The 72089-nt window shown below is 31.6% G+C and overlaps 1 protein-coding gene across 1 annotated transcript; it reads left to right on the top strand.

Moving 5' to 3' along the window:
• The first annotated feature begins 22906 nt into the window (after nt 1-22906).
• wg (Wnt family member 1 wingless) lies at nt 22907-47790 on the top strand. Its single transcript, XM_075297663.1, has 5 exons — nt 22907-23923; nt 27339-27601; nt 38343-38644; nt 43232-43644; nt 45855-47790. The coding sequence occupies exons 1-5, from the start codon at nt 23799-23801 to the stop codon at nt 46159-46161; spliced, it is 1410 nt and encodes a 469-aa protein (XP_075153778.1). The 5' UTR covers nt 22907-23798; the 3' UTR covers nt 46162-47790.
• The last annotated feature ends 24299 nt before the right edge of the window (nt 47791-72089 follow it).

Below are 72089 nucleotides of genomic sequence, written 5' to 3'. Positions count from 1 at the left end.
TCTATTCTCACCCAAATTAGGAACATGTGCCAAATTTGAAGGCGATTGGACTTAAATTGCGACCTAGACTTTGATCACAAAAATGTGTTCACAGACAGACGGACGGACCGACGGACATGGGTATATCGACTCAGGGACCCACCCTGAGCATTATTGCCAAAGACACCACGTGTCTATCTCGTCTCCTTCTGGGTTTTACAAACATATGCACTAACTTCTAATACCCTGTTCCACAGTGTGGCGCAGGGTATAAAAAGGATTTTTTTTTTTAACATTTGGCAAATCTGAACTAAAATCAACAAAATTTTTAGCAAGATTTGTTTTCTAAATTTAATGACAAACATTTTTAGTAAAGATTATAAACTTTCTTTATTTAAAAATTTCTTTATTTAATATTGTGCAAAGTGCGTGTTCTAAAATTTAGGGTGCATTATCATTCATGTTAAGTCAATATTTTTTTTTTCTTTTGAGTGTTGATTAGATTCATTTAATTTTTATACCCTCCATCATAGGATGGGGGTATATTAACTTTGTCATTCCGTTTGTAACACATCGAAATATTGCTCTAAGACCCCATAAAGTATATATATTCTGGGTCGTGGTGAAATTCTGAGTCGATCTAAGCATGTCCGTCCGTCCGTCCGTCTGTTGAAATCACGCTAACTCCGAACGAAACAAGCTATCGACTTGAAACTTGGCACAAGCAGTTGTTATCGATGTAGGTCGGATGGTATTGAAAATGGGCCATATCGGTCCACTTTTACGTATAGCCCCCATATAAAGGGACCCTCAGATTTGGCTTGTGGAGCCCCTAACAGAAGCATATTTCATCCGATCCGGCTGAAATTTGGTACATGGTGTTGGTATATGGTCTCTAACAACCATGCAAAAATTTGTCCACATCGGTCCATAATTATATATAGCCCCCATATAAACCGATTCCCAGATTTGGCTTGCGGAGCCTAAATGAGAAGCAAGTTTCATCCGATCCGGCTGAAATTTGGTACATGGTGTTGGTATATGGTCTCTAACAACCATGCAAAAATTGGTCCACATCGGTCCATAATTATATATAGCCCCCATATAAACCGATCCCCAGATTTGGCTTGCGGAGCCTAAAAGAGAAGCAAATTTCATCCGATCCGGCTGAAATTGGGTACATGGTTGTTGGAATATGGTCTCTAACAACCATGCAAAAAATTGGTCCACATCGGTCCATAATTATATATAGCCCCCATATAAACCGATCCCCAGATTTGGCTTGCGGAGCCTCAAAGAGAAGAAAATTTCATCCGATCCAGCTGAAATTTGGTACATGATGTTGGTATATGGTCTCTAACAACCATGCAAAAATTGGTCCATATCGGTCCTTAAGTATATATAGCCCCCATATAAACCGATCCCCAGATTTGGCTTGTGGAGCCTCTAAGAGAAGCATATTTCATCCGATCCGGCTGAAATTTGGTACATGATGTTGGTATATGGTCTCTAACAATCATGCAAAAATTGGTCCACATCGGTTCATAATTATATATAGCCCCCATATAAACCGATCCCCGGATTTGGCTTGCGAAGTCTCCAAGAGAAGCAAATTTCATCCAAGCCGGTTGTAATTTGGAACATGGTGTTGCCACTCGAGCCACAAATAATCCACCAAGATTTTATTTCTATAGAAAATTTTGTCAAAAGTTTATTTCTATAGAAAATTTTTGTTAAAATTTTATTTCTGTAGAAATTTTTGTCAAAATTTTCTTTCTATAGAATATTTTGTCAAAATTTTTATTTCTATAGAAAATTTTGTGAATATTTTATTTCTATAGAAAATTTTGTTAAAATTTTATTTCTGTAGAAAATTTTTTCAAAATTGTATGTCTACTTTGTCAAACTGAATTATATACGTATTGGATCGATCTTTTTTGATTTAATATATACCACGTATGGACTTACATACAATTTAGAAGATGGTGTTAGGAGGTTTTAAGATACCTTGCCATCGGCAAGCGTTACCGCAACTTAAGTAATTCGATTGTGGATGGCAGTGTTTAGAAGATGTTTCTACGCAATCCATGATGGAGGGTACATAAGCTTCGGCCTGGCCGAACATACGGCCGTATATACTTGTTTTAATTTTATTTAACTTTTATTGAAATGTTATTTAAATTAATATTAATTTAAACTTCTTTGGGTATTTTTCTTAATTAAATTTTAATAGTAAAATATAAACACCTCAATACCACTGTACATTCTTTGCTACTAACAATTTAGCGATCGAATTTTCCATTGTACGAGTAATCATTGCTTTTTTTTTGCAGAGCATCCGTATAAAATTGACACTCTCACGACTTCGATTACGAGGCAATGAGGTAGGTAGGATAACTGTTAGGAAAAATGTCTGCTCTCTCTTACGTGTAGCTCTCTCGTTGTTGAAGCGTAGTTAGTAAAACAAAATCTATAGCGTGTGCAAACGATCATCGTCAAATTGTCGTCGTCGTTGTAATCGCAATCATTACAGCTTTAGTTGCGCTCTGCTGCTCTGTAACCAGTAGCAATTATGAAAAATAGTAAGGAGACTTAATATGCCTTTTATAAAAAAGGCCTTTGCTTTACATTTTCATATGATATTTTACCCAAAGAAAATAATACTTTCCTCCTTTCTTATAAATTATTTTCTTTTAGAGCAAATTAAATGAATTAAAGAAAATATTAATTTTCTCCACAATGAAATTTTAGACAAAAGAAATTCTCCTTTCTTATGAATTATTTTCTTGTAGAATTTATTATTATTATTAACCCGAATTTATTATAAACGATTCAATGATTGTCTCTAAACTTTTTTATTTGCTTTTAAAGAATTTTTTTTTATGTCAAGAGAAACCTTTGTTTGTCTAAAATGTCGTTTCTAACAAAAGAATATTTGTCGTCAGTCTTTATAGTTCAATTAAAAACAAATAGACAATTTGTAATATATACTCTCAAACATATTCTGTTTCAAGCCTATACATTTTCAGAAGTTGTTCAAACAAAACTTTGTTTGTACTGTGTAAACAAATTATGATTCGCCCTAAGCATATCTTTTTTTTTTTTTTGTTATATCACATTATTGAAGATACTTAAATTGATAAAGTTGCAGAAAATTACATAAGGCCTAGTGAAAAGGCCTAAATTTGTCCTATCGCTGTTTTTTTCCCAAATCATCACCAACATATTTGTGCTAGGGTATAGGTTAACGTGTGTGCAAGTATAGTGGACTCGACTCAAATTCGTGTAGAGACAACAATCCGATTCGATCTTAAGCAGAATATTTTCACGGTTTATTTTGTCGATGATTTTCCATTGTCCAGTGATGCTCTACCAGTAACAACAACAACAACAAAATGTAAAATTTCGCGCTGTGCGTTACAAATTTTAAATGTATGACTACTTTATCGAATATTTGTTGTTCTCTGGTTTTGCTTTTCGTTGAATACCTAAATGAAATCTATTGAAGAGATATGATTGCAGTTGTAGCGAGGAAAATATGTTTGTTTTATTGTAGAAATACAAAATGTTTATAGACATGGGGGTCATTATAAGTTCGAAGAAAATGGATCAATTTGTTGACGCAATCTGTAAAACTATTATTGTTTAAAATGGGCAGCTGGCCATTTGATTTGAAATCCATATCGAAATTGTGAATTACATAGTATACCTAGTAAACCTACATAACTTGGATCCTCTGGAAAGGGGAAACTTCTTAATAGTGGGCTAGTGACAAATTACTGTGGAAGTCCAATTTTTGGAGGTTTTACTGTAAATCAGAGTTTTTCTTTAAGAGAGCCATTTATAATCCCAGCAAAATAAGCATCGCCGAAAGAGTAGTGAACATGTTCTTTTTGGATCCGGACGTGGTGCACAATTGGCGCAGAACCGATGTATTTAATTTAATTTATGGGCTTATCATAGGATGGATGTCCACGATGCAGGCCGAATCTTATGTACCCTCCACCATGGATTGCGTAGAAACTTCTACGAAAGACTGTCATCCACAATCGAATTAATTGGGTATCTTAAAACTTATTAACATCGCTTTCTAAATTGTGAGTTAGTCCATACGTGGTATATATTAGACAAAAATAGGTATGTATAGGTAAGTCTACCAATAATTACGAATCGATATGGACTTTTGCACGGTAAGTAGAGAGCCAGAATTGAAATATGGGGGTCGCTTATATGGGGGCTATATACAATTATGAACTTGATATGGACCAATTTTTGTGTGATTGGGGATCGATTTATCTGAGGGCTATATATAATTATAGACCGATATGGACCTAGTTAGGTATGGTTGTTAACGGTCATATACTAGCACAATGTACCAAATTTCAACTGATTAGGATGAAATTTGCTCCTCCAAGTGACTCCAAAACCAAATCTCGGCATCGGTTTATATAGGGGCTATATATGATTATGGACTGATATGGACCACTTTTGGCATGGTTGTTAAATATCATATACTAACATCACGTACCAAATTTCAACCGAATCGGATGAATTTTGCTCTTCCAAGGGGCTCCGGAGGTCAAATCTGGGGTTCGGTTTATATGGGGGCTACATATAATTATGGACCGATTTCGACCAAGTTTTTCATGGGTGTTTGAGGCCACATATTAACACCACGTACCAAATTTCAACCGAATCGGTTAAATTTTGCTCTTCCACGAGGCTCTGGAGGTCAAATCTGGGGATAGGTTTATATGGGGGCTATATATAATTATGCACCGATGTGGACCAATTTTTGCATGGTTGTTAGAGACCATATACTAACACCATATACCAAATTTCAACCGGATCGGATGAAATTAGCTTCTCTTAGAGGTTCCGCAAGCCAAATCTGGGTATCGGTTTATATGGGGGCTACATATAATTATGGACCGATTTCGACCAATTTCTGCATGGTTGTTAGAGACCATATACCAACACCATGTACCAAATTTCAGCCCGGTCGGATGAAATTTGCTTCTCTTAGAGGCTCGGCAAGCCCAATCGGGGGATCGGTTTATATAGGGGCTATATATAATTATGGACCTATGTGGACCAATTTTGGCATGGTTATTAGAGACCATATACTAACACCATATACCAAATTTCAGCCGGATCGGATGAAATTTGGTTCTCTTAGAGGATCGGCAAGCCAAATTTGGGGGTAAAAGTGGACCGATATCCGACCTACATCAATAACAACTAGTTGTGCCAAGTTTCAAGTCGATAGCTTGTTTCATTCGGAAGTTAGCGTGATTTCAACAGACGGAGGGACGGACGGGCATGCTCAGATCGACTCAGAATTTCACCACGACCCTGAATATACATATATATTTTATGGGGTCTTAGAGCAATATTTCGATGTGTTCCTATGGTGGAGCGTATAAAAATTGTGATATTTTGCCAAATAAATATATCTTATAATTTTTATGATTTTTGATGCATTCTAACCTTTGTTCGAAACTTTTGACCTCAAATATTTCCAAATATTTTGACAAAATTCAAATAATTTGTACCATTTTATTAAACCTTACTCTGTTTTCAACCTATTTGAAACAAAAAAGTTTAAATTATCCTGAAAAAAAGCGAGTTATAAAAAAATTTAATTAAAATAACTTCCTGAGTAGTTTTGGAGGACATTTTTTGGAAGTGCTTTTGAAGTTGTGCCTTTAGAAATACTTCCAATTTTTTTTTGCTGGGTACATAAAAAGTGTTCCAATTAGGTTTTGATTTGAAAGAATTTCGTTTCAAAGCTCATTTTTCAAAATGTTTTGAATTCATTCTCGCGATGTATTTGGCTCACGAGCAAATTTTCCACCACTGCGGTGTCGATTTCGACCACAGTTTGACTTCACTTTTCGGATCAGCTCTGGTGCTATTACCGTTTTTGTCGTCCACTTTTGGACTCCATGCAATACTCTTAGAATCACAATAACCTGCAATGGTACGAAAGGCAGAAAATTTATTCATATCTAAATGTTAGAGAGCTCTATCGTTAGAGCCACTTGAGGTAGAAATCACATTATTACGCTTGGATTCCATTACGAATAATTTTATTTCTTAATGATAATAAAATATAAGATCAAAATGGTTTTGTAAACCTGTAAACAATAAAATTAACTATCACTGAAATAAATCTGTCAACTGTCAGAGGACTGATTTAGAAATGTTAAAAACCTGAAATTGGTTGCAATACATATCAGCCACTCTGTATATGTCGAAGATGTAAAGGTGGCAATTGTCCTTGCCAACATTTATGGGGTAGCCCTTGGAACCTGGAACAACACATGCTATGCAAAACCCATTACTAAACCCAACCACCCTAGGATCATTTGCGGCCAACGAGGCTTCTGTCCAACCACATGTCAATGTCATTGGGTGGAGAGAATATCAAGGACACTGAGGATCTACAATTGTCACCTTGTACAAATTTATGTTTTGGTTAAACCATCACCAAATATTTTCGATAGATTCGAATTGCTTTTGAAAAAAGAAATGAAATATTCTACTATGACCTTGTAGGACATTTGAAGATTTGAGCAATTGTCACCTTGTCTCTCGGTGTCACCACTTTGACCACTGTGATGCCAAAACTTACAACCGTTCTATGTTCCTTGGCACCACGGGACACACGATCATATGGAGCTCCACAGTCAATGTCCTTGTGCCTTGATCTTTATTAATCCCTTCATGCAGCAATTCTTAAATACCTTTGGTGACCTTGGAATATTAATGTCTTAATTTATTGCTAGCACACTGTTAAATGACCTTGATGCTTACAAAACGGGTCATTTTTAAAACAATTCATCAACAATCTTCTCGTCCCTCGTCTATTCATCCCAAAACGAAGAGAATAGCCGGCGCAGCTTAACACGGCGTCGTTTACATTGCAACGACATGTTCATCTTGGGATGATAATAAAATATTTGTATTTTCCAAGTGTCTTTCTGTGTCCGTACGTCCGTCCGTCCGTCCATCGGACCATCATGCACCGCTCACTGTGTTTGTTTAAAGCGTTTACGTGTTTTCGTGTATACCTCTATTTGGCCAAACATTTTGCTTCTGCTCGAACCACTAAATGGCCTTTCTAGCTGGCAGATAGGGCTAAGATGGTGTTGCAAGTGACATTAGATATTGTACTCCCATATGCGAGCCTATATTGCATGCAGTATTTGAAGCTCACCATAGCATTGTCTTGGAGAATAGCTAAGTTCAAGTTCATTTGGACCATATACCGTGGTCAACCGAACTGCAATATTTCTGTATTCTGTCTATCCAATTTTGTGGATGCACGGTTATTGAGTCCCCTGGTTTTTGTTGTGGGTTTCATATATATATCGCAAATGACCTTGAAATGGATTTTCTTCAATATGCGAAAAAAAAAAATAAAATGTGACGGTATTTAGGTCTCAATATAATTTTTTTGATTTAGGCGTAATTTGTGGTGTGCATTTGGTAATATTAATTTGTTGGAATATTAAACAGAAATTAATGAATATCAAATTGGAATGAGTGACTTAAGGCTTTCAAGCAAAAAAAAAAACAAAACAAAAATTTGAAAAATGTTTAAAAATCTTTATTCTTTGAGATTCATTTAATTTTAAGAGCCTATAAAAGTCGAAGAGATTTTTAACTTATATTGAGGACTTGAGTTGTGGATGGTGTTCATAGGGGTAATAGCCAAAAATGGATGATGGAAAAAAAGGGATGAAAAATTAAAATTTTAAATTGTACCAACGAGAATAAAAAGTGTACTTTTTAGGTCTCCAACTTCAAAAATAATGAAATAGGGTAACCGAAAAATTTGGAGAACTTCATCAACAGAGTACCTTGAACTGGGTAACACCCCGCTCTGATTATTCTAGACATGGGAGAAGTTCTCCTTTTTTCTCGAAATTCCAATTCTGGTTAATTCGAATTTGTTTGTTACCTTCAACATGTGGTCGAAAATTTAACCTCCAGAAAGTTCTTTGTGCAAAATAGTCGTGGTGGCCATGATAAATGACAAGAAATTATCTACCAAATAAAAGCATTTTTTAGCCATTTCATAACTTGGCATGTGTCTTATTTAATTTTCAAATCAACAAGCTCCTAGAAAAATACCCTTAATTTTCGTATAAAAATATTCACTCAAACACGTAACAAAATTGGGTATTTGAACACAAGGGCCTGTAGACTTTTAATATCTTATTAATTGAGTCAAAACATTTTCTTAACTTGGAAAGATCTCCATACGGAATTGTCCATGTTCTAGCAGAAGTTTAAGTTTCGATGTGGCCTCAGTATGAATCCAAATATATTTTCTTTTAATCCATTTCAGGATATAGAAAAAAAGTCCTATGTGTAGAGTCCATGTTTTATGTTTTGAATATCCATTTTGCATTTAATTTATATATAATAATCCGAAATGGTGCCTTTTATTATCTGGTGGTCTATATTCGTCAAATGTTGTCGATTCGTGCCCAGATTTTAAATGGACAATTTGCATACTATTTGATTTGATAGAGCTATCCACTATTTAAATCTGAATAATTTTTTTTTGATTCTCGTTAAATTAAAAAAAAACAGCGATAACACAAGAAACACTGAAAAAAATATTGTCGTGAGGTCAAAGATTCCATGTCTTTAAAATACGAATGCAAATTTTGCTTAGAATAGAAGACGAATTTCTCTAATGTAAAGTTTTTTCCTTGTCCAAAAGTCGATAAATTTTTCAATGAAGTCGTATTGTCCTTATAATTAAATGATTGTATCATAACATGAAAGAAAAAATGTTTGGGCTAAAGTTAAAGTGACTTTAATAATTCAGAAAAACTCTTTAAATTTAATGAAATTGTCTTTAAATTAAATGTCTTTTTGCATCTTGACTACAAAACAAAAAATCGTTCAAATATAGGACATGTTTTTCAACACTTTATTTTAAAGACGTTTTTTACTTCAAACATAGCATAATTTCTACTGGAAGTCGAGTCTTAATTTGGAAAATAAAGTTGTCGTTAACTCGTTTTTAAGGGACTTTGATTGCATATGAAGAAAAAAAAGCTGAAAAAGCGAAAAATTAAAATTTGCTTCCTAGAAGCAAGTACACAAAACCCAAATTTAAACGAAAATTATGTCTCAAAGGTATCCTTACTTGTATTCTCTGCTTCTTTGGCTCGAATCAATACCAAATTTTTTTAAAGTAAAGCATGCTTTTTTTCAGTGAATGATCCGAAAAATGATGGCCAGATTTGGTCGTCGCAGTGATAGTAATCTTGCTCGTGAGCTGAACATATCGCGAGAACGTATGTAACACATACTAAAAAATGAGCTTTGACGAAAGCCATTGAACTTAAAAAAAAGTCCCAGAACTCACCGAAATAAAAGTTAGACTGAAAAGACCCAAGGAATTGTTTCGATTGCACCAAAGTGGCCATTGAAACTTTGTGTTTGTGAACAACCAAACAGACGTTCGATTGGCCACCACAACTCAAACGCGATGACAATGCTAGATGGACAAACATACCGGCTGCAGACCATGGACACTCCGACAGGACTCAGCACCACTCGAGCTAAAAATAATGTTTCTATAGAAATAAATAAAATATAATACACATAATAAATAAAATATTCTATAGAAGATAATAAAATAAAATATTGTAAATATTTTGTTTTTATAGAAATAAAATTTTGTCAAAATTTTATTTCTATAGGAAATTTTGTCAAAATTTTATTTCTATAGAAAATTTTGCCAAAATTTTTTTTCTATAGAAAATTTAGTCAAAATTTTATTTCTATAGAAAATTTTCTCAAAATTTTGTCAAAATTTTAATTCTTTAGACAATTTTGTCAACATTTTATTACTATAGAAAATTTTGTCAACATTTTATTACTATAGTAAATTTTGTCAACATTTTATTTCTATAGAAAATTTTGTCAAAATTTTATTTCTATATAAATTTTTCTCAAAATTTAATTTCTATAGAAAATTTTGTAAATTTTTTTTTTTTTTTTTTTATTTCTATAGAAAATTTTGTCATAATTTTTTTTCTTAGAAAATTTTGTCAACATTTTATTTCTATAGACAAATTTGTCAAAATTTTATTTCTATAGAAAATTTTGTCAAAATTTTATTTCTATAGAAAGTTTTGTCAAAATTTTATTTCTTAGAAAATTTTGCCAAAATTTTATTTCTATAGAAAATATTGTCAAAATTTTACTTCTATAGAAAATTTTTTCAATATTCCATTTTTATGGAAAATTTTGTCAAAATTTTATTTCAATAGAAAATTTTGTCAAAATTTTATTTCTATAGAAAATTTTGTCAAAATTGTATTTCTATAGAATTTTTTTTTCAAAATTTCATTTACTATAGAAAATTTGGTCAAAATTTTATTTCTATTGAAAATTTTGTCAAAATTTTATTTTTATAGCAAATTTGTCAGAATTTTATTTCTATAGAAAATTTTGTAAAAATTTTATTTCTATAGAAAATTTTGTAAAAATTTTATTTCTATAGAAACTTTTGTCAAAATTTTATTTCTATAGAAAATTTTGTCAAAATTTTATTTCTATAGAAAATTTTGTCAAAATTTTATTTCTATAGAAAATTTTGTCAAAACATTATTTCTATAGAAAATTTTGTCAAAACATTATTTCTATAGAAAATTTTGTCAAAATTTTATTTCTATAGAAAATTTTGTCAAAATTGTATTTCTATAGAATTTTTTTTCAAAATTTCATTTCTATAGAAAATTTGGTCAAAATTTTATTTCTATTGAAAATTTTGTCAAAATTTTATTTTTATAGCAAATTTGTCAGAATTTTATTTCTATAGAAAATTTTGTAAAAATTTTATTTCTATAGAAAATTTTGTCAAAATTTTATTTCTATGGAAAGTTTTGCCAAAATTTTATTTCTATAGAAAATTTAGTCAAAATTTTATTTCTATAGAAAATTTAGTCAAAATTTTATTCCTATAGAACATTTAGTCAAAATTTTATTTCTATAGAAAATTTTGTCAAAATTTTATTTCTATAGAAATTTTTCTCAAAATTTTATTTCCGTAGACATTTTTCTCATTTTTTTTTCTATAGAAAATTTTGTCAAAATTTTGTTTCTGAAGAAAATTTTGACAAAATTTTATTTCTGAAGAAAATTTTGACAAAATTTTATTTCTGTAGAAAATTTTGTCAAAATTTTATTTCTATAGAAAATTTTGTCACAATTTTGTTGCTATAGAAAATTTTGACAAAATTTTGTTTCTATAGAAAATTTTGACAACATTTTGTTTCTGAAGAAAATTTTGACAAAATTGTATTTCTGAAGAAAATTTTATTTCTATAAAAAATATTGTCAAAATTTTATTTCTATGGACAATTTTTTTTCCTGAAAATTCTATACAAAATTCATGAAGTACCTCTTTGCAAAATCTACCAAAACATCAACAATTCTACCAACTGTGGCAACCGTGTTCAGCACCCGTCAACCAAGAATTGCTTACAAAGGAAGTTCCTGGCTTCATTTGTACCACACAAGGGCCACGAAAATCTCTGGACCTTAATCCATTGATCTTTTGCTCTTTGAGAATTTTGAAAATTAAGGTTGGCGCTAAAAAATACCAAAATTTCGATAATATCAAGCCAAGAGCCATTTTCGTATAGCATGTGATTGCTTTGTCGATCATTTGAAGGCCATAATTCGTGGCAAATTTAGCCAATTCCTACAAATCGAAACTGATTCTAAATTTTGATGTTATTTCCGGTATTTTTGGTTTTGAACAATAAAAATAAAATACCTATGCCGACCTGCATATTGTTCCATGTTTAGGAGTTATCCACCTATAAGAGGTTAATGTCTCACGAACATTCCCCTTTTTTAGAATTGTCCGCTTTACAGAGCGTCGAAGTTTGAGAGGTCTCACTGTATTGCAACATTACCTCTGTTTATTTCACGGATTAAAAAATTTTTACTATCATAATTTCTATGTCTTTTGTCTTGGAAATACTGCCAGATATATATTATTCTTCATCAAAAATCTAAAAGATCATATCAACGAAATTTCTGCTATGAAGTTCTGAGTTGGATTGTTAGTTTATGTCAAAATTTTTCCCTAATTTTCTCTAGCAAAAGAATTCAAATGAGATTTTGCCCTAGATAAGAAGTCTAATAGCCAGCCAACCTCTTGTATTCCTTTCCTACAGGGCATATCAACCCTTTAAAAAATTTCTAGGCTAGAACTGTTCACTCACTTCTAGATATTCACGAAAGTAACGCCCGTTTTTTCTTAGGGAAACAAAGATTTATTTTAAACTTGGTTGCTACATCAAATATTTTCCCCCTGAAACCAAAACCTAGAGCAAAGATTTGTTTAAAAATTTGATCCTAGCTGCTACAGTTGAGTTGAGAAGATCGTTCAACATTATGGTTTAACTCAAACAAACTTTGTTTTAGGTAAACTTTTGAGGGTTCTTGGGGGGAAGGTAATTCCCAATACACACACACACACGAAGGTTAAAAGGGTCTAGACATACAAACAAACTAAAAACTTAACCCATTCACAGCCTACTAAAAGGAAAAACAAACATTTCATAAAAAATCTCTATTTTCATAGGCCTATGTGCCTTGTTGTACTCTTCGGAATATGGTTAAACTTGGTTACTGTTTCTGGTTCAGATTTCAGTTAAATATTTCTGTTGTTGTTTCTATTTGCCCTGGGGTTTATATAGGGTTCCTGTGCTCGTTCAATCACTCACTACGTGGTTGTAAAAGTATCGATCAATCGGTGGTTTTATGGTTTATTTGTACAATTTTCTACTACTAATGAATGTGAAATAAAACTCCTCTAAATTTCCTTCAAAACAACATGGAAAGTAGTGAGTAATGCACCACCATCATCATCTATGTATACCCAACTTGCTCGTCTACATCACTCATCAAAATCGCATGGCAATAAAATTAATAACAACACGCTAATTTCCACATGTCCGTCTGTTCCCACACGATCACAGCCAGTCTGGGATGGGTTAAAATCTATCATGGATATTATATGACAATGCAACAACTAAGAGCGAATGCATCATATATGGCTAAGATTTCGTCACTACGAGTACAAATTTGGATTTTCAGTAGTTTTATGGTTTTATTGTTTAGGAGATAGAAGATGATGAATATTTGTCCGTCCTTTGGAATTGCTAATGAAGGTAAAAGGGAGAACAAACACTGAGAGAGATAGCGAGATACATACTCTTTGTGGAAGTAAGGACATTGTCCTAAGACATTCACACTCCCAAGTTAGTGCCTGAACATATATGAGTATCTCTCATGTTCATATATTCTTATAAACTTCTATCTCCGTGTTTCTTGTCCTTCCGCTCTTCATCTTATAGACCGTCTGTCCGTTCGTCCGTCGTTGTAATATGATGATCTGTTTGCATTAGTCCTTTTGAAACGAAATCCTTTTTTCCGCCCTGGATTTTACACGTAATTTCTTGGAATCGTGATTTACGTTAATTAAGCAAATAATCACTACAATTCTTTATTTTATTACTGCCACAAAAAGGAAAGGTGATTTCCCATCAACCTGTATAACAGTGAAAAATTATTTTAGAAGTAGTTTTTTTTTTTGTTTTTATTTTTTGATGTTTCCAACGGAAGATCAAAATAGGCGAATTTATATTAAGATTTTATATTGTGGTTTATACAAAATAATTATTTTAATTTACCATATAATAATTAAAAGTTATTATAATACTCTCCATGATATCCGTTTTGTATGCAAAGGGTCGTGGGTTTAATATACTCAAACAAGTAAGGAAAGTCTAAAGTCGGGTGGGGCCGACTATATTATACCCTGCACCACTTAGTAGATCTAAATTTTCGATACCATATCACATTCGTCAAACGTGTTGGGGGCTATATATAGAGGTTTGACCCAAATACATACATTTAAATATCACTCGATCTGGACAGAATTTGATAGACTTCTACAAAATCTATAGACTCAAAATTTATGTCGGCTCATGCACTAGGGTGGAACACAATGTTAGTAAAAAATATGGGAAACATTTAAATCTGAAGCAATTTTAAGGAAACTTCGCAAACGTTTATTTATGATTTATCGCTCGATATATATGTTTTAGAAGTTTAGGGAAATTAGAGTCATTTTGACAACTTTTCGACAAAGCAGTGGCGATTTAACAAGGAAAATGTTGGTATTGTGACCATTTTTGTCGAAATCAGAAAAACATATATATGGGAGCTATATCTAAATCTGAACCGATGTCAACCAAATTTGGCACGCATAGCTACAATGCTAATTCTACTCCCTGTGCAAAATTTCAACTAACTCGGAGTTAAAAATTGGCCTCTGTGGTCATATGAGTGTAAATCGGGCGACAGCTATATATGGGAGATATATCCAAATCTGAACCGATTTCAACCAAATTTTTGCACGCATAGTTACAATGCTAATTCTACTCCCTATGCAAAATTTCAACTAACTCGGAGCAAAAAATTGACCTCTGTGGGAAAATGAGTGTAAATCGGGCGAAAGCTATATATGGGAGCTATATCTAAATCTGAACCGATTTGGCTGATATTTTGCAAGTTTTTCGAGACTCATAAAATATTCGGATGTACGGCATTTGAGGAAGATCGGTTGATATACACGCCAATTATGACCAGATCGGTGAAAAATATATATGGCAGCTATATCTAAATCTGAACCGATTTTTTCCAAAATCAATAGGGATCGTCTTTGAGCTGAAACAGGACCCTATACCAAGTTTTAGGACAATCGGACTAAAACTGCGAGCTGTACTTTGCACACAAAAATACATCAACAGACAGACGGACAGACAGACAGACCGACAGACAGACAGACAGACGGACATCGCTAAATCGAATCAGAATTAAATTCTAAGCCGATCTGTATACTAAAAGGTTGGTCTATGATTACTCCTTCTTGGCGTTACATACAAATGCACAAACTTATTATACCCTGTACCACAGTAGTGGTGAAGGGTATAAAAACAGTTAACCCACCAGGAAGGACATTTTTGCTTAATTTTAGGAAAAAACTTGGTTAATTTTAGAAAAAAACAAAATAAAAAATTAAAATAAAAATTTAATTTATTAGACAACATTATTTTTTCCACTTTTTAATTTAAAAAATTTTATAGTTTTAAGAAAAAAATCGCAAAAATGTCTTTAGAGCCATTCGAAGTTCAAGATGGACGCATTATTGATAAAATTTATAAATTAAAAAAAAAAATAAACTATTTTGTAGAAATAGAAAATATGTTTTATATGTGTTTACTTTTTCCTCATTTGTAGTTCATTTAACTATCGTACGCAAGTCAAATTTTACAATCAAATCGGATTCATTTGAAATTAGGCACATAATGTCAGTACATTGAAAAAAGATGTTTTCATTTCTGGGGATCGAAATTGTAGACAAACAAAGTTTTCTTTTTAAGCACAAATATTTTATTTAAAACCCGATTACAGATAATCGTTGCAATGTTTTTTTTTTATAAATTCTTGCTTTTATTAAGGAATTTTTAAATAAAAGGAATTTCGTTCCGGAGGAAAGTATTTTTGTATATGTTTTGCTTTGAATTGCAATAAATTGGGGTCCATATCGGTTTATAATTATATATAGCCCCTATATAAACCAAACCCTTGATTTGATTCCTTGAACCTCCTGATTCCGAATTTATATGTTAGAAAAATTTCAATTCGCTCTTGTATTAGCTAATTGCTCTGTAAGTGATTACTTCATGACATTCTTATTAATTTCTGTGTGTGATTTTAGCATACTAACTATGTAAAAATAGAAAATAGCTTCTTCTACACGTAAAAAAAAAATTATTGTCTTTGGTACAAAGACTTATTGTCCTTAAAATCCCAGCAAAAAAATTGGAAGTTCTTCCAAAGGTACAATTTTAAAAGCACTTCCAGAAATGCACTCCCAATGATGTTTTTCTTTTTTTTTATTTTAACTACCCAGGAAGTTCTTTTAATTCAATTTTTTATAACTTGGTTTTTTTATACTTTTAATGTTTTTTTTAAGTTTTTTTGTTTCAAATATGTTAAAAAAGAGTAAGAATTCATAAAATGGTACAAATCATTTAAATTTTGTCGAAAAAAAAATACTAAATCCAATCTGAAAAAATTGTGAATTTTTGGAAAATATTTGAGGTCAAACGTTTCCGTCAAGCGTTAGAATCCATTTAAAATTATAAAAAATTATAAAAATGATTTATCATTTTTGAAATATCACAGAATTTTTTAATTTACAACCAAAACATTGAATTCGGATCACACCTAAAGAAATGATGCAAATACGGTGCAACGGCTGTTGAAATGGAGAACTTCCGTCCTATGACTTGCCCATGTTAAATTCATCTCTTCTGCATCAATTTTGCACCACTTCCGGATCCAAAAAGAACATATTCATTACTTTTTTGGCGACGCTTTTTTTTTTTTGCTGGGATGTGAATACGAATTTTGCTTAGCATAAAATACAAATTTGGGGGAAAATATCTGCAATATTATTGAAATGATTCATAAATTTTAACTTGGCCAATACTGGGGATTTTTCTCCCAATTTTTTTCGTGGACGAAATTTTTGAGTTGGGGTCGTCCCACTAAATGCGGGGGTTTTTTGTGATGTTTTTTTTGCTTCTATCATCTTCCTCGGCATACAATAGGGTTCAAATGAAAGGTTTGGATTAGAAACGGACAAAGGACATTATTTTGGGTGCCCAAGAACCATTTATAATTTTACTCAACTATATATTTTTCTACAAATGTGAAATAATTCACAAATGTTGCCCGCTCTCAATGTTCATGATGAACAAATCCTATTTCTCGAGCATCACAGCTCTCCCAAACATGACTATAAAGCAAGACTTTATTTTAAAGACGCATTTTGCTTGAAACATGGATTAATGGATTAACCCTAAATGAGGAAAGAAGAATAAATTCAAAATTAAAAAAAATAATAATAAAATTTAACTGCTAGCAAATAATTTTTTTGCAATAAAAATAAGTTAAATTTAGCCTTAGTTTAATTACGGAATTTGTTTTTCTGCACTGAAACAAATATTGACCTAATATTGAAGATTATGCGACTTAAATTTTAGGACTCGAAATTTACGCAATGCTCAGGACAAAATTCTTTAAAATAATGCAATTTTAATTAAAAGAAAGCTTATAATCCTTGCTTCAAAAATTTTTTTTCATTAAATTTAGGACCCAAATCTTGAAATTTTGCGTCCCTCTGTTGAAGTTGTAGATCTTTGAAGTAAGGCGAATATTCCTTAAAATAAAGATAAACATTTTTAATTTAAAGAAATCGTCTTTAACTCAACTGACATATTGAATATTTAAATTTAAAATAAAAATGCTTCAAATGTATGCTAAGACTTATTTTAAGGATTTGCATCTTTGGTTTAAAGTTTTTTTAGCATTAAGAAAACAGTTTTTACTTTGAAGTACTTGGCATAATTTGGATTTTGAAACTGGAATTTGTTTGTACATGAATACCTTTATTAATATATCGTAAACAGAGAATAAAAATACGATGAATGAGATCTGTATCAAATTTTAATTTCATCGATCCTAGATTTAAAGCCAGGGAGGTCTCTAAAAAAATGTCTTTATTTTAAAGAAGCCACATCTTTGGCTCGGAATCAATACCAAAATTCTTAAAGGAAGGTCAAAATCTTTGGATCCATGTAATCTTTTTTTTTTGAGTGTGTGTAATTGGTAATATTTATTTTTTGAATATGATTTAGCCTAAATTAGATTCATTGGTGTATTCATTGGTTATTAAATTATAAATTTAATTTATACATACATTAATATTTCCACCGTCCATCACATAATTTAGAAATAGGAATTTCCCATATATCAACGACAACAGACCAATTCAAATGTAATATTGGGTTTTTTAAATTTACATATAAAAAAAAAACAAAATACCTACTTCCAGAACGAAGGACAAACACACCCGAATCTATGTAAAGCGATGCAATATTTTTCTTTAACCGTAGAAAACTTATCCTACTGAAAGTCACGGATAAGCTAAACAACGTCTGTGGGACGTTGTCATCACGTGGACAACATTTGTGAATTTTTGTTTTAAATTTTTGTACTTATACCGATTCTATATACAAACGCTTATCACTAAAACACGTTTTTGGCTAAACTTTTATTTATTATGTAACAAAAAAATCACATTTTCTGTACTCATTTTCATGAGGTAGAGCGAAAAACTAAAAAACGCAGGCGTAGATAAGCTGTAGAAAATTTCATTTGTCTAAAATGTCATTCCTCACATTCGTTCAGTGTAGTTAATTTGCTTTCGTACAACAATAATTTCATTTATTATTATTTTTTTTTTACTTAAATTAATTTATATACGCTCCCATATATTTATCACCAACATCCCATAAGTACTTAGAAAATTCCAATTCTTACGATATTTATTACATGGCAAATTTTAAAATTTAAATCATTTCTTTCTATAGACCATGCGAGTACAATTTGTCTTGCATGAAGTTAATTATCCTACAGAATTTTTTCTTAACTATCACAAAAAATACCTCAACATATAAAACATTGGTATCTAGTGATTTATCCTTAGAATTTCTTTTCTCATTAAAATTTGATAGACCTTTGCTGGAAATTGTGCAAAAAAAAACTCTAATTAAAACATTAGAGCGAAAAACTAAAAAACAAAAAGGCGTAGATAAGCTGTAGAAAATTTCATTTGTCTAAAATTTCATTCCTCACATTCGTTCAGTGTAGTTAATTTGCTTTCGTACAACAATAATTTCATTTATTATTATTTTTTTTTTTACTTAAATTAATTTATATACGCTCCCATATATTTATCACCAACATCCCATAAGTACTTAGAAAATTCCAATTCTTACGATAGTTATTACATGGCAAATTTTAAAATTTAAATCATTTCTTTCTATAGACCATGCGAGTACAATTTTTCTTGCATGAGGTTAATTATCCTACAGAAAATTTTTCTTAACTATCACAAAAAATACCTCAACATATAAAACATTGGTATCTAGTGATTTATCCTTAGAATTTCTTTTCTCATTAAAATTTGATAGACCTTTGCTGGAAATTGTGCAAAAAAACTCTAATTAAAACATTAAAATGCAATTATGACAGCAAAACAAATCACATGTATAAAAACTTGAATAATAGGAAATTAAATTGTGCAATAATGATGAAATTCTTAGCCAGATATACTCTAGCTTAAATATGAGAATCCCCCCAGAGTAATAAAAATTAAATTACACAGAAAAACGAGAAAAAAAAACAATCTAGCAGAGGAGGAAAATGGTAGAGAACCTAATTAAAATTACTATTCATTGTTAATTGCCATTGAAGACATGTTTAGGAGTAGTTAAAGTGTTTAGCACAAACGATGGCATTTTTATGTTGCTGTTGCTGTTAATGAACAACACACAACACAAATCAATGAAGATAGAAGTCTTCTCTTCGTTATATTAACTTCCTGACCATTACAAGCAAACTAGAGTGAGTGAGAGAGAGCTTAAGAAAAAGGGATAGAAAAAATCCAATTAGTTTTTTCTTGTCGTTTTGATTTCTTGGAGATCATATTGCTCTGGTGTTTTATTGAACACAAAAAAAAAAAAATAAAAGAAATCACAATGAAGTTTTGTTCTTCTGCAGCCAACATTCACACAAACACCTTGTGAGAGAGTGAGAGAAATACCCAATCAATGTCTGAAAGAAAACATTGAAATACACAGGTACACTCACACAGGTAGATTTTGTGAGTATATATGAGCTTAACATATATGTGGTCATTTACTAAGAGCAAATATTAAAACAAAGAGAATGAGAGAGGTAAAAAAAAAAACTCCGAAAAATTGAAGAACTCCGAAAAGGGGAATATATAAGTGGCATTAACAAAATATTTCATATCTCAATATCTAAGATTATTAAAGAAATATTTATATTGTTATTAGGTTGTTTACAGTAACTATTGTGATTAAAAAACTAAAATGGAAGACTTTTAATTGATTCGCGGACTTAAATCATTTAACGACACTGCTTGAAAAATTATTTTTGTTTTTAATTAAAAATTTACCTTTAATGAGATCAATACGTGATTTTTGATTAAAAAACAATTCTTCATTATACATGAGGATGATGAGATATATGAGCCATTTGCTATTCCCGTAACCTGATATTGTCGAAATTTCACCAAGATCCAAATAATTTTTTTCTGAGAAAGCGGGATTAAAAAAACAAATAATTAAAAAGAGCATTGGTGATTGGTATTTTGGTTCTTATTTTTGGAAAGTAAGTCGCAAAGCGAAATCAAAGATCATTTGAAGTGACTTATTCTACTACTTTTATGACTACAGGTTCAGTTGCTCGGACAACTGTTACCGGGGAACTGGTAGCCGATTTTGTAATGGGAGAATTTCGTTCGAATGTGCAATATAGATGGGACAAAAAGCATTCAATTAGATGGCGTGTTAGCCTATTTGCCGTGAAATTTTGGCCTTAAGAAACATGTCCGCATACTGCTTTTTTATGAAATCTTAGGAAGATTCTGAAAAGAAAGAAAAATAAACCATCTAAACAGTGGAATGCTTTGAAAATATTTGACTCTGGCCTATTTCAAAGCGCCGTAAATTACAAAAATTTCGATTATTTCTTATTCACTTAAAAATTAACTGAATATCAATATTGCACTAAAAAAATTGTCGTGAGGTCAAAGATTTCTTATCCTTAAAATACGAATGAGTTTTTGTGTTTAGCATAGAAGGCGTGATATAAAGTTTTTTCATTAAACAAAAGACGATACCTTTTTGAATAAAGTCGGTTTGTCCTTATTATTAAGTGATTCGACTTAATGCTGTGTATCTTAAACTGAAAGAAAATTTAGTTTAATAATTGTAAAAAATTCCTTAAAATTAATGAAATTGTTTTTAAATTTGTTGCATTTTTGCATCTTAACAACAAAGCATAAAAGTTTTAAAAAATGGAAATCTCCACTTGAACACTTTATTTTAAAGACGATTTTTATAGAACAATTTCTACTTGAAGTCAAGTTCAAATTTAGAAATTGAAGTTTTTGAAGCATTTGGATAATAAATAAAGAAAAAATTTGGACAAACGAATAATATAGAATTTGTTTCCTAGAATCAAGTATGAAAAATTCAAATTTAAAAGAAAATTGTATTTTAAATGTATCCTTACTTTAATTCTCCGCTTCTTTGGTTCGGAATCAATACCAAAATCATTAGTGTAAAGACAAAAATCTATAGGACAGGGCCTGTTTTTTTTCAGTGTAAACATAATTTCTACTTGAAGACAATTCCAAATTTAGAAATTGAAATTTTCGTTAACATATTTTTAAAGAATTTGGATAATAAATAATGAAACCAGCTGGACAAACGAATAATTTAGAATTTGTTTCCTAGAATCAAGTACGAAAAATTCAAATTTAAAAGAGAATTGTATCTTAAATGTATCCTTACTTCAATTCTTCGCTTCTGTTGCTCGGAATCAATACCAAAATCATTAATGTAAAAACAAAATCTTTGGAACAAGGTCTGCTTTTTTTTTTCAGTGTAAACAAAAATTCTTTAAAAAAAATCATAACTTAAATTTATCATTTCCCAATCTACCAAAACACATTTTAAAATTAAGCTTCATCATTTTGAAGAAGATTTACTGCCCAAGGATAATCTGGTGGAATAGTAATGGAATTCTGACTTGAGACCAAGGACTTAAATTAAATTCAAATGTGTAGTTCGCATTCCCAGTAGAATTAGAATAGCCTGCTTTAGGAATGTAGAGCAATCACAAGTATACCTGTGGTTTTAGCTTTTCATTTCAAAATAGAGAAAATTTAATTTATTCCACAAATCGTATCAGTAATTTCGTTCCATACTATGATATATGGCGTTTTCGATTAGCAAAAAATACTCGTATGTTGTCTTGGTGTTACCCTACTTTTTTCTCATTGCATTTTCGACCAAATGATAGCGTCATTCCAAAGTTATTGTTAATTCAAAATATTGTGAGAGATACAGGACCCACAATCTATCACAGTGCCCTTCCTATTTTGCTATCAATTACGAGAATGTTGCACCTTTTTTCCCAATCGAAATCGCCAATAGATACTTATAGATGCAGCAGATTTTTGTGGCAATGGCATAATTTTCATTTGAAGAATTTAAACTTTTTCAACTAATATATAAAATTTCCTATAAAATATCAAAGGTTCTTTTTGACGAATTTGTCACATAAATAATTTAATTTAAAAATATTTTATTTCAAATACTTTTGAAATCCAATATAATATTTTATTTTATTTTTTGAATTTTGTTAATATTTAATCTCTAATATTTCTTATATATTTTTTTTTTAATTTTTACTCTCTTTGATCATTTTCTTGTACGTTGTTTTCTTATTGGCTATTTTCTTCAACTCAAGAGAGCAAGTATATAATAATAAAGTATATAAAGCAAGAAAAAAAAAGAGACAGCTATAGTATACCCCAGTGTCTCTTTCTCTCTTATTATAGTTTAAGCAAAAGGTAGGCGTTGATACTCTCCTTCACTGGGCAATGAGTATACTCTCATTCATAGAGGTTAATACCGAATACTATTTTTGTTGTTGCCTATCTTATGATTGTGCCTTATGCTCTTGCATTGTATGTGTGTTTTTGGTTCATATCCCTTACGAGTGTAGTATTTGTTTTAGTTAAACGACACGGTTACGATCAGTATGCTTGCGTCGCATATCCATTCATACGCACACACACCCCCAAAGAAGGCAGATGAGTTGCGCCCGATGTGATGAACATAACAAAACATGAACACACAAACAAAAACAAACAAATGGAAGAAAATTAAAACGACAGATATTGAAGTGTAGCAAAAGAACTTGAACACAATTTAGTTTACTGTTAGCACTGAACCGGGTAACACAGCAACAGAGTGTGAACCTCAGAGAGAGAAAAGATAAATGAACAAAACGCCGTCGTGTTTTGTCGTGTGACTAATGTAACAAATAAATTGAATGTTTGGCATTAAAGAAATTAAGAATGAAATGGTTTAGTAATAATACAGAGAACAAAATAAACTAAATCGATTAAGTGAAGAATAACAAAATATGAATTAGCTAGCATTTAAAGTGAAAATAATTAGAAAAGTTTAAAAACGAAAAATTTTAAATAAAATTCAAAAATAATTCTAAAAACACCGTCGCTTGAAAAGCACAATACATTTCCAAACGAAATCATCTCGCAAAATGTTATAAATCTTAATTTCATATAAAGCCACTCGAAGTGTGCTTTCTCACATTGTAGTGAACCATATTGCAGTTAATTCATGTGAATGGTCGGTCTAGTGATTGCGGGCGTGTGTGTATTCCTTTTTAATTTAAATGGAGTATTGTTTTATGCAAATTTCCATCATAAATATTGCTGTTAGCAAAACAAATTGAACGTGAAATTGCCTTCGCGAAGAAAGGCAAACAAAATCACATTATAAATAATAAACTTCAACAAATCACCCACAACGAGTACCGTGTACGTGTGTGTGCTTGTGCATATATAAATGTCCGTATTTATTCAATAAATTATATACATTTAACAAAGCCGTGAAAATTGAAAGTTTAAATAAATTCAAATTTATTTTTGATTTGTGATATTTGCTTAATAATCTATTTGAAGACTTCAAAATTGTGTGGTGAAAAGATTAAAGGACAGACAAAAAATGGATTTATCAGCGTTATTAAGAATATTCTTCGCCCTATTGTTGGTGTGTCTTAGCTCATCCGTAACTGGAGTATATAGTGAAAAATCACATAAACCCGGACGGGGGAGAGGATCAATGTGGTGGTAAGTTTATGGGGAAAATAAAATATATTTATACCTTATATGTTAGTAATTATTTTTAAGCAAAGTGTATAATAATAAAAATCAAAAAAATTTTTTTTTCAAAAACTCAAGCCTCAAAATTTAAATTTATTGGCAATGTTTCTTTTATTTAAATAAAAGTTTCATGTGGGTTATCCTTTTGGTAGCTTCATATGCAGTTTGTGTCTTAAGTCTTCGGTTTGCCTTATCTTAATGTGAGAGACAGAGCGAGAGTATGAGGCTAAGAGAAAGTATGTTTGTTGCTTAAGTCTTTTGTTATAATAACTTTTTACAGCTTAGAATATTGAAAGTACTTGGAAATATTTTAATATAAGTTCCAGTCAATATTTGTTAAATCAAGTTTAATATCAGTTTAGTTATTTTAATGTATATTTCATTTATAAGATATTAAATTGATGAGTGAAATTTTAAAAATATATATGATGGATACAAAGTTCGTTTTAAAGAAAGAACTAATGTTTTGGCTCCTGCCACATATCTCTATAAGGCACATTTTGCATTTTCATTGTGAGATGCAAACTTAGTACCCACCTATATGTCCAGAAAAATAACTCCAACACTTTGAAGAAATTAATTGCTTCATTTTCAGAAAAAAAACCTACAGCAAAATTTCATATTAGAAATTTAATTTCTTTAACAACATTTTTGTCAGAAATACAGTAGTGTTCTCAAAGTAATAGAGTAATAATTAAATGAAAGATTGAAAATATAGTGGTATTTGATTTTTTTTTCTTAGTATTAAAAATATATACCACTTCAATTAATAATATTAAATGTGATGAATGTTTCTAATATAGAATATTGAAAGCTTCACAAATTGTAGGGCCTACAAAAAACTGTCCCCTGTTAGGATTTGAATATTCTACGGATTCAAAAATTCGAAACTGCGAAAGCTTTTAAATAAGTTAGTTTCAATAAATAATTTCACCAACAATGTTTAAAAATGAGCTAACAAATAAAAAATAGAAAATTGGTTACCAATTTTATTCAATTAAAAAATAAATAATTATTTGGACTTGTAACTTCTCAACAAAATTCTTTAGCCTTGGCCTATATTTTCTTAAAAGCTGGGAAAATATAAAATTTTTAAAATATGAGTTTTTGTTTATTTTTTTTTATATTTTTGATTTATAAATACATTTTTAATTCAATATGATAAAAAAATCTCAAATATGTGGGAGAATTTTCCTTAGGTTACAAATAAGACTCCCCCTTTTTAACAAAATACAATAATGTAAAAAAATATATAAATTGATTTATATTTCCCTTAAAAATTAGCACTTCCGCTTAAGACTGAATAAAGCCAAAGCTACTAAAACAAGCTTTAGAAAAAGTAACCATAAACACAGTAGTAGATCAGAAAAAAATAACAAACATAAAAAAACAACACACGAATACTAAAAAAAGACCATTGGAAAATAAAGAAACAAAAAAAAAAAAAACATAAAACCAGAAAATAACAAACATCTGTAAGCGCACGCCATGAAACATGATCGTCATTAAAACTGAATGAAAATACGATCATGAAGAGGGCTGTTGATGATGTTTCTTCAGCTAAAGATGGTGGTGATGATGACAAAAAAAAGCAAACAAACGTGTGACTTTTACAGTTTTTTTTTCTCGAATGTTGATTGCATCGGAAGCTGTTTTGTTATATTGTGGGGGGTTTTCGGGTTTCAGTTGAATTAAATGAAGATGTTATGAAATGTTTGTCTGTACATTTAATTATAAATTCTATTAACGTTTCATTGTATGGTTTTTTTGGGGTTTTCAAAAAACAAAACTAAAACACATAAAGAAAAATGAAATTAAAAAGCTTTCCTTTCTGTATATGGTGACCCGGTATTACCTGATTTTGTTGCAGTTGAGGGCCACAAAATTTCATGGAAAGTTTAAATTTATTTCTCAATAAAAAATATTTTAAAATAAAATTTGCTTGTAGTATATCTTGGTATACGAATTTACCATGTTTTCAAAGGGAAGTAAAGTTGGTCTTTACTGAAAAATAAATCCATATGAATCGTATAGATAATTCTCTTCCAACTTCAATATCCATTGATTAACCATTCATTACACTATTTCACTTTTTGTTCATTACGTTCAATATTGTTTTGTACAAACCCCTGGAGTATTCAAAAAACAATGACCCGACTGACTGACTGACTAACTGAATACTATTCTGTCTTTCTCTCTACCTAGCTGTTTGATTTTTTCGCAATTTTACATTGTTGTCATCAACGGACCTCTCTTGTGACCATTACAAGTAGAAGTTTAATGCATTTTATTTATAGACGTATTTACTTTTTCATGGTTTCAAGCAGCATCACAATAAACTGCGACAAAAAAAAAAAAACAACCGAAACTCCAGTAACTATTCTTAATGTAGTTTACGAGCATTGCTTTGCTGACTATTTTGTTTTTTCCTTCATTTTTAATGAAAAAAAAAATCGAAGTTGTAAATGTGTCAATACTTGAATCATATTGAATTGGAGAGTTGGCAATTTTTATGGATCTTAACAGTGCGGATACAATCGAAACACTTGGTTGATTGGTTGGTTGGTCAGTTGCTGGTATGGCCGCTATGTAAACAATTGACCACAAGGCTATATTGCTAGCTGGATAGGCTAGTAAACCGTTTGGTTGACTCGCGGGCATATATTAAAATTTAAAACAATTAATTAAAACAACAAACACACCTACGTGTGTGGCTGTTTTGGTGAAATAATTTATTTCGATATTCAATGAATTTAAAAAAAAATTGTGGTCAATTTTTTTTTGTAAATACCAAGGAAAAATTCATGTAATGTTTTGCTTCAAGAGATAAAGTAGGAGCTAAAGCAAAACAAAAAAATTTAATTTAAAATAAAAATAAAGAAAAAAATAATTTTTAAGCGAAAATAAATTTTTTTTAATTTACTTCGAATATGCAATATTTTTTTTCTAGAAAAATATAAAAATTTTCCGTCATATATGTATCTTTTTTCCAAATAAAAAAAAAAAAACAACTAAACATACATTTACTCACACGATTTCCATTAATTTGCTTACTCATAACATTGTGTTTTTTTTCTTTTTATATGCCTTATCTTTTGACGTATATAGTGTGTTTTGTTTTCAGTTTATTTTATAATTAAATGCTTCACTTAATTTTAATGGTTTACCTATTGCTCTATCTTTTCCAACATTTCTTAAATTATACCCTTAAAAACCACAAAATTTTTATAGTTTTATATTTCATAGCAATTTGTATAACCATTTTACATATGTATATCATTTTGCCTTTATTTCATTCAACCATACAGAATTAATTTCTTATAATTTAATCTTTTGTTTTTTTGTCTTAATTTTCGTTTTTTTCTTCTCTGTTTTTTTTCAGGGGCATAGCCAAAGTGGGCGAACCCAATAATATTTCACCCATCAGTTCTGGCATAATGTATGTCGATCCAGCCATTCACACTACCCTCAGAAGAAAACAAAGACGACTTGTTCGTGACAATCCTGGGGTATTAGGTGCTCTAGTTAAAGGAGCCAATTTGGCTATTAGCGAATGCCAGCATCAGTTCAGAAATCGTCGATGGAATTGTTCAACACGTAATTTCCTAAGAGGAAAAAATTTATTTGGAAAAATTGTGGATAGGGGTAAGTTGGAAAATATGGAAAATTCTAATCGAAAAAAAATATTTTGGTTGTTTCTTAAATTCCCACACTTGGTAATTGGAGACGTTTTTATGGTATAAACCTAAAGTGGCGCTTGAAAAGTGTTCCTTTTATTTTCATAAGATATTTTGTGGGTTGTACCAACAAAAGACAAGAATTTTGTCTGTCCCTCCATAAGGTCTCATTTAGTTTTTGTTTTTGTTTTTTTTTTTGTTGTGTAATTCCTTCCTCCCCTTATGACTAAAGACCAATATGTTTGTTATTTTTCGTTTGGGGGGAATTTTTGTCTATACCCTGGTCAAGTGCTTTAGCTTGTTTTGTAATATGATCCATTAAAAAGTAACCAAATTATTATATATCTGTAGTTGTTTTCTGTCCTGTTTTTATTATTACTTCTTATGTAAGGAAGATGTTTTCGTATATTTGAGTTGTTTACCTCCTTGACAAGTTATTTTTCCGAAAAAAAATGACAAGTGCATACAACCAATATACTAGCAAAAGGGGAAAAACCACTCTGGGTGTGGTACATTTATTTTGCTACATAGATTTATGAAAACGAAAGGATATAGGATTTTAACTCCTGGGCAAGAAACTAAATGTGAACAATATTTTTAAGGATACATACTAACAGGTTGGCATTTATGGTGATTTTAGAATATTAAAAATATTCCAAAATTAAAAACCATAGCCAGGGCATAATCGAAATTGTTAAATATATATATTTTAAATTATTTTAGCTCTGAATGGCCTTACAAAATAATTGTAAATTCTTAGTTTTAGTATGGTTTCTCCCTTGGTAGTTTGTAAGCGATTTTAAAAATGCAAAGAAAAATTAATTTTTTATGGTTTCTTCTTTGCTATTTTGTAAACGATTTTGAAAATGGCGCCCAACGCAAAGAAAAATTAATTTTGTATTTTTCTCAAAAAATTCTCTGAATTTCGATAAAACCTTTCACTTAATGATTTCAGCCATAATCTTTAAGGCCAATAAATTCGTAGTTTTAGTATGGTTTCTCCTTTGCTATTTTGTAAACGGCGCCCAACGCAAAGAAAAAATGCAATTTTTTGGATTTGTTAGAATTTTAGTTCATATTTTTTTCAAAATTAAGTCCTTGATTGCTTTGCCATTTCTGTTATTTTTCTCTAAAAAATGTCTGAATTTCAATAAAACCTTTTACTTAATGATTTCACCCATAATTATTAAGGCCAATAAATTCTTAGTTTTAGTATGGTTTCTCCTTTGCTATTTTGTAAACGATTTTAAAAATGGCGCCCAACGCAAAAGAAATTTTTTGGATTTGTTAGATTTTTTTTCTAAATTAAGTCCTTGTTTGCTTTGCCATTTCTGTTATTTTTCTCAAAAAAATTCTCTGAATTTTGATAACACCTTTCACTTAATGATTTCAGCCATAATCTTTAAGGCCAATTTGTTCTGCTAACTATTTTTTTCTATTAACAACTTTCATATGGACCAAACCAAATTTACCACAAAATGTAACGCCTGCTTTGCAAAACCCAAAAGATAACATGATTTTGGGATTTCTTTACAATTTTTGAAAGATTTTCTTTTTTGCTTTCTTCTCTCCAACAAAATTAATGTCTTTTTTCGTTGGGTAGGTCTTTTTAGGATAATTGATTTATCATAGCTATATTTTGGCCTAAGGTTACCGGTAATCATGTCATACGCAAAAGACTTAAGGCTACCCCATGAGAAGATGAAGAAGAAAATGCTGACTATGGTCATGATGATGATGATAAATAGCTGAGAAACATTTTGCACATCAGAGTTTTTGGGCAAGGCGTAGCAAATTTTAAAGCCGAAAAAGGATCACACCCCATAGACTAAAAACAATTAAAGGAGAAAAAAATGTCCTGCTGTTAGGAATTAATTTACTCATCACTCACAAAGTAGCTAAAGGCAAGAGGGGAACATACCAACTGACTTCTTCTTTATTTTTTTTTGAGAAATCATTTAATGTCTTTGGGTGTTAATTGTTTTTTAAAAGGTGTTAATTATGCAAGAGGCTATAAATTTGTCATATAAAAAATATTCTGTTTTTTTTTTGGTAAAACATAAAACAGATATACAGAGAATGTTATAACATTTTTTTTTCTAATTGATTTTGAATTTCTTTTTAGTCACACGATATTTCTTTTAATTCTCTATAGAAACTATTTTTATTTTTTTGTAATCTATACTTGTGTCTCATCTATTCCAAGATAACATTACTTGACAAGTCATAAAATGTTCATTTATGGACTTTTTATGTTTCACCATCAATTGACTGCTCCTAGCCATGTTATCTGGTAATAATTGATGAACTTGTGATGATCGTTTCAGTTCAATTCATTCATTGTTTTCGACTCAGAGAAGTCATTCAAAAAAGGTATACCAAAAAAGAAAGGCGTAAATTGATATGACTTTATTATAGAAATGATATTTTCCAAGGAAATTACAGGTAGTTCCATAATAATTTTGTTTCCCAAAAACAAAAAAAGAAAACAAAACCAGCAGGCATGAGCCATAAGGGCACACTTTGCCAAGGCAAAATCTTTAAATTGAAAGACTCAATTTGGGATTTTTATTATCGTTGAAGTGTTGATGTGAGACAGTCTACCGTTTATATAGCCAGCCAGCCATCCATCCATCATCTCTCTTTCTCTAGAGATAGAACCCATAAAACTAGACCTAAAGTGGACAAATTCAAAACAAAAATTTTGATTTACTATCCTGTCAATAAATTCTCCACAAGAAAAGAACAATAGCCCATTTAGGGGTCTAACATAGCAAGTAGCAAAATTTCAATTTGTTTATTTTCCATATTTCTATATACCAAATGGGAAACAAAAGATCTATACAAAGTCTTATAATTCCTAGATATTTTCGTTGAATTTTTTGCATACATTGATTTGTTCTGACTTTCAATGCTGGTCACCATTGAGGGTTACCCTTTTTTCCCTGAATGTATCTTACCATGATTGATGTCTCGTGTCTTGTATAGTTTTTGTGTCTACTGTTTCTCTCTACAAAAACAAAAAAAAAAACCTTTCATGGTTTCTTGATTTACTTGTAAACACTCTACCATATTCATTTACTTTACTTGGCAGAAATAAAAGGAAATTCACAAATGTCTTATTTAATTAACACAAACTTGACAAGCTGTCATTATGTCAATATTTATTGGCAAAAAAAAAAAAAACAATAATAAAAAAAACAAAAAATTGTATATACAGACGATGGGATATGCAAAAAAAACACCGATAATATGGAACATGTTTATGAGGAAAATTGTGTAAACAGACAATGCTTGTCATTCATAAGATGAATGAATCAAAGAAACGATGGACGGGCGGACGATTGTCATTAAGATATAAAGTGTAAAAAAGGTTATGAACCATGTTAATAGTTTTTCATAGAAAGAAAGAAAATCTTTATGGAAGTCTTAAAAGTCTTTGGAAAAAGAAAGAAAAAAAATCTTTGTGGCAGTCTTAAAAGTCTTTGACAGAAAATTCAGATAAATAAAAAAAAATTAAAAAAAAACCCCAAGGTTGTGATAATTTCATATTATTTCTAATTTGTCAATATGGTGAAATAATTTTTGAAAGCCATAATTAATTACCATATATATAAGAAGCAATTTATTTATAGATATGAAATCAAATTGCTGATCAATCGTTGGGCGCTAATTTTGAAATAAAATAAAATATATAAATATATAAAATATAATATAAATTAAATAAAATAAAATATATAAATATATAAACATTTCCAATTTTTCATTCATTTATGACCTCGAGCTGGATTAAAATAATTTTTAAATAAAAAGTAGAAGCTTCTAGAATTTTGAAATAAAATAAAAAATATAAAAAAACATTTGCATTTTTTCATTTATGACCTTGAGCTGACTAAAACCAAAAATATTTCAATTTAAATTCAAATAGAGTTAAAATAATTTTTAAATAAAAAGTAGAAGCTTCTAGAATTTTGAAATAAAATAAAAAATATAAAAAAAGCAGTTGAAGTTTTTTCCACTTATGATTTCGGGCTGGACTAAAACCAAAAATATTTCAATTTAAATGCAAATAGAGTTAAAATAAATTTTAAATAAAATATAGAATCTTCCAGAATTTGTAAATAAAATAAAAAATATAACAAAAACATTTGGAGTGTTTTTCGCTTATGACCTTGAGCTGGACTAAAACCAAAAATATTTCAATTTAAATTAAAATAGATTAAAAATAAATTTTAAACAAAATATAGAATCTTCCAGAATTTGGAAATAAAATAAAAAAATATAAAAAAAAACATTTGCAGTTTTTTTTCACTTATGACCTCGAGCTGGACTAAAACCAAAAATATTTCAATTTAAATTAAAATAGATTAAAAATAAATTTTAAATAAAATATAGAATCTTCTAGAATTTTGAAATAAAATAAAAATGTAACAAAAAAGCATTTGGAGATTTTTTCACTTATGACTTCGGGCTGGACTAAAACCAAAAATATTTCAATTTAAATTCAAATAGAGTTAAAATAAATTTTAAATAAAATATAGAATCTTCCAGAATTTTGAAATAAAATAAAAAATTTAACAAAAAAGCATTTGGAGATTTTTTCACTTATGATCTCGAGCTTGACTTAAGCCAAAAATAATTCAATTTAAATTCAAATAGAGTTAAAATAAATTTTAAATAAAATATAGAATCTTCCAGAATTTTTATTTCAATTTCAATTAAAATAGACTAAAAATAAATTTTAAATAAAATATAGAATCTTCCAGAATTTGAAATAAAATAAAAAATATAAAAACATTTGCAGTTTTTTTCACTTATGACTTCGGGCTGGACTAAATCCAAAAATATTTCAATTTAAATTAAAATAGATTAAAAATAAATTTTAAATAAAATATAGAATCTTCCAGAAGCTAAAAACAGAGAAACATTTTTAGTTATTTATTTACTATTTTATTTATTAATTAATTACATTTACAATAAAATTATAAATATAAGCTTTGACTGCTAGGGTCTTAAGCTTGAGGAAACATTTTATTTTTATTCATTTGTAACCAACAAAAAAGGAATTGGAAAATATTTTATTTTCTCTTTATTTAATTTACCCCAAAAATTGGCGCCCAACGCTTCAGCATTATTTTAATCCACTAATCCTTACAATATCCTTTAAGGTCATTGACTTTTTAATGACATTCTATTATTTTATATGCTTCATATTTATCTAACACCTTCAGGTTTCCAATGTGATGATTGAGGAAATGTCATAGACCCTATAGATTTATATCAATTAACGCCTAAATAAGTCTCAATATATAAAGGAAAAAAGGGAAATAATGAAACAGGAAACCCCAATTTCCATTTGTAGACCTCCCTGAATTTTCATTCATTTAAAAATATATACCACAAAAAATATGTAGGTGATATTATTAGCTGGCATGATTAGTGTATAACCTCTTGTAAATGATCTGATTTCTGCTTAATTCCAGTTAAATTGTTTACATGGAAAATAAAATTCGAGTTTGTAACATTTGACAAGCAAATATTAGAAAATTACATTATTTATTCTACAAAGCAGAGAGAGTTCCCACAGCAGAAAAAAACTGATTTCATTGGAAATCAAACCCAAAAGAAAGTAAATATTTTGAGAAAGTAAATATTGAGGTTGATTACATGAACCACCCAGAACAAAATGTTTTTTTTTTTATATGTTTTATGGAATGAATGGATTAGTAAGTGAATGAGTAAGATGAACAGGTACTATTTTTTCCCCTCTGCTAAAATAAAAGAAGGCCATAGTAATACCGCCAAAAAAGAATTCAATTCGACCGCGTGCCCCTACCCCAGATAGATTGGGACAAGTGAGGAGAAATTTCAAAAAAAAAAGTAGAAGAAGAAATTAATGAATGACATACATGAATTATGCCATGTTTTACACACACACACAAAGAAAACATAACACAGTTCAGACACATTTCATAATGTGGCCTTTTTCTGGAAAGGTGCTGGGTATCAATGTTGGTTTTTTTTCTTCTTCTCCAAAAGCCAACAATACAAATTGTTATTAACAAAGGCAAAAGGGCGTTGGTATTGCCAAAAAAAAATGTGTATTTCAGAAGAGCCTGAAGAAAAAAAAACTAAAATATATGGGCGCGTTTGTTGTTTAACAAATACTTGGTTCAACAAAAATCAACAATGATTTCATTTTTGATGATTTCTTTCAAGATAAGGAAAATATTTTTTTTTTAATACCCGAAAAAAAAACAGAAAAGAATTAAAACAAAAACCCCATAATGATGACACATCAATGATGTAAAACAAAAAACGTTATTCCAACATGGAGCATTTGGAAATATTTCTAGAATATTAAAAAAACCTTAAATTGTTATTGGTAAACTCCTTCTTCCTTTCTGCACAAGGACTCTGGAAATTCGATAGCACTCTTCCATTATTAAACAGCTCAATTTCAAAGCACCATAGTAGAACGGATTTCCGTTCTAATTTTAGTTTTATTTTAATTTTGGTGGTCGTTTGTTTTCTTTTTCCCAAAACCCTTAAGAGGCGTGGTCAGTTTTATTTAAATCCCCCACCCTCGTTATCCCTTTGCTACTTAGGAATTTCAAAACCAAATTGAAATGTAGTTCAGATTGGCTATTGTTTGCCTAAGGTGTATTGTGCAATTGAAATTGATCTTTTTTTGCTTTGGGCTTCTTCTTTTCTCTGACACAATCTTTTGCTCTTGAGAGGATCCTTTGACTGCGGAATTTTGTATGACAGTCTTTGTTTTGCCCAAAATCCTAAAGCACCCTTGAGTTGCCAAGTGCTGGCCAGGATTTGTGAAAACAAAAGATGCTGATGCCCAAACAGCAATTGTCCCAAAACGGCAATTGTTTGGTATTTTTGTATTGACCCTTTTTTGTATTTTAGGTTCATTCTTTAATTTTTGAAGAGTGCTTATTTAAAAAATATTTAAATTTTTGTTTTTTTTTTTTTTGTACTGTTTAAATTCTCAGGGATTTAAATGATTTAAATCCCGCACATGTGTTAGAGCACATGTTCACATTCTTTTCTTTTGTAAAGACAAGCTTAGGACTCTCGGATAAAAACCATGAAAACAGACAAAAGGTGATTTTTATTTTAATCATGGGATTATAATTAAGTACGAAGCATTAAGCCAGAGAATTTTTAATTACATATCTTGCTCAGTTTATAAGAAATTTTGAAATGAGGCATTTCAAATAGAAAAATTACGTAGGGCGCCAGTTTCCTTGATATTGAGAAACTATCAACTTGGCCATTTACAAAACGGGATATGTAAAAATTTGAATTTTTAAAATTATTTGTAAATTTAAATTAGCGACATTTCTATTTCTACGTTGGGCGTCAAAAGTACAAATGTTTGGAGATATAAAAAAAATTATAAAAAAAAATTGTTTTTGTACTTTCAGAAGAAAAAAGGAATAGTTCTTTTTTAAATATAATGTTTTTTTTTTTTTTTAATCTTACAAAAATAAAATTTCGTTGGGCGCCAGATGTTACAATTTTCGCAACAAATAGAAGAAATAAAATTCTATTGATTTCCAATATAAAGTTACGTAAAATTGCAAATTAATATTAAAATCAAAAAAATCTATTGTTTTTATGACTTCAAGCTAAACAAAATTGAAAAATCAGAGTAAAACAATTAAGTTTAAACGATTTTCGAATATACGTAATAAATTAAAAGTTTTTTGTTTCCTAAAACAAAATGAAGTAAAATAAAACCTAATCCTTAAAAGCAAAAAAGGTACAAGTTGGGCGCCAGTGTTTTAAACGTTTTTTGTTTCCTAAAACAAAATGAAGTAAAATAAAAACTAATCCTTAAAAGTAAAAAAAAAGTACAAGTTGGACGCCAGTGTTTTAAATGTGTTTTGTTTCCTAAAACAAAATGAAGTAAAATAAAAACTAATCCTTAAAAGTAAAAAACCAGTACAAGTTGGGCGCCAGTGTTTTTATTTATTTTTTTATTTGATTTTGTAAAAAGAAATACTAATCAAATTAAGTTAAATGATTATATGTGGGTATGGTTCAATTTATTTTAGGTTAGGAAAATTCTACTTGGCGACCTACATTGTGAATATTATCCCATCTTAGTTGATGGCGCCCAAGTGATGCCATTGTTCTTTGATCCTGGCTATTATGAATTTTTAAGAAATATGAAAACAATTTTGCCCTCTTCCCAACTCCATTGCTGTCCTCTGAATATTATTGCTTGACATAAATTTAAATTAGCAACATTTCTATTTCTACGTTGGGCGCCAAAAATACAAAAATAAAAAAATGATAAAAAAAATTGTTTTAGTACTTTCAGAAGAAATAATAAATAGTTCTTGATTTTTTTGAAATATAGTGTTTTTTATTTTTGCAAAAATAAAATACAAATTTCGCTGGGCGCAAGATTTTACTATTTTCGCAACAAAAAGAAGAAATAAAATTCTATTGATTTCTAATATAAAGTTACGTAAAATTGCAATTTAATATTAAAATCAAAAAAATCTATTGTTTTTATGTCCACAAGCTAAACAAAATTTAAAAATCAGAGTAAAACAATTAAGTTTAAAAGATTTTCCAATATATGTAATAAATTAAAAGTTTTTTGTTTCCTAAAACAAACTGTAGTAAAATAAAAACTAATCCTTAAAAGTAAAAAAAAGTACAAGTTGGGCGCCAGTGTTTTTAGTTTTTTTATTTGATTTTGTAAAAAAATGCTAATCAAATTAAGTAAAATATTTATATGTAGGTATGGTTTAATTTATTTTAGGTTAGGAAAATTCTACTTGGTGACCTACATTGTGAATATTATCCCATCTTAGTTGATGGCGCCCAAGTGATGCCATTGCTCTTTGATCCTGGCTTTTATGAATTTTTTAAGAAATATGAAAACAATTTTGTCCTCTTCCCAACTCCATTGCTGTCCTCTGAATATTATTGCTTAACATTTGTCAAAATTGTTTTCTTGTGTTTAATGTCAACTAAATAATTGTTGGTGGCTAGAGTTATGGTATCGTTGAACATCTGATAAAGATACGGTCACACGCTAGGCCAGACTTATTACATAGCACCACAGCCACTTGAGAGATTGTGGAGACGAAGAAAAGAATCTCAAAGGCTAGGGAGGGATAACAAAACGAACATAAAAATTCAATTTTCATTGTTTAATCCTTTTGGAGGGCTTCCCATATATACTCAAATTGGTTGGTTTGATTTATAAACACCAGAAGATTTTTTCAAAAATAGAAGAAAACTTAACCAGCAAGAAACACCACCACCACCATCCATCCAACTTCCACTTGATGATCAAGATCATATTCATTGTCATAAAATATGAATAAACAACATTTGGTGGCAGTGATTACTTGAAGTGTCATAATTGACCAACAATGTAAAACATGAGAGAACCACGATGGCTGCAATGTATTGAATTGCTTGCCTTCCGTCTTGGCAATAACTAGATTTTTGGTTTTGGAAGATGGAGAGTGAAGATGAACCTCAAATCATCTATGAAGAAGCTGAATGATTTTAAAGACAAGTGCTATTACTCATAAAGATGATAAAGATTATTTTGTGGCTATATATAAAAGAAATAATACTCATAAATTTATGTTTCGTTGTGAGATGGATAAGCTATACGATTATAAATGAGTTGCTACACTGTAAATAATATCAATTGTGGTAAATAAAAAAAAATATAAAAATGATTTCTTAGCTATTTCACAATTTGACAAATATTTTTTGAATATTTTAATTTCAAAAAAAAAAAAAAATAATAATAATAAATAAATAAATCTAAATACAAATTTGTTATTTCCTTGGGATTTTCATTTTTGCCCCAGGTTGGGTGCCATTAAATAGATTAAATTAACATAACTCGGGTTATGATTCATGCTTTTTTATAAATGACTTGTGTTTGGATTTATTATTTCTATTGCCACACGTTGGGCGCCAAATTTGTTATTATTGTTGGGAAATATTTAGCAAATTATAAATTTTTTTTTTTCGGCACCCATTTCAAATTTTGGCCATACTCTGGGTGCCAATTTATTGATCCTTATGCATGAAATAAAATTTCTATCTTACATTACATTGTTTGGTAGGTTAGGTTAGGTTAGGTTAGGTGGCAGCCCGATGTATCAGGCTCACTTAGACTATTCAGTCCATTGTGATACCACATTGGTGAACTTCTCTCTTATCACTGAGTGCTGCCCGATTCCATGACAAGGGACCTCCTTTTAATAGCCGAGTCCGAACGGCGTTCCACATTGCAGTGAAACCACTGTTTGGTAAAAAAATAAAGTCATAAAATGGATACATTTTTGTTTTATGTACTTCACTTTTCTATGCAACTCCTAAGTGTTTTCCTCAGTGTATAAATAGATGGTGTACTTTAAACAAAATCTCGCTTTGGGTGGCACCTGGAGTTCAAGAAGAAGTAGTTATCTTGTCAAAATAAAAGACATAACTTCAAAATAACAAAAAGATCAAATCAGAAAAACTTGACTATTTCGAAAAAAACAGAGCCATATTTTCTCTGTCTAAATTTAGACCTCCCTGGGTGATTCGTTTGTTCGTTTTTTCTCCAATAACTTTTTGCTGTGATTAATTTTTGATTAACAACAACAACAACAAAAGGAAACCATACTTATATAATTGTGTGCTTTTTTTTTGTATTCTTTCAGGATGCCGTGAGACTGGTTTCATTTATGCCATTACCAGTGCTGCTGTAACTCATTCCATTGCCCGTGCCTGTAGTGAGGGTTCCATAGAATCTTGCACCTGCGACTATAGCCATCAATCGCGTTCACCTCAGGCCAATGCGCAGGCGGGCAGTGTGGCTGGTGTAAGAGATTGGGAATGGGGTGGCTGTTCCGATAATATTGGTTTTGGTTTCAAATTCTCCCGGGAATTCGTCGATACTGGTGAACGTGGCCGTAATTTGAGAGAGAAAATGAATTTGCACAATAATGAGGCTGGAAGAGCGGTAAGTTATCAATTTGTATTTGTTTGTTTTTTTTTCTTTACTCCTTTCACCACCAAATACACATACATGAATGTGAGTGCATTAGGAAATATCAGAAAATTTATGATGATCGTATAGCCCATTTTTTATGACTTGAAGTAATCAACAATCATTATTAGATCATAAAAATTGTTTTTCTAATATTGACTGGTAGCCACCCAAAAAGGATACAACTCAACATAGCTTGTAAAGATTACTGGTATCAATGTGTGTGGTTTCCGCATTTTTTTTTTTTTTTTTTGAGTAGGATATCTATGATTGGGCAGAGAGAGAGAGAGGGAGCTACATTGGCATGCTTTGTATTTATGACCATTTCGATCATTTAGCTTAAATAGACATTTAAGACATAAATGATCTCCTGCCGATGAGCTGTATAATAGAGTGGACTAAATACAAATTTAGATTATTTGAACTTCTTTTTAGATGCAATATCTATGAACGGTATTATCGACTCAAAACCCGTTTCAGTGATTTTTAAAAGAACAAAGGTTTCTTTCAGAAGTCCAAAATTATCTCTAATTGACTATCGACTTTTTTCTATAAATTAATTGTAAATCTAGTTTAAAGTTTAAATTAGCATTACTCATGATCGACATTTAAAAAAAAAGAGTTAAAAATAAGTGATTTAAAAAAATTGAATTTGCCAATTTTCGATTTTAGCACTTTTCCCTTAAAACATCATATTGATTTTTATTACAATTTTCTATCCTTTAATTAATAATGTGTATTATAATATAAATTATTAAGAAATGAAAAAAAAAATTGATCTTATTTTAAGTTCCCATAAACGTTTAAAAATTTATGCTATCGATTTTCGATAACAAAAAAAATACAATATCGACTTTTAATAAAGAAGTCGATTATAATCGCTTTTATATTAAAATCTTAATTTTCGTTGTATACCATTTTCAAAACAATAATTATGAAAATTCATTTTTAATTTAATTTTTTATTCATTTAGTATATTTTTTTTTATTTATTTAATTTTTTTTATTAATATCTTTTGCATTTCACTACACATAGAGCCAATATTATTTACATTATATGTTTTTCTCCTCTTTAAGAAAATTTTTTCGAACCATGATCATACATTAAAGAAATAAAGACAGCTAAAAGGAAAAATCCATATTGATATAACATTTCAATATAAGTTTTTCGTACCGTTTTCTTACCCCCCACAAAAAAAAAAAAAAAAAAAAAAAAACACTGAAAATAGAAGGAAGTTCCCTCATACTTGTTGGCAATTTTTGTTACCACAATTAATGCTTAACAGCAGCATTCATTGATTCCTTCCCCCACCCCTTAAGCCTTTATGGAAATTGCCTATAAATTTGCTATTAATCCTCTATGCTCTAAAAACACAAATTTCCATTTTTATTACAACTACCATACACCACCGGGTGTATGGTCATGCAATCTTTGAGTATTCCCACAAAAATCTAACTTAAGATGAGAGTTAAGCTGCTCGTTTTTGTTTTGGCCAGTCTTGTGGCCAAGTTTATGTCTTCATTCAGGCGGGATATTTCGAAGCAATTAATACAAGTTGTTGGTTCGATGATTACAAGATTCAGAGGGGGTATACCAGGCTTGGAACTTGGGATTTAGTTTTTTTTTTTGTTATTTCGAAAAAGAATTGAGTCGTTGTCAGCAGACGTTGTTGGTGGTTTCTGATGCTTTATTTGTTACGCTTATATCATAATATCGTGTTGTACGCAACGACCACCTCGTAAGATTTAAAAAAAATCTATATATAAAAAAAGTATTGATGCCAGCAAGGAATAAAAGCTAATGTTGCTGCTGCTGCTGTTGCACCCATTGTGCGTTGTAATAATATCAACAACATCAATATAGAAATTGACCTCATGCTGTGAAGTTTTTCGCCACGATTGGCAATCGATCCTTACTTAGGGATATTTAGTTGGCGATGTTGGTGGTGAATACCATATAGGATAAACGTAAATATTTGAACATTGGTGAAACACAACTATAAAAAAATTTAACAATTTAATATTATTAAAAATTCAAATTTACATATTTATCAATATTTATATCATTTAGGAAATAATTCATAATATAAATGAAATTTTCATGGAAAACCTAATAATTTCATAGAATAAATAAAATGGTCAGAAAACATAAAAACAAAGAATATGGAAAATTAGCCAAATTATAAACTTCCATATGACATATAAAAATATTCATGAATCTTTTATAGAAGAATAAATAAACTTTAATGTAAGAAAAAAAATAAAAATAAAGCTTTAATAAAAAAAATTATAAATTTTTTGTTAAAAAAAAAATTATAAATTTTTTGTTAAAAAAAAAAATTATAAATTTTTTGTTTAAAAAAAAAATAAATTTTTTGTTTAAAAAAAATATTATAAATTTTTTGTATTAAAAAAATTATTAAAATTTATTTTTGTTTATAATTTAAAATATTCAATTTTGTTTTAACATTTACATAACATTACATATAAAAGTATTCAAAAAAATAAAAAATTATAAATTTTTTGAAAACAAAAAAATTATAAATTTTTTGTTAAAAAAAAAATTATAAATTTTTTGTTAAAAAAAAAATTATAAATTTTTAGTTTAAAAAAAATATTATAAATATAAAATATTATAAAAAATATTATAAATATTATAATATTTATAAATTTTTAACATTTACATAACATTACATATAAAAGTATTCAAAAAAATAAAAAATTATAAATTTTTTGTTAAAAAAAAAATTATAAATTTTTAGTTTAAAAAAAATATATATAAATTTTTTGTTTAAAAAAAATATTATAAATTTTTTGTTTAAAAAAAATATTATAAATTTTTTGTTTAAAAAAAATATATAATTTTTTTTTTTAAATATACATTTTTTGTATTAAAAAAATTATTAAAATTTATTTTTTTTTATAATTTAAAATATTGAATTTTGTTTTAACATTTACGTATTACATATAAAAGTATTCAAAAAAAAAAAAAATAATTAATTTTTCATACAAGAATGCATAAAATTTAATGGAATAAAGAAAAAAAATCGTATTTCCATTTTTTTTTTAATTTTTTGTATTAATATTAATGTAATTAATATAATTTTTAATGTAATTAATATAATTTTTTTTGGTATTAAAAGTAATAATTTTTTTCCATTTTAATAGTTTTATATTTTATTTTATTTTTTCAACATTTTCATATTACAATATTAAAAAATATAGTTAATTTTTCATAGAAGAATAATTAACAATTTAATGAAAAAAAGGAAAATATAAATAAAGGAAATATATAAATTTTTTGTATTAAGAAAAATTTTTTTGTATTGCTTAGTACTAAATTCGTTTCTGCGAAAAACGAATATTTTCATCTATCTCCGTATATAGGGTCTCAAACCCAGTTTTTCATGCGAAAACGTGATCTTAGTACTAGGCTTTTTAAAAAAAATATTAAAAGTGACTTTTTTCCAACTTAATAAATTTAAATAATTTTTTTTCAACATTTTCATATTACATATAAAAATATTTAAAAAATATAATAAAATTTTCATAGTAGAATAATTCAAAATTTAATGAAAAAATTTTTGCATTTTTTAAAATTTTTTATATTAAGAAAAATTAAAAAAAATACATAATACGTATGAAAATATTCATAAAATAAACGATTTTTTTTAGAAAATGAAATAAATTTAATGTAATAACGAAAAAAACATAACAAAGAAATTTTAAAAATTATTTTTTTTAACGTTTCAATATTGTTACGAATTTTTGTACATTTTATAAAAAAAAAAAAACATTAACGTTAAAAAATTTATTTTTTATATCATTTCCATATTTATTTATTTTATTTTTATAACATTTTAACAAATTATTTTTTATAACATTTCCATATAGTAACGAATTTTTGTAAATTTTTTTATAAAAAAATATTTTCGGTGAATGATAATTCAGTGAATTTTAATAAAATACCCCATTTTTGAATATTGACATCCTTGTCATTTTTACCCTTGCAAACCACTGTTATACCATATTCTTGTGTATGACTTGTATGTTGATTATTGTTCTGTAGTTTTGCTTTAATTTTTTTTATTCGATTCATTTTTTTTTTGTAACATTTATTGCTTTTTAATAATGTTGCAAATGTTCACCCAGGATGATCAACATAATAATGATCATGTTGAGTTACAAGTATCCTCCCCAGAGAGATGGAGAGCGAGGTAAGCAAAATGCATAGCCTCCAAAGCAAATCAGGGACCACAAATCAAGTCATGGACACGCGTTTTAACTTCACCAATATGAGGGAAGGGTGTAGTAGGAAGGTGGCCTGGTAGTTTTACCAGGTCGAAGAAAAATAATTAAGTGGAAAACATATTAATGCACAGAAGGGTGGCTTTTAATACGCCATAAAACAATCGAAAATTACTTGTATATAAATAATAAATAATCTCTGATGGTATTAATGAACTCATATTCGATAAGTGTATTTTTTGTTTTAAAATTATTTTTAAATTTACTAATTTTTAATTTTGTTTTCCATTTTTTCTCCTCCGTCTCTTTGCAGCATGTCCAAAGTGAAATGCGTCAAGAGTGTAAATGCCATGGCATGTCAGGTTCTTGCACTGTAAAAACCTGTTGGATGCGTTTGGCAAATTTCCGTGTTATCGGTGATAATCTTAAGGATCGTTTCGATGGAGCTTCTCGTGTTATGATGAGCAATAGCGTGCGACCCAGTGGTAGTGCCAATGCTGTGGGCATACCCAGTATTAGTCCTAATGCTGTTGGCATTATGACCCATAGTTCATCACCGAATGCAGCAAGTTCGAGTATCTATGACGATGAGCGTATGCTAAATGATGAACATGTTGTGAAGCATCATCCAAATATGCCATCACCGAATAGTTTACCCAATCAGAATAGTATATCACGTAATGCTGTGCGCGGTCGCCAGGGTAGACAAGGGCGAAAAAATAATAGGTAAGTTTTGATATGAAAAAAAAACAAAATTTATAAATAAATGTTAATAAGAGATTTAAAGAAATACATAATTTGACTAGTCTGATCACAGTGAGTCTACACAGAAAAAATATCACCAAATTTTTCCAATTATTATTTTAATTGAATTTTATGAAAAATATTTAGTTAAAAATTTAATTGGTTCTATAGAATATTTTGCCAAAATTTTATTTCTCTACAAAATTTTGCCAATTTTTTTCTATAGAAAATTTTGTCAAAATTTTATTTCTATAGATAATTTTGTCAAAATATTATTTCTATAGAAAATTTTGTAAAAATTTTATTTTTATAGAAAAATTTGTCAAAATTTTATTTTTATAGAAAATTTTTTTAAAATTTTATTCCTATAGAAAATTTTGTCAAAATGTTACTTTTATAGAAAATTTTGCCAAAATTTTATTTCTATAGAAAATTTTGCCAAAATTTTATTTCTATAGAAAATTTTGCCAAAATTTTATTTCTATAGAAAATTTTGCCAAAATTTTATTTCTATAGAAAATTTTGCCAAAATTTATTTCTATAGAAAATTTTGTCAAAATTTTACTTTTATAGAAAAATTTGTCAAAATTTTATTTTTATAGAAAATTTTGCAAAATTTTATTTCTATAGAAAATTTTCTATAGAAATTTTATTTCTATAGAAAATTTTAAATTTTGTTTTTATTGAAAATTTTGTCTAAATTTTATTTCTATAGAAAATTTTGCCAAAATTTTATTTCTATAGAAAATTTTGCCAAAATTTTATTTCTATAGAAAATTTTGCCAAAATTTTATTTCTATCGAAAAATTGGTCAAAATTTTACTTTTATAGAAAATTTTTTTACAAATTTTATTTATATCAAAAATTTTGTCAAAATTTTATTTCTATAGAAAATTTTGCCAAAATTTTATTTCTATAGAAAATTTTGCCAAAATTTTATTTCTATAGAAAATTTTGCCAAAATTTATTTCTATAGAAAATTTTGTCAAAATTTTACTTTTATAGAAAAGTTTGTCAAAATTTTATTTTTATAGAAAATTTTGCAAAATTTTATTTCTATAGAAATTTTATTTCTATAGAAAATTTTAAATTTTTTTATAGAAAATTTTGTCTAAATTTTATTTCTATAGAAAATTTTGCCAAAATTTTATTTCTATAGAAAAATTGGTCAAAATTTTACTCTTATAGAAACATTTTTCAAAATTTTATTTCTATCGAAAATTTTGTCAAAATTTTATTTGTATAGAAAATTTTATTTTTGTAGAAAATTTTGCCAAAATTTTATTTTATAGAAAATTCTTTCAAAATTTTATTTCTATAGAAAATTTTATTTTTGTAGAAAATTTTGCCAAAATTTTATTTTATGGAAAATTTTTTCAAAATATTATTTCTAAATAAAATTTTGCCAAAATTTTATTTCTATAGAAAATTTTGTCAAAATTTACTTTTATAGAAAAATTTGTCAAAAATTTTATTTTTATAGAAAATTTTGCAAAATGTTATTTCTATAGAAAAATTGGTCAAAATTTTACTTTTATACAAAAATTTGTCAAAATTTTATTTCTATCGAAAATTTTGTCAAAATTTTATTTCTATAGAAAATTTTGCCAAAATTTTATTTCTATAGAAAAATTGGTCAAAATTTTACTTTTATAGAAAAATTTGTCAAAATTTTATTTCTATCGAAAATTTTGTCAAAATTTTATTTCTATCGAAAATTTTGTCAAAATTTTATTTCTGTAGAAAATTTTGTCAAAATTTTATTTCTATAGAAAATTTTGCCAAAATGTTATTTCTATAGAAAATTTTATCAAAATTTTATTTATATTGGAAATTTTGTCATAATTTTATTTATATAGAAAATATGTTGTATCAGATGTTGGTATTAGTTTTTTGATTGGAACTTTGGTGATTAAAGACATTTCATTAAAAAATTAGTTGGATCAATTAATTTCGTGCTTAAACACAAAAATATTTTTTTTTTCTGTGTAAAACAGCGGGATGCCATTTATGTCGATTATTATGCTTAAAACTGAATATTTATAGATTTTTAATAAAAACCGAAAATCGATTTTCTCAAAAGTATATTTTAATTAGTTTCCTTGTTTATTATCGAAAACATTTAAATTAATTTATATTAATAATTTATCCATATACTAATTTCTATTTTTCTTATTCGTTTTTTTTTCCAGATATTCTTTTACTCTAAAACCACATAATCCCGATCATAAGCCACCAGGCAATAAGGACATTGTCTATTTGGAACCATCACCCTCATTCTGTGAAAAGAATCTACGCTTGGGCATTCAGGGTACCCATGGGCGCCAATGCAATGACACTTCAATAGGAGTTGATGGTTGCGATTTGATGTGTTGCGGTCGAGGCTATCGCACCCAAGAAGTCGTAGTGGTGGAACGTTGTGCCTGCACATTCCATTGGTGCTGTGAAGTCAAGTGTAAATTGTGTCGAACAAAGAAAACGATACACACGTGTCTATAAAGCTTGCCAGAGCCTACAACGCCTGCCATCGAACCCATACGGCCAGCTGAAGCCAGGCTTGCTTCACTAGCCATCTCCCACCCGGTATCCGGTATGCAAGCGAATGTATAGACCTTGTCCTCGAGCAAGGCTTGTTATTTGTTGTAGTTTTAAAAAACAAAAAAAAAATCATTTTTTTTTATTGTAAACTTCCTTGCCCCCCCTCCCACTAAACCCTCTACCCGTTTTCATACAATGCCTTTTGGAAAGAAAAAAAAAAAACAAAACATACTTTGTAGTTTTTACATAGAGCAGAGATCAAGGCAAATGATTCCAAAGGATCTAGGGCCAATATCTTCTTGATTACAATATCTACAAGAGGTTTTGTTGGTATCTTGCTCTCCCGCTCCCTGTCCTTTTGGATTTGACAACAAATTAATTTGCCATACTTTGTAAATGTCATTGTAAATTAATTGTAAACGATGTATGTGTGGTCTAGATTATGAAAAATATCGCTCATATTCAAAACAAAAAAGAAATAATTGATAAACAGAGCGCTGGTTCAAATTATTTATTTTTTTATTTTAATTAACTATTTTTTATTTTTAGTTTCTTTAAAGAAAAAAACTATAAGCCGTCCTTAAAACAGTTGTTTTTTTATGTTTCGAAAAAAAAAATCTACTTCATCATAAGCCTCAATCATGATCTTTACAGAACATTCTTAGCAGTATTAAAACTCTCTCACACACACCCATACATACATAAATATTATCCATATAGAATACATACATCCATATAGAAATTTAGGAGAAAACAAAAACCGAAAAACGAATATTTATAGAATTAAATTAAATAGAAATTTAAATAAGCCCCCCAAATATAAATGAGAAACCTTAAAGCCCAGTTTATTAGTTTTATAAGCTAGAGTTTCTATGAAAAAAAAAAACAAAACTCTAAATTTAACAATTATAGTTTAATTTTTATTTTTGTAGTTATTATTATTACAATGAATTGTATTAATATTAACAGTATATATATAAAAATAAATATAACTTAAATGATTATTTTCAAAGACTGAATATTGTGAAAAGAAGCATAACTTTTGTTTTGTTTTCGCTATTGGAAATTTCTATAAAATACAAAATAATTTTATAAGATTTTTTTTATCTATTCCTATTTTTTATGTAAATATGTTGTCTCTCCTTTCTTCCTGGTTTCTCTGTTTTTATTTTTTTTTCTGTAAATGTATAAACATTGTCTGTGACTCGAATCACATAGATCTATCTCTTGAAGCATTTTTGTGTATTGTATTGATAATGTAACCTTTCTGTCTTAATAGTTTAAGTCTTATACAATTATTTATATATATATATTAAAACGAACATATATCTATAACAAAACACACACACACACTTTATTTTATAATTAATTTATTGATTAAATTACTTGACTTGCTGTAGTTTTAACTATTTGGTTGTATAGTATTTTTTATTTTTATTATTATTATTATTATTGTAACATTGTATAAGAAGAAAATTTACAACGAATGAAATGAAATCGAAATGAAAAGAAAATATGGAAAAAATCTCCCACACACACCCACACAAAATAAATGGAAAAAAATAAAATCTTTTATATGAAAATTTAAAATATGAAGTTTTATTTTGGATATTTTTTGGTTTGGATTAGGGAGCCACCCACCGTGGTGCAATGGTTAGCATGCCCGCCTTTCATACACAAAGTAGTGGGTTCGATTCCTGCTTCGACCGAACACAAACAAGTTTTTCAGCTGTGGATTATCCCACCTCAGTAATGCTGGTGACATTTCTGAGGGTTTCAAAGCTTCACACAAAAAAAATTTCACGAAAATTTTTCCAATTAAAATTTTAATTGAGTTTTAAAAAATATTCAATTAAAAATTTAATTGATTCAACAAATTTTTTAATTGAAACAAAAATAATAGTATCAATTAATTTTTTAATTGGATCATTTAACTTTTTAATTGACTTTCAATTAATTTTTTAATCGATACTATCATTTCTGTGATTGAAGACATTTCAATTAACAATTAATTGGATCAATTAATTTCGTGATTAAATCAGAAAACAAATTTTTTTGTGTGTTCTCTAAGTGGTTTCACTGCAATGTGGAACGCCGGTCGGACTCGGCTATAAACAGGAGGTCCCTTGTCATAGAGCTTAACATGGAATCGGGCAGCACTCAGTGATAAGAGAGAAGTTCACCAATGTGGTATCACAATGGACTGAATAGTCTAAGTGAGCCTGATACATCGGGCTGCCACCTAATCTAAGCTAACCTTGGTTTGGATTATATGATCTTTCCACTCTCGAATATTAGTTCACGAAAGGCGAAAATTTTAAATATTTCAGCTTCAACCGAATTTATTGGGAGATAATGAGAAAGTAAACTTAACAAATATATAAGGCCGTAAGTTTGACCAAGCCGAATCTTATGCACACTCCACCATGAATTGCATAGAAAGTTATACTAAAGACTGCACACATAGAAAAACAAGTAAGGAAAGTCTAAAGTCGGGCGGGGCCGACTATATTATACCCTGCACTACTTTGTAGATCTAAATTTTCGATACCATATCACATCCGTCAAATGTGTTGGGGGCTATATATAAAAGTTTGTCCCAAATACATACATTTAAATATCACTCGATTTGGACAGAATTTGATAGACTTCTACAATATCTATAGACTCAAAATTTAAGTTGGCTAATGCACTAGGGTGGAACACAATTTTAGTAAAAAACAAGTAAGGAAAGTCTAAAGTCGGGCGGGGCCGACTATATTATACCCTTTACCCCTTTGTAGACCAAAATTTGTGTTACCATCTCAACTACTTCACATTTGCTGGAAACTATATAAAGGAGACAATTTTTTTACTTCTACAAAATATCTAGAATTAAAATTTAAATTGGCTAACGCTATCCAGTTAATTGGAGGAAACTTCCATTGAAAATGGGTCTAACATATTTCCTCAACTCTGGTGTACGTATATATGGGAGCTATATATAATCTGAACCGATTTTGACTAAATTTGTCATGTATAGTTAGAATAATAATTCTGCTATCTATGCGAAATTTCACGTAAATGGGAGTATAACTTTGGCCCCCCTAGTCATATGAGTGCAAATCGGACGGAAGATATAAAGGGTGATTTGTTAAGAGCTTGATAACTTTTTTAAAAAAAAAAACGCATAAAATTTGCAAAATCTCATCGGTTCTTTATTTGAAACGTTAGATTGGTCCATGACATTTACTTTTTGAAGATAATTTCATTTAAATGTTGACCGCGGCTGCGTCTTAGGTGGTCCATTCGGAAAGTCCAATTTTGGGCAACTTTTTCGAGCATTTCGGCCGGAATAGCCCGAATTTCTTCGGAAATGTTGTCTTCCAAAGCTGGAATAGTTGCTGGCTTATTTCTGTAGACTTTAGACTTGACGTAGCCCCACAAAAAATAGTCTAAAGGCGTCAAATCGCATGATCTTGGTGGCCAACTTACCGGTCCATTTCTTGAGATGAATTGTTCTCCGAAGTTTTCCCTCAAAATGGCTATAGAATCGCGAGCTGTGTGGCATGTAGCGCCATCTTGTTGAAACCACATGTCAACCAAGTTCAGTTCTTCCATTTTTGGCAACAAAAAGTTTGTTAGCATCGAACGATAGCGATCGCCATTCACCGTAACGTTGCGTCCAACAGCATCTTTGAAAAAATACGGTCCAATGATTCCACCAGCGTACAAACCCCACCAAACAGTGCATTTTTCGGGATGCATGGGCAGTTCTTGAACGGCTTCTGGTTGCTCTTCACTCCAAATGCGGCAATTTTGCTTATTTACGTAGCCATTCAACCAGAAATGAGCCTCATCGCTGAACAAAATTTGTCGATAAAAAAGCGGATTTTATGCCAACTTTTCTAGGGCCCATTCACTGAAAATTCGACGTTGTGGCTCGTTAGTAAGTCTATTCATGATGAAATGTCAAAGCATACTGAGCATCTTTCTCTTTGACACCATGTCTGAAATCCCACGTGATCTGTCAAATACTAATGCATGAAAATCCTAACCTCAAAAGAATCACCCTTTATATGGGAGCTATATCTAAATCTGAACCGATTTCAACCAAATTTGGCGCAATTACCGATACTACTAAACGTACTCCTTGTGCGAAATTTGAAGCAAATCACGGCAAAACCCTGGATTTTGAGGCCATATAAGTTCAAATCGGACGAAAGATATATATGGGAGCTATATCTAAATCTGAATCGATTTTGACCATATTTGGCACATACAATAGTATCGTTAAAAGTACCGTTTGTGCACAATTTGAAGTAAGTCAGGGCAAAACTCTGGCTTTTGAGACCATATAAGTCCAAATCGGGCGAAAGATATATATGTGAGCTATATCTAAATCTGAACCGATTTTAACAAATTTTGACACACTTAACAATACTATTAAATGTACCCCTTGTGCAAAATTTGAAGCAAATCACGGCAAAACTCTGGCTTTTGTGGACATATAAGTTCATATCGGACGAAAGATATATATGGGAGCTATATCTAAATTTGAACCGATTTCAATCAAATTTACCAAGCATTGGTAGAATGTCAATTCTACTCTCTGTGCAAAATTTCACGAAGATCGGTAGTAAACTTTGGCTTCTGTGGCCATATGAGTCTAATTCGGACTAAAGATATATATGGGAGCTATATCTAAATCTGAACCGATTTGGCTGATATTTTGCAGGATTTTCGAGATTCATAAAATATTTGGATGTACGGTATTTCAAGAAAATCGGTTGATAAACACGCTAACTATGACCAAATCGGGGATAAATATATATGGCAGCTATATCTAAATCTGAACCGATTTTTTCCAAAACCAATAGCGATTGTCTTTGTCCCAAGAAACGGCCCTATGCCAAATTTGAGGACGATGGGACTTAAATTGCGAGCTGTACTCGCTCGATATATATGTATTAGAAGTTTAGGAAAATTAGAGTCATTTGTACAACTTTTCGACTAAGCATTTAACAAGGAAAATGGCACGCATAGTTACTATGCTAATTCTACTCCCTATGCAAAATTTCAACTAAATCGGAGTTAAAAATTGGCCTCTGTGGTCATATGAGTGTAAATCGGGCGAACGCTATATATGGGAGTTATATCTAAATCTGAACCGATTTGGCTGATATTTGGCAACTTTTTCGAGACTCATAAAATATTCGGATCTACGGAATTTGAGGAAGATCGGTTGATATGCACGCCAATTATGACCAGATCGGTGAAAAATATATATGGCAGCTATATCTAAATCTGAACCGAATTTATTTTGGATATTTTTTGGTTTGGATTAGGGAGCCACCCACCGTGGTGCAATGGTTAGCATGCCCGCCTTTCATACACAAAGTAGTGGGTTCGATTCCTGCTTCGACCGAACACAAACAAGTTTTTCAGCTGTGGATTATCCCACCTCAGTAATGCTGGTGACATTTCTGAGGGTTTCAAAGCTTCACACAAAAAAAATTTCACGAAAATTTTTCCAATTAAAATTTTAATTGAGTTTTAAAAAATATTCAATTAAAAATTTAATTGATTCAACAAATTTTTTAATTGAAACAAAAATAATAGTATCAATTAATTTTTTAATTGGATCATTTAACTTTTTAATTGACTTTCAATTAATTTTTTAATCGATACTATCATTTCTGTGATTGAAGACATTTCAATTAACAATTAATTGGATCAATTAATTTCGTGATTAAATCAGAAAACAAATTTTTTTGTGTGTTCTCTAAGTGGTTTCACTGCAATGTGGAACGCCGGTCGGACTCGGCTATAAACAGGAGGTCCCTTGTCATAGAGCTTAACATGGAATCGGGCAGCACTCAGTGATAAGAGAGAAGTTCACCAATGTGGTATCACAATGGACTGAATAGTCTAAGTGAGCCTGATACATCGGGCTGCCACCTAATCTAAGCTAACCTTGGTTTGGATTATATGATCTTTCCACTCTCGAATATTAGTTCACGAAAGGCGAAAATTTTAAATATTTCAGCTTCAACCGAATTTATTGGGAGATAATGAGAAAGTAAACTTAACAAATATATAAGGCCGTAAGTTTGACCAAGCCGAATCTTATGCACACTCCACCATGAATTGCATAGAAAGTTATACTAAAGACTGCACACATAGAAAAACAAGTAAGGAAAGTCTAAAGTCGGGCGGGGCCGACTATATTATACCCTGCACTACTTTGTAGATCTAAATTTTCGATACCATATCACATCCGTCAAATGTGTTGGGGGCTATATATAAAAGTTTGTCCCAAATACATACATTTAAATATCACTCGATTTGGACAGAATTTGATAGACTTCTACAATATCTATAGACTCAAAATTTAAGTTGGCTAATGCACTAGGGTGGAACACAATTTTAGTAAAAAACAAGTAAGGAAAGTCTAAAGTCGGGCGGGGCCGACTATATTATACCCTTTACCCCTTTGTAGACCAAAATTTGTGTTACCATCTCAACTACTTCACATTTGCTGGAAACTATATAAAGGAGACAATTTTTTTACTTCTACAAAATATCTAGAATTAAAATTTAAATTGGCTAACGCTATCCAGTTAATTGGAGGAAACTTCCATTGAAAATGGGTCTAACATATTTCCTCAACTCTGGTGTACGTATATATGGGAGCTATATATAATCTGAACCGATTTTGACTAAATTTGTCATGTATAGTTAGAATAATAATTCTGCTATCTATGCGAAATTTCACGTAAATGGGAGTATAACTTTGGCCCCCCTAGTCATATGAGTGCAAATCGGACGGAAGATATAAAGGGTGATTTGTTAAGAGCTTGATAACTTTTTTAAAAAAAAAAACGCATAAAATTTGCAAAATCTCATCGGTTCTTTATTTGAAACGTTAGATTGGTCCATGACATTTACTTTTTGAAGATAATTTCATTTAAATGTTGACCGCGGCTGCGTCTTAGGTGGTCCATTCGGAAAGTCCAATTTTGGGCAACTTTTTCGAGCATTTCGGCCGGAATAGCCCGAATTTCTTCGGAAATGTTGTCTTCCAAAGCTGGAATAGTTGCTGGCTTATTTCTGTAGACTTTAGACTTGACGTAGCCCCACAAAAAATAGTCTAAAGGCGTCAAATCGCATGATCTTGGTGGCCAACTTACCGGTCCATTTCTTGAGATGAATTGTTCTCCGAAGTTTTCCCTCAAAATGGCTATAGAATCGCGAGCTGTGTGGCATGTAGCGCCATCTTGTTGAAACCACATGTCAACCAAGTTCAGTTCTTCCATTTTTGGCAACAAAAAGTTTGTTAGCATCGAACGATAGCGATCGCCATTCACCGTAACGTTGCGTCCAACAGCATCTTTGAAAAAATACGGTCCAATGATTCCACCAGCGTACAAACCCCACCAAACAGTGCATTTTTCGGGATGCATGGGCAGTTCTTGAACGGCTTCTGGTTGCTCTTCACTCCAAATGCGGCAATTTTGCTTATTTACGTAGCCATTCAACCAGAAATGAGCCTCATCGCTGAACAAAATTTGTCGATAAAAAAGCGGATTTTATGCCAACTTTTCTAGGGCCCATTCACTGAAAATTCGACGTTGTGGCTCGTTAGTAAGTCTATTCATGATGAAATGTCAAAGCATACTGAGCATCTTTCTCTTTGACACCATGTCTGAAATCCCACGTGATCTGTCAAATACTAATGCATGAAAATCCTAACCTCAAAAGAATCACCCTTTATATGGGAGCTATATCTAAATCTGAACCGATTTCAACCAAATTTGGCGCAATTACCGATACTACTAAACGTACTCCTTGTGCGAAATTTGAAGCAAATCACGGCAAAACCCTGGATTTTGAGGCCATATAAGTTCAAATCGGACGAAAGATATATATGGGAGCTATATCTAAATCTGAATCGATTTTGACCATATTTGGCACATACAATAGTATCGTTAAAAGTACCGTTTGTGCACAATTTGAAGTAAGTCAGGGCAAAACTCTGGCTTTTGAGACCATATAAGTCCAAATCGGGCGAAAGATATATATGTGAGCTATATCTAAATCTGAACCGATTTTAACAAATTTTGACACACTTAACAATACTATTAAATGTACCCCTTGTGCAAAATTTGAAGCAAATCACGGCAAAACTCTGGCTTTTGTGGACATATAAGTTCATATCGGACGAAAGATATATATGGGAGCTATATCTAAATTTGAACCGATTTCAATCAAATTTACCAAGCATTGGTAGAATGTCAATTCTACTCTCTGTGCAAAATTTCACGAAGATCGGTAGTAAACTTTGGCTTCTGTGGCCATATGAGTCTAATTCGGACTAAAGATATATATGGGAGCTATATCTAAATCTGAACCGATTTGGCTGATATTTTGCAGGATTTTCGAGATTCATAAAATATTTGGATGTACGGTATTTCAAGAAAATCGGTTGATAAACACGCTAACTATGACCAAATCGGGGATAAATATATATGGCAGCTATATCTAAATCTGAACCGATTTTTTCCAAAACCAATAGCGATTGTCTTTGTCCCAAGAAACGGCCCTATGCCAAATTTGAGGACGATGGGACTTAAATTGCGAGCTGTACTCGCTCGATATATATGTATTAGAAGTTTAGGAAAATTAGAGTCATTTGTACAACTTTTCGACTAAGCATTTAACAAGGAAAATGGCACGCATAGTTACTATGCTAATTCTACTCCCTATGCAAAATTTCAACTAAATCGGAGTTAAAAATTGGCCTCTGTGGTCATATGAGTGTAAATCGGGCGAACGCTATATATGGGAGTTATATCTAAATCTGAACCGATTTGGCTGATATTTGGCAACTTTTTCGAGACTCATAAAATATTCGGATCTACGGAATTTGAGGAAGATCGGTTGATATGCACGCCAATTATGACCAGATCGGTGAAAAATATATATGGCAGCTATATCTAAATCTGAACCGAATTTTTCCAAAATCAATAGGTATCGTCTTTGAGCTGAAACAGGACTCTATACCAAATTTTAGGACAATCTGACTAAAACTGCGAGCTGTACTTTGCACATAAAAATACATCAACAGACAGACAGAGAAACAAAACATTTTTGCCTGTAATGATGAATTGAGTAAATCCACCCATCACGTCATCATAACAGGTTGGCTGATAAGCCCCCGGTCTAACAAAGAAAAACACATTTTTTTGTCAAAATTCGTTTCAATTATTCAACATAGTTCCCTTCAAGAGCGATACAACGATTATAACGACCTTCCAATTTTTTGGTACCATTTTGGTAGTACTCCTTCGGTTTTTCCTCAAAATGGGCCTCAGTTTCGGCGATCACCTCTTCATTGCAGCCAATTTTTTTCCCTGCGAGCATCCTTTTGGGGACTGAGAACAAGAAAAAGTCACTGGGTGCCAGATCTGGAGAATACGGTGGGTGGGGAAGCAATTCGAAGCCCAATTCATGAATTTTTGCCATCGTTCTCAATGACTTGTGGCACGGTGCGTTGTCTTGGTGGAACAACACTTTTTTCTTCTTCATATGGGGCCGTTTTGCCGCGATTTCGACCTTCAAACGGTCCAATAACGCCATATAATAGTCACTGTTGATGGTTTTTCCTTTCTCAAGATAATCGATAAAAATTATTCCATGCGCATCCCAAAAAAACAGAGGCCATTACTATGCCAGCGGACTTTTAAGTCTTCCCACGCTTCGGTTAACCAGTCGCTGTCCCCTCAGCCGACCGTCGATTGGACTCAGGAGTGTAGTGATGGAGTCATGTTTCATCAATTGTCACATATCGACGGAAAAACTCAGGTGTTTTACGAGTTAACAGCTGCAAACACCGCTCAGAATCATCAACACGTTGTTGTTTTTGGTCAAATGTAAACTCGCGCGGCACCCATTTTGCACAGAGCTTCCGCATATCCAAATATTAATGAATGATATGACCAACACGTACCTTTGATATCTTTAAGGCCTCTGCTATCTCGATCAACTTCATTTTACGGTCATTCAAAATCATTTTGTGGATTTTTTGATGTTTTCGTCGGTAACCACCTCTTTCGGGCGTCCACTGCTTTCACCGTCCTCCGTGCTCATTTCACCACGCTTGAATTTTGCATACCAATCAATTATTGTTGATTTCCCTAAGGCAGAGTCCGGAAACTCATTATCAAGCCAAGTTTTTGCTTCCACTCTAGTTTTTCACTTCCGAAAACAGTATTTTATCAAAACACGAAATTCCTTCCTTTTCCATTTTTTTCACAATAACAAAAGTTTCTTCAGAAAAGACGCTCTATCTCACAAACTAATTGACTAACAGACGTCAAATTTTGACACGAATCATTTGAAGGTTGGTACTATATAAAAATAATATGCATTTAATACTAGCGACGCCATCTATGTGTCAGACCGGGGATTTATCAGCCAACATGAACTTTTCTTTAATGAGAAGTTCAAGTTAAAATTGTTTTCGAGTCGGAGAGTAGCTCTATTTTTTCGTTTCAAGAAAAATAAATTCTTGCGATTTGCAATTGCGAATATCGAAACATGGGGGAGAATTTAAATACAAACCAAAAAATTTTGTCTGTAATGATGAGTTGAGTAAATCCACCCATTACGTCGTCCTAGACATGCTTCAAAGCTCCTTTATCGTATTTTTGGAGTATTTCTTTCGACCTTTTTTTTATCGATAGACAAATTTTGTGGGATCCAACGCGAACAAATTTTTTTTACGATCAAATGTTAATGCAATATTGAATGTATGCTGGCTAATGCCCAAGGTTGTCAATCTTACTCTTCAAAATGACCCAGAAGAAGCAACGGATTAATGGTATTTTCTTTTCTTGTAAAAAATGCGCCCCTTTTTGCATTTTAGGATCTTTTCTAAAAAAACAAAAGTGCTAAATGGCTTCGAATTCTATTGTGAAAATAGTGCCAAGCATAGGAAAATTGCGGATGAGCGTTTGCTCCTTTGATTGCTTTTCTGTCCGCTGAAATGATAGCATTTTTTTAGGTTGCAGGCAACATTTTAAAAATTCGCATTCGCTACAGACAAAATGAAGGCAAAGCACTTTTTTCAGAAAAGAAAACGCTATAAAATCGGTAGATTTTGGTGGTCATTCTGCGGTAATAATGAATCGAGGAAGCTCCTTTTTAAACCATTCTTGATTAACTCGTGCTGAATGCGATGATGCTAAGTCCTGTTGAAGAATCGATGACCAGCGGTCGAAATGTACAGGAATTCAGTACAGAGTTTGGGATATTTTTCCCACAATATTCGGAATTTTCTTAAAATCACAGTCGATAAATGAGTTGATGTGGAACATTAGCCGAACAGAGGCCCACATCATTACCATCGGCTGAGCTTGATTTCTGGTGGCCAATGGAAGGTGTAAATTTTGCAGCTGTACTCTCATTTTCATTTTGTTTGATCACAAACTGCTCAACTTGGAATGGTTTCTCATTGGAGAAATCCAAATTAGATAACCGAATATTTTCGTGCAAACAAAGCACCTCATTCGCTCTTTTCAGTCCATTTTTTGCGCTTCGGTGAGCTCTTGCACTTTGTGGAACTTCAATGGCTTTAGTCCAAGCTCAATTCAATTAATCGATACGATCCTTTTCTCCTTTTCTCCCCAATGAATTTTCATACGATTTTGTTTAAGAATCTGTGATGAAAACATTCTACCTTTAGTTTGCTGGGATGTCATACATCATTTTAATCACCAATTACGAACGTTATCATTTTAGCTTAAGCTCATTGCCAATTCAAGCATAACGAAATTACATTGCTTCAAATGCAATTCCCACCTAAATATCCGATTGATCGTTCCAACGAGATAATCGATCAGTTCAACTTTCATTAGGGCGTTGAAGTAGCAATCACTGCAGCAAGGGCTTAATGACAGCGATGCCAGATTTCATTTCAATGTATCGTCTTAGCGTTCCGTTTGTGGCAATTGTACGCATTCCACCACATTAATTTAACATCACTTCAACATAAGTGACTGTCGTGTACGAATGTCATGTGAATGGTAACGAATGACAGGACAACGACAAAATGATACTCTTTGTCAACATAGACATTTACACAAAGGCCATGGTATGCTCCTTAGAGCATCCCCATTTCTGGAATACAAAAGCCCTGATCCCCCTGCTCCCATTGGTAAGGTTTTTTGGGGAAACTGAATACACATTAAAGAGAATTAGGAGGTACGGAAAAGCAATCTCAAAGAAATGTAACAAAAGATGAAACCAGGGAGCTCTATAGCCCACCATTCGCACTATTTTTTTATAGCTCTACATCTGCAAAGCGATCATTCATTGTAATACATTACCCAACTTAAAGGCTTAAGGGTCCCCCCCTAAGCCGTACCATTCGTAGGGAGAAATTAATTTAACATTTCAGTGTAGTTTAGCAATGAATTAAGCGTGTCATACGTTATTATATTTGACAATGGCAAAGACAGAAAGATATTTATGCTCGTTCATCGTACTCGTTTTTGCACTCTAGGCCAGTAGCTCGAATGGAATCCCTGAGATCCCTTGAATATGCGAAGGACTACAAAAATCATGTGACCGGTTTTCATGTGAGCTGTGCGCCTGTGTCCATACGTATAAGGTTCGATAACAAAATGTTAAGATGATTACCTTTGCAGTAACATAAGCGCGATCATCTGCAATGTCAAACAGATTTCAGGTGACATTGTTGACATTTATAGCAGGGCAATGTAGAGTAGAATACTTGGATGGAGGATAGAAGGGAAATAGCAGATATCTCTTTCTCTCTTTCATATCCTGATCGTTTTTGTTGTAATGTAGACAGAAATATGGATATGCAGATCATCAGGAGAATCACCATCAGGCTCCTGATGATCATTGCAATGAAAAAACAAAAACGAGGATGACGATCTGACATTGCTGATCGTATTTAGTCTTTGATAGTGGCTATGGTGATCATTCAACATTCATTGATCGCCACAAATACAAAACTGTCATCAACTTAGGTTGGTTGTTGTTGTCACAGTTTCTCTCCTGATATGCAGTTTAAAGGATTCACAGAGTGTGTATGAATCGTGCAGTGAAGTACAGTGGTTGCCAAAGGCAAATTTATTGGTGAAAAGAGATCTTGATTTCTTTACAAGGCTACTGTATGTAGGAATTTTCAAAACATCAAACTAAAATGTCATCAATATGATTATCTTTGGATTAAATGATTTGGACATCGAACCAGCCTGCATTGATATCAGGCTAACATAAAAATAGATTTTAGTCTGTTGTTGCAGTAACGTAATAACAAATTGAAATCGAAAAAATAAGATTAAGGGATTGTAGCTATATGAGAAGATGATGTACAGTGGTGGTGAAATGATTCTCGTATGTAATTTCCATAAGAAAATTATCATATAAGACCCAAATTGAATCATCTTACCCAGCCAGATCTTACTAGAAACTATGGAAATGTGGATTAGCCTACACTGAAACATATGTATAGTCAGGCTTGTACAGGGTGATACGGTCAAAATTTGGTCAAGGGAAAACGCGTGTAAATCGGTGAAATCGTTTAATTAAAAAATCAAATTAAATTTCTTTTTCAAGTTAAATTAGTATAAAATTCAGGAAAAATATTCAGTTAGGCTTTCGCTTTTCCAAATCCGAATTGCCGGGCCCCACGCTTGACACCTGCCATCCGATTTTGTACAGCCACCTTGTCCACCTTCTTCACCGCATAAAGCCAGTTTGCCTTGAACTGCTGCTCGTCCTTAGCAGTTTTTTTGGTCTTCTTTAGGTTTCGCTTGACAATAGCCCAGTATTTCTCAATTGGGTGGAGCTCTGGCGTGTTGGGAGGGTTCTTGTCCTTGGGAACCACCTGCACGTTGTTGGCGGCGTACCACTCCATGGCCTTTTTACCGTAATGGCAAGATGCCAAATCCGGCCAAAACAGTACGGAACAACCGTGTTTCTTCAGGAAAGGCAGCAGACGTTTATTCAAACACTCTTTCACGTAAATTTCTTGGTTGACAGTCCCGGAAGCTATGAAAATGCTGCTTTTCAAGCCACAGATACAGATGGCTTGTCAAACCAGATATTTCTTTGCGAACTTTGACAGTTTTATGTGTTTGAAAATATCTGCTACCTTTCCCCTTCCTTTTGCCGTATAAAACTCCTGTCCCGGAAGCTGCTTGTAGTCGGCTTTGACGTAGGTTTCGTCGTCCATTACCACGCAGTCAAACTTCGTCAGCATCGTCGTGTACAGCCTCTGGGATCGCGCTTTGGCCGTCGTATTTTGTTTATCATCGCGATTTGGAGTCACTACCTTCTTGTAAGTCGATAGTCCGGCTCGTTGCACGGTTGTAGACGATACACCCAGCTTATTTGCGGCATCTCGGAGAGAGAGGTTAGGGTTTCGCTTGAAACTACCGGCAACTCTCTTTGTCGTCTCAGCGGCTTCCGGTTTTCGATTTCCCCCCGATCCAGACTTCCTGGCTGTCGACAAACGTTCCCCAAACACTTTAATTACATTTGTAACGGTTGATTTGGCAACTTTTAGCGATTTTGCCAGCTTTGCGTGCGAGTAGCTCGGATTTTCGCGATGCGCGAGCAAAATTTTGATACGCTGCTCTTCTTGCTTGGACGGAATTTTGACAACTGAAGAGTGAATTCCAAAATCAAAATAGGAGCAACATTCTACACACACACACCTTCAAAATGAGGGGTGTTCAGCAATGCAAAATTTAAAGAAATACGTCAAGTTTATATTGACCAAATTTTGACCGTATCACCCTTTAAGAAGGGTATCTGGCATTTTCTTTTCAATAGCACAATAGTACCAATTCCTTAATCTTCATGTCCAATTAGCTCGCATTTAAAATTATTATTAATGTAATAAAAATATGATCTTTAGTTAGTTCTAAAAGACGTTTGAAAAAAAATTAATTGTTGCAGTGTGAGCTCAAAGAAGCTCAGTTTCGGCGGAAAGCTTCCTGGGACATTGATCCTGTATTATTGGCTTCACGAACTGCTTGATATCCAAACATATCTGACAGGAGCTCGTATTTTACCGATCAAGGAAGACCAGATCGGTAAAATATGAGACTTTCACTAATGGTTAAGTTAGGTTATAGAGGATGAAACCAAATCCTTAGAAAAGGATTTGGAAAAGGATTTCCATTCACAATGGACCAGATTGGTCCATTGTGAATGGAATAGTTTCCTTCCATTCTTCTTCATTATTTATCTATGGCCCCCTCTAGGATCGAAACATCTCATTTGCGGCTTTAACAGGGTTTCTAGGTTTTCCAGCCAGAAGCCTTAATAGAGGCAAGTATATCTTTTAGATTACGTGAAAGAAAAAGGAACCCAGTATCTTGTTTCTTCTAAGAGATAATGCCGGACACTGGTACAGAAAATGGTAGAAATCTTCTTCTGTAGCCTCCGGGTCCTGGTACCATCGACAAATATCATCAGTCGTTAAGCCAATTCTTACCATGTGATTCCCCAGTGTGTTGTGTCCCGTTCTGATGCCTATTAACGGTCTTAAATCCTCCCTATGCGTCTCGATTAAAAAAAAAAACAGAGTTTCTACTACTCTTGTCGTTCCATAACAGTTTGATTTGCTCGCAATACGCAGAGGAATACCATCTTCCTTTCCATAAATCATTGTACTTGACATTGACTCCATAAGCATAAAAAGATAGCGGGGGACGAAAGTCCGTCATCGTTACGCCACGTGCACCTTTCTTAGCCAGCACATCCGCCTCCTCATTGTCTCTTATTCCATAATGTCCCAGCACAGAGTAACATTATGATGTTCAGTGAGAGCCCTAAGCTCTCTACGACAGCGGTTGACTACCTTCGACGTTATGTTCTCATTATCCAAGGCCTTTATTACTGCCTGGTTGTCGATGAAGAAGCAATAGCAAAAACCTCCGCATGAAAGATGCTGCATGCGCTATTCATTTTATATGACTCCCTGATTGCTAACTCTTCGCAGTGAAGACAATTGCATGTACCTTCCATTCCATTTTCGATCCATCTGTATAAATGTCCCCCAGATCCGCTCAAAAAGTATGCGCCTTTCCTCCCAGTCGCATATACTTGGGAAAATCAATCTCAGCCCTCATATTCTTGGCGAATTCAAAATGTTTGCTAAAAAGCAACTGGACAGCAAACGCCACTCCAAGGATCTTGGGTTTGTTAATAGTGGGAATACTCTGAATGTCGAGGTCTATTTTCATTATTTTTTGAGAACATAGTAACATCCCATAGTAGGAAAGGAGCCTCTGCTACGAAGATCTCCCCCTAGGTTAGGTATACTGGTAGTCCCATATATAAGGCTAACTTAGACTATTCAGTCCATTGTGATACCACAGTGGCGAACTTCTCTCTTATCACTGAGTGCTGCTCGATTCTATGTTAAGTTCAATGACAAGGGAAACCTTGTAATTTGGCATTCCACGTTTTACATTGCAGTGAAACCGCTTAGAGAAACTTTGAAATACACAAAAATGTCACCAGCATTACTGAGAGGTGTTAATCCACGGTTGAAAAACTGTTTGGTGTTCGGTTGAAACTGGGGATGAACCCAAGAGCCTAGGTATGCAAGGTGGGAATGCTAACCATTGCACCACAGTGGCCCCCACCTCTTCGCAATGATTTAACAGAAGAAAGTCTCCATAATATGACTCACAGGTTATAGGTTAGATATAGTCGGAGGCCCTTATTCACAGGCTCACTCAAACTATGCAGACCTCTGTCATACCACACTTGCTGAATTTATCTCTCATCAATGAGTGCTGCTTGATTCTATGTTAAACTCAATGACAAGGGACCCCTTTTCTATAGCCGAGTCAGAATGGTGTTTTACATTGCGGTGAAACTGCCTAGAGAAGCTTTGAAACACTCCGACATGTCACCAGCATTACTGAGAGGAGTTAATCCACGGCTGAAAAAATGTTTGGTGTTCGCTTGAAACTGGAATTAAACCCATGATCCTATGTATGCAAAACGAGTATTGTACCTCGGTAACTTCTAAAGATTTTGAACCAATGCAACACGACAAGAACAGAGAGCCTGTGCGGCCTCTTGCTGTACAGTATTTTGACAAAAGTGTATAGAATAGTAAACTGTCGATATTATGCATTGATACGTACGTGGTTCCCTGGATTGAGTAGCGGAACTACGGTCCTTATTCTCCAGTTATGATGCAAAACGAGTAAGGTGAGAGACAAGTGCGAGTAATTTGCCGCAAACCCTCAGCATCTTCGTTACCAGTACATACGCACCAATCGCTGTAGAACTCTTGATGGCTTCAATCTTCGGAAGAACATACTCCTAAACAATGTATGGAGGATTTTACGGTGGTACGTCTTAGTACTTTGCCTGCATGACCTTAAGGCCGAGGCTATATACACGGATGAAAAAGACTGTTTTTCATATGTTTGGCTATAAACATTATATGTTTGGAACACAAATTTTTAAACACAATATTTTTGAGTGCAAGCATATAATGTTCATAAACTAGCATAGCTTGTTGGGGACATATATGTTAATATGTTAGAACATATTATGTTTGGGACATAAAATGTTTGTATGTATAATATGCTTGGATGCAAACATATATTAATTTAGAAATAGCCTATAAACATATATGTGTTTAGTAGCTTGGAGCGTTATTTAACAGGGAGCGATATTGAATTAAGTTGGTGGTTGTTGCTTGTTATTACAAAATTAACATTTTATTTTTCCTTGGGCAATTGATCAGCTACTTCTTTGATCCTTACAAACTGTGTGGTCCGCTGTTCGAATCCCCGTCCGGCAAAAGGTAAAATTAAAATAAAAAAATCATACAATTGAATAATTTCTTCTACAATGTTTGTATTACAGAAAAAGGTGCTAAGAACTAAAAAATCTCGTGGAAGTGAGAAAGATGTGGGGGAATATACAATTGGGCAGAAACAACATTTTGAGCATTCAGGTCGAAAACCTATGTTGTTAGCACCTATATTACCTGTTTTTTTTTTTCATAATTCATTATAATTGTAAATATATAAATAAATAAATAAAATTTTGAGCACAATATTGTTTGGGAGATTTTTTTTAAGCATATAATATTTTTGGGTGCAAAATGCTTCCAAACATATTATATGTTCACATAATAACATATTGTTTTTTGGAAGACAACATTATTGAATTTGGATGCAAAAATACAAAATGTTTGGAACTTAGACTACCCAAACATATATTGTTTAGACCAATATGCTTTCAAACATATTATATATTGGAAGAGATCAAACATATAAATGTTTGGGCAATACCCAAAAATGTATATGCTTGAAGCAAAATATGTTTGGGAGTATATGTTACAGAAGCGATTTTTTGTGAGCGTGTAGAGATACCTAACTGCCAATTTGTAAAGGACAAGTTTTATTGATAGAGCGGTGGCACCTTTGCATTTTGCTGCGGCTTGAACTCGCCGGATTCGTGGATTCGTTTCCGCTCCTATCTACTTACAAATAAAGTTGTGTGCCAAGGTGGTCGATAATAACGTTTTTTACTTTTCACAAATAACAGTTGACGGGTGCATTTTGAATCTTCACAAAGAAGGAAAGTGTGACGGACGGACATTCCTCAAACGAGCTAAGCAACCAAAACATTCAAAATTTTGTTACAGAGATTTGACAACGAGTTGAGAGTCAGTCGAGGAGTTATAGAGATACCTAACTTTACAGTGGATTGGTGAATGCCCGCTTTAATTTCTGTCGTTACTGCACTCAGGGCAGTAATGGTACCCCTGCCTGAGAGAAAGCCTTGCTATTTTAGTCTGCAGGATCGCTTCCAGTGGTGCACTGATATGTGCCTGGTTCCTTGGATTGAGTACCAGGACCATCGTCCTTATTCTCCGGTGATGAGATACAATGAGTGAGTTGTGAGACATATAATTTGCCGCAAACATCTAAATTTGTTCCAGCATCTACATTACCAACCATAACAACCGCTATAGAACTCATGATAGCTTTAATCTCCGGAAGAGCATCCTCCTGAACCATGTACAAGGGTTTTGTGGGTACAGAAGGTACGTCTTAGTACTGAGCCCGTACTAAAAGGTTGGCTGATAAGTCCCCGGAAAAACACATTTTTTTGTCAAAATTCGTTTTTATTATTCAACATAGTTCCCTTCAAGAGCGATATAACGACCTTCAAATTTTTTGATACCATTTTGATACTACTCCTGCGGTTTTGCCTCAAAATAGGCCTCAGTTTCGGCGATCATCTCTTCATTGCAGCCAAATTTTTCCCTGCGAGCATTCTTTTGAGGTCTGAGAACAAGAAAAAGTCGCTGGGGGCCAGATCTCGAGAATACAGTGGGAGGAGAAGCAATTCGAAGCCCAATTCATGAATTTTTGCCATCGTTCTCAATGACTTGTGGCACGGTGCGTTGTCTTGGTGGAACAACACTTTTTTCTTCTTCATATGGGGCCGTTTTGCCGCGATTTCGACCTTCAAACGCTCCAATAACGCCATATAATAACCACTGTTAATGGTTTTTCTCTTCTCAAGATAATCGATAAAAATTATTTCATGCGCATCCCAAAAAACAGAGGCCATTACTTTGCCATCGGACTTCTGAGTCTTTCCACGCTTCGGAGACGGTTCACCGGTCGCTGTCCACTCAGCCGACTGTCGATTGGACTCAGGAGTATAGTGATGGAGCCATGTTTCATCCATTGTCACATATCGACGAAATAACTCGGGTGTATTACGAGTTAACAGCTGCAAACACCGCTCAGAATCATCAACACGTTGTTGTATTTGGTCAAATGTGAGCTCGCGCCGCACCCATTTTGCACAGAGCTTCCGCATATCCAAATATTGATGAATGATATGACAAACACGTTTCTTTGATATCTTTAAGGCCTCTGCTATCTCGATCAACTTCATTTTACGGTCATTCAAAATCATTTTGTGGATTTTTTTGATGTTTTCATCGGTAACCACCTCTTTCGGGCGTCCACTGCGTTCACCGTCCTCCGTGCTCATTTCACCACGCTTGAATTTTGCATACCAATCAATTATTGTTGATTTCCCTGGGACAGAGTCCGGAAACTCATTATCAAGCCAAGTTTTTGCTTCCTCCGTATTTTTTCCTTTCAGAAACCAGTATTTTATCAAAACACGAAATTCCTTTTTCCATTTTTTTTCACAATAACAAAAGTTGATTCACAAAAGACGCTTTATCTCACAAACTAATTGACTTACAGACGTCAAATTTTGACACGAATCATATGAAGGTTGGTACTATATAAAAATAATATGCATTTAATACTAGCGACGCCATCGATGTGTCAGACCGGGGACTTATCAACCAACCTGTTATCTTAAGCTGAGGTTACTGCAGAAATAAATATTTGAGCGTATGGCATGGATGACAAAGTTTGCACTTTTGTACTATTTTTGGTACTTTTTGAGCAAAGAAAGTACCGTGGTGCGCCCGCATCGAATTTGGTATCTTTCATTATCAGCCCGTTCGACATAAGGTACGGGCTGTGAGGTCGAGCCAATCCGTACATACAAACAATCAATGACTGTTTTTTATGCCAATCACACTATCCAAATATTCGTCATTACAAAATTACGTCACCATGACCTTTTAGGCGTTAGAGGGTGTATGGCTCTCCCAAATTTGATAAAGTACCTTTTGGTTTAGAACTTTTTCGAAGTTTATTTAGTACCATTCCGCGTAAACCATATATGATCCCTATAGTACGGGCTGCCATCTTTCCGTTTGTCTTTGTAGAGATACCTGATGATGCAGTGGTTAGGTGAATCATCGTTGTAATTTTCTTCAGATGAGATCGATATTTGATGATTATTCCATGTCTTTGATAGAAACTCGTGTTCTTGCTAGGAGTTCTGTTTGAAACTTTCAATTTCGCATTGGCTTGCACACGCCTTACGCTTTTTAACAACTGTGCCTTCGGTAATTTTCATCTACTCGAAAAGTGGGGACTCGTCCAAAAAAAAAACTCTCCACCGCTGAGAGCTATTTCATAAAAAAAACCCAAAAACTACCTTAACATTGGCTTTGACTTGACTGGCCCCTTGATGGTGATCTTGAGAATAGCCTGAGAAGAAATCAAAGAAAAATATTCACAAAATGAACGGCAGAAAAGCACTAACAAAACAACAACAATACGAGGTCGAACGAGGACGTAGACTATAACGACGACAGCAAATGTTTTCTTCCAGATCAGTTGCTGTCAACATGGTTTGAATGCGACTGGAATCTGTAGCAATTGTTGACAGTTTGAATTGTGAATTGTCCCCATGAACAATGTAAGAAATACTTTGACATTAACAGCAACGGCAACTTCAGCGGCACAACGGGCAATGAAAAATGCTGGAGATTGCTGGCTGGTTGGTTACTGCTGCCACCGATGATCATTGTCCTCCAACTGGAGTTGACAGTCAATAATTCCAGCATTCACTAACAAACAACACCACCATAGCCATCATCCTCATCATCATCATCAGGCGTAGTGGAAATCCGAAATGAGGTTCGCAAATCAAGAGTTTGTGTTTTTGGTTTTTTTCGAGACTGTTGACGCTTTGACGTCTGCTGTTAGTCAAGCAATGATGGCTGTAACAACAGCCTAACTCATTGCACTCAATTATGGCCAGATTGCATGGCATTGCGATTATTAATTGCTAATGAAAATCCCCATCAAAATAATGGTCCATATCAATTTCAGCTTTATTCATGGCAATTACATTATTTGTTGCTCACAATCACACACACAGATAGACTCTTGCAGAGAGCAATAAATAGAGTCACATCAGAGTCCAAATATTAGCTTTGTTATTTGAATCTCAAATTGGTTCGAGGCGATAATTATTTGAAATCATGTGAATGATTTCGAATGTTTAACGGTTATTTCAGTTTTTGGTGGGGAGTTTTTGCGGCAAAATATGGTTTTTTCTTATCTTCTGCAATATCATTTCAAATCAAATGAAGTTATATACCAGTTATCTAGATATATTTACCTCTTAAGTTATCATTAAGGAAAAAAGCTGCTTCGATTCATAAAATATCGAAATTATTTCCATGAAATCCTTTCACTGTTAAATAGTTTATGCTATTTAAATTGGTGAATAATCGAAGATTTGCTAATGACTACAGTGTTTGGACATTCAATGTGATACAATTGTAAGATTGAATTGAAGTAATGTTGTAATAATTAATAGATTTAAGCAATTAAATTCCACGGAAAATTTTTCATTAAACCAAGGACTGGGTTTTTTCCGGGTGTATGAGTGGAGTCATCTTTTTTGCTTAGTAGATAAGAGTCCAGCAATAAAATATTGGAAGTAGTTTTAGCTTCACAAAACGATAATCGATTTAAGGTCCCTAGTTCAGTCGAGTTTAAGTCACCGTCGTAATCGGAAGATTATTTATTACTGTAAAGGTTGATGATATAAGACAACATTAATCACGCTTTAGTTGCCCATGTTTGTAAGTAAAATAAAATTCTATACAATTGTGTTTTTAGCTAGACTTTAACAAGTGTATACGGCCGTAAGTTCGGCCAGGCCGAATCTTATGTACCCTCCACCATGGATTGCGTAGAAACTTCTACGAAAGACTGTCATCCACAATCGAATTACTTGGGTTGTGATATCTTAAAACGTCTTAATATCGTTTTCTAAATTGTGAGTTAGTCCATACGTGGTATATATTAGACAAAAAAACTTATGTATAGGTAAGTCTACAAATAATTACGAATCGACATGGACTTTTGCACCGTACGTAGAGAGCCAGAATATAAATATGGGGGCCGCTTATATGGGGGCTATATAGAATGATGAACTTGATATGGACCACTTTTTGTGTGATTGGAAATCGATTTATCTGAGGGATATATATAACTATAGACCGATATGGACCTAGTTACGCATGGTTTTTAACGACCATATACTAGCATAATGTACCAAATTTCAACTCACTCGGATGAAATTTGCTCCTCCAAGTGGCTCCAAAACCAAATCTCGGGATCGGTTTATATGGGGGCTATATATGATTATGGACTGATATGGACCACTTTTGGCATGGTTGTTAAATATCATATACGATCACCACGTACCAAAATTTCAAGCAGATCGGATGAATTTTGCTTCTCCAAAAGGCACCGGAGGTCAAATCTGGGGATCGGTTTATATGGGAGCTATATATAATTATGGGCTGATAGGAACCAATTCTTGCATACTAACATCACGTACCAAATTTCAACCGAATGGGAAGAATTTTGCTCTTCCATGGGGCCTATATATAATTATGGACCGATACCGACCAATTTTTACATGGGAGTTTGAGGCTATATTTTAACACCACGTACCAAATTTCAACTGAATCAGATGAATTTTGGTCTTCCAAGAGGCTCCGGAGGTCAAATCTGGTGATCGGTTTATATGTGGGCTATATATAATTATGGACCGATGTGGACCAATTTTTGCATGATTGTTAGAGACCATATACTAACACCATGTACCAAATTTCAGCCGGATCGGATGAAATTTGCTTCTCTTAAAGGCCTCGCAAGCCAAATCGGGGGATCGGTTTATATGGGGGCTATATATAATTATGGACCGATGGGAACTTATTTTAGCATGGTTGTTAGAGACCATATACTAACACCATGTACCAAATTTCAGCCTGATCGGATGAAATTTGCTTCTCTTAGAGGCCTCGCAAGCCAAATCGGGGGATCGGTTTATATGAGGGCTATATATAATTATGGACCGATGTGGACCAATTTTTGCATGGTTGTTAGAGACCATATACTAACACCATGTACCAAATTTCAGCCGGATCGGATGAAATTTGCTTCTCTTAGAGGCCTCGCAAGCTAAATTTGGGGGTCCGTTTATATGGGGGCTATACGTAAAAGTGGACCGATATGGCCCATTTTCAATACCATCCGACCTACATCAATAACAACTACTTGTGCCAAGTTTCAAGTCGATAGCTTGTTTCGTTCGGAAGTTAGCGTGATTTCAACAGACGGACGGACGGACGGACGGACGGACATGCTCGGATCGACTCAGAATTTCACCACGACCCAGAATATATATACTTTATAGGGTCTTAGAGCAATATTTCGATGTGTTACAAACGGAATGACAAAGTTAATATACCCCCCATCCTATGGTGGAGGGTTTAAAAAGAGATATGATCTGAAAAGTGAAAACAGATTTGATCAAAATTTACGCCGCAAAGGTAGAAAAATTCCTCGTGAGCTGAACATATACACAAAAAAATTTTCTGATTCCATCACGAAATTAATTAATCCAATTAATTTTTTAATTGAAATGTTTTCAATCACAGAAATGATAGTATCAATTAAAAAGTTAATTGAAGGTCCATTAAAAATATAATTGATCCAACAAAAATATTAATTGATACTGTTAATATTTGTTTCAATTAAAAAATTTGTTGGATCAATTAATTTATTAATTGAATATTTTTTTTAAAACTCAATTAAAATTTTAATAGGAAAAATTTTCGTGAAATGTGTAGAAATATGTAGAAATATGAACAAATGAGCATGGTCTACAGTCATTGTAGTTCCAAACAGTGTTGCCAGTATCCCCCAAATTGGGAATTTTTTTTCGTGAATGCAGACGAAATTTCTGAGTTGGGGACATGGGTATTTGGTAGGAATTTCCATAAATTTGGGGATTTTTGTGGGGATTTTTTTTTTCGAGAAATCGTTTTATTCTTTTTTCACAAAATTTTATTTCTATAGGAAATTTGGTCAAAATTCTATTTCTTTAGAAAATTTGGCCAAAATTCTATTTCTATAGAAAATTTTGTCAAAATTTTATTTCTATAGAAAATTATGTCAAAATTGTATCTTTATAGAATATTATGTTAAAATTTTATTTCTATAGAAAATTTTGGCAAAATTTTATTTCTATTGACAATTTTGTGAAAATTTTATTTTTATAGAAAATTTTGTCAAAATTTTATTTCTATAGATAATTTTGTCAAAATTTTATTTTTATAGAAAATTTTGTCAACATTTTTTTTTTCTATAAAAAATTTTGCTAAAATTATATTTCTATAGAAAATTTTGTCAAAATTTTATTTCTTTAGAAAATTTTGTCAAAATTTTATTTCTTTAGAAAATTTTGTCAAAATTTTATTTCTTTAGAAAATTTTGTCAAAATTTTATTTCTTTAGAAAATTTTGTTTCTATAGAAAATTTAGTCAAAATTCTATTAATATAGAAAATTTTGTCAAAATTTCATTTTTATAGACAATTTTGCCAAAATTTTATTTTTATAGAAAATTTTGTGAAAATTTTATTCTTATAGAAAATTTTGCCAAAATTTAATTTTTATGGAAAATTTTGTCAAAATTTTATATTTATAGAAAATTTCGTCAAAATTTTTTTTCTACAGAAAATTTTGTTAAAATTTGATTTCTTTAGAAAATTTTGTCAAAATTTTATTTCTTTGGAAAATTTTGTCAAAATTTTATTTTTTTAGAAAATTTTGCCACACTTTTATTTCTATAGAAAATTTTGTGAAAATTTTATTTCTGTAGAAAATTTTGTCAAAATTTTGTTTCTATAGAAAATTTAGTCAAAATTCTATTACTATAGAAAATTTTGTCAAAATTCTATTACTATAGAAAATTTTGTCAAAATTTCATTTTTATAGACAATTTTGCCATAATTTTATTTTTATAGAAAATTTTGTGAAAATTTTATTTTTATAACAAATTTTGTCAAAATTTTATTTTTATAGAAAATTTTGTCAAAATTTTATATTTATAGAAAATTTTTTCAATTTTT

The sequence above is a fragment of the Haematobia irritans genome, chromosome 2 (genome assembly GCF_050003625.1).
Source record: "Haematobia irritans isolate KBUSLIRL chromosome 2, ASM5000362v1, whole genome shotgun sequence".
Classification (NCBI taxonomy): Eukaryota; Metazoa; Arthropoda; class Insecta; order Diptera; family Muscidae; genus Haematobia; species Haematobia irritans.
Note: the sequence above shows the minus strand (reverse complement) of the source record. Positions and strands in the feature narration are given on the sequence as shown.

Bases quoted from the DNA above. Each gene is read 5' to 3' on its own strand.
- wg (XM_075297663.1), top strand. From the start codon at position 23,799: ATGGATTTATCAGCGTTATTAAGAATATTCTTCGCCCTATTGTTGGTG. The intron at 23,924-27,338 runs GTAAGTTTATGG...GTTTTTTTTCAG, and splicing joins GGGAGAGGATCAATGTGGTG to GGGCATAGCCAAAGTGGGCG. The intron at 38,645-43,231 runs GTAAGTTATCAA...GTCTCTTTGCAG, and splicing joins ATAATGAGGCTGGAAGAGCG to CATGTCCAAAGTGAAATGCG.